Raw genomic sequence first — 72,089 nt, 5'->3', positions numbered from 1 at the left:
TACGTTTCCTTTGCTCATCCCTTTATCATAGATGGACTGAAGTCACACTTCCTTCATCTCATGATAGACTGGACTGCCAAATGGACTGAGACGCATCTCCTTCATTTGGTCTTTTTATTATGACTAAAACCTTCTGTTTCCTTTGCATGTACTTTAGTGCATGCAAACTTACAACAGATTTGTGGTTATTTTGAAACTACGTTCTGCTTATGTTATGCTAAATAATAGTTCAACATAAGCACCAATTCAGCTTATAACTTCCATCAAAATGTTTTCCGAAACTACACTAGGAAAATCCTTATCTAGTTTACATGTGACCACATGGACGCAGGAATTTTTAATAATATTTTCCAATCAAACATTGCATATTGTTTTTCACTCACAAATTTCACGCATGTAAATTGTAAAAGTACAATAGATTGTATCAATAAATACGTGCACGTTGTTCTTCGTTCAAGCATGAACAGGCTAAATAGCAGTGTAATAACTCAACCATCCGTAACTCACGCGGTTGGCCACCACCGTCAGCACCACGCTAATGCTGAGTACAAAAAAAACGAGATTTTTCAACGTTTTGTACAAAATACATCAAAGCGATCCCTCGGGGGTAAACAAATATTTGTTCAATTACTCGGTTACACATTTCTTGGTCATCCAGATTATCTGTACATTTAGTTGCAGACTAGAAATCCTATTTCTTTAGATTGTCTAGAGCAGGCTGGAATAATTCCTGCATATTTGTTTGTCATGAATGCTTCAACTAGACTACTTTCGCTTAATACTAAAACATGCATGAAGTTTTCTTCAATTCATACTAGAAATCAAAAAGATGTTCCTCAAACATTTTGTAACTTCTCTACTAAAGTATAATAATTTAGTTTTAATTATTACTAACGAAGATATTTTTTCTTATTCACAATTACCAAGTTTCAGTAAAATTCAAACTGCATCCATGTTCTAAGTAGATTTATTTTGTAATTCATCCAATTGTTTAATGCCAAAACATAGTAAGTAATCAATTTATAAGTTTGTATTTAGCGGTGTCGCTAGGACGATAAACTCGCTATGTTAAATTTACATTACAGTGCGACCTTTTGTTTTACAGATAGTAGGATTTGGATATTTAAAAACTCAACATATTGAAACCTGCTTGAGGCAATCCAGTTCTTTACGTAATTATTTGCAAATGTTTGCGTATACAAATCTAGGTTTAAACTTTAATTCAAAATTTATTACTTTGTACATTTATTGAAATTTATGGATTACCTTTTTGATGTATTTACATGTAATGAATGATAATCAATGACCAAAAAACCATGACGGCTTTCTTATTTAAATTTGTCTTATCAACCCGTTTATTATGCTTTGTGATACCTATGAACACGATTATATAAAGCCTCTGTGAAACTCAAACGAAAATCAGATCATAGTAAAACCAAAGTCGCGTTCATCTAATCGTTCCAAAGTTTGATGAAAAACCTCCTCAATATTAACAACATGAATAGAATACCAACCATTCCTCTGGTGTGAAGTTTCGTTAATAAATAATAATAATAATAATCAATTGAATAACAAGTGTATTCTGTACTTTAAATTTACCTTATCATTTCTAGTTATAAAAAACTAGTTTTAATATTATGATCTTCCATTCATTATCCGACATACCGTGTGGTTCACAACATGAAAATTCTTAATAACATTCGCAGCGTCAAGTGTGAGCTAACTATTACGCAACAGCGTCTATCATCTCCATAAGAGCTTTTAACGTAGCAATACAATGTATGCCGGGAAAACTATTGTTAACTGTTTAATGGTGTACCATTAATCAATCACTTTTTTTCACCATAAATCGCAATCGTACGCTGTCTATTTCAACATTGTTAGATCATACACGCACTGGATAGATAAGGTAGTAATATTTGTATCAGTATCTGCTTTGCCGCTTCATGCACCAAGGATAAACATTGATAATATAAGTTAAACTGAACCTTATAGCTCAGCTTCAACAAGAGGTTGTGTTTTTTTATGATAAAGTAGAATCAGAAATGTAACCGCTGATTCCCTTATTAAAGCTTGCTCATGATTGATGTTTCGTTTTAGTTGTTCTAACACAGCCAATAATTGATCGTACGCAATATTTCCGTCGTATCATAAGGAATAAGAATCGATTATGTAAAAACAGCCGTATGGAACACACTCTCCAGTCCTTGCAGTGAACCAATCACTTCCGTATCCGTTTGTAGTATAACAAATTAGAAAATAGTTACCAAATATTGGAAATCAGTCCAAACCATCGATACATCTCCACTTTCGAGAAATCCTAATTCATCCGTAGGCAAACGTTCATCCGAGATCGTCTTATATTGAAGAACTTCTGCTCAAATGTTGCATTTTCTTCTAAATCCCCCTTCCGTTGGTTCAGCTTCCTACAGCCTCTACGAACTTCTTCATTCATTACAATTGCAGCTGCCAAATCTTCCTTTCTTGTTTCAAACTGACCCATCCTCAGACGCCAATGTAGAGTAGTGGAAACGCGTCTATTCTCAGTTCGGTTTAGATAACAAGTGACGTTTATTTATGTACTTTGCTTTTCATGTTATTCGTAGCCTACTACACCTGGTGATGGTTAAACTGCACCCAAAACTCTCCGTTATTAACAATGTACAGTACCGGCGACTGTCACGGTACAATCTTGAGCGACTGAAGTAACCGGATGTCGCCACCGCATACGCGCACAATCTCGAGGCAGCGTTGCCGGACGAGGGTGTGCTCGACGTGACCCCTCTAGAGGACTGCTAGAGTACAATTAAAGGTGCCATAAACAACTCAGCCGACGGCACTATCGGGTACGTAGAACGGAATCGACGAAACGATTGGTTCGACGAGGAATGCAGAGCGGTTCTGACGGAGAAGGATGCAGCGCGAGCGGTAATGCTGCAGTATGAAACCCGACAGAATGTGGAGCGGTACAGACAGAAGCGGAAGCAGCAGACTCGTCTCTGCCGGGAGAAAAAGCACCGCCTGGAAGAAGCGAAGTGCGAAGAAATGCAACACGTAAGTTTTACCAGAAGCTCAACATATCCCGCAAAGGCTTCGTGTCGCAATCCGAAATCTGCAGGGATAAGGACGGGAGCCTGCTGACGGACAAACGTGAGGTGATCGAAAGGTGGAAGCAGCACTTCGACGCGCACCTGAATGACGAAGAGAATGTAGGCACAAGGGATTAAGACAGCGGAAATAACTATGTAGGTGCAGTAAAGAACGGGAACGAACCAACTCTCACGCTGAGGGAAGTTAAGAATGCCGCACACCAGCTCAAAAATAACAAAGCGACTGGTAAGGACGGTATCGCAGCAGAACCTATCAAGATGGGCCCGGAAAAGTTGGCCACCTGTCTGCACCGGTTAGTAGTCAAGATCTGGGAAACCGAACAACTACCAGAGGAGTGGAAGGAAGGTATAATCTGTCCCATCCACAAGAAAGGCGACAAGTTAATGTGTGAGAACTTTCGAGCGATCACCATTTTGAATGCCGCCTACACATTTAAATTCAGAAATTTATCTCGGTAAACGGTTTACCGAGAATCCAACAGCTGATATCTCGGTAAAATATTTACTGATTCTCGGTAAAATTTTTACCGAGATTTCGGTAAACCATTACCGAGTCTCGGTGAACTTTGCCGAGATCTCGGTAAAAAGTTGGATTACCGAGATCTCGGCAAAGTTTTAACGACATATCGGTAAAACTTTTACCGACATTCAGTGAAAATTATTATCGGATTCTCAGCTGTTGGATTCTCGGCAATCCGTTTGCTGAGGTCGGCGATTTAATTTAAGTGTGTACAAAGTGCTATCCCAGCTCATCTTCCGTAGTCTTTCACCTAAAGTAAATGTGTTCGCGGGAAGTTACCCAGTCGGTTTCATCGATGGCCGGTCGACAACGTCTACATTGTACGGCAAAACCTGCAGAAATGCCGTAAATACCAGGTCCCAACCCCCCACCTGTTCATCGACTGGTGGGACTAAGCGAGACAGGACAAGCCTTGGCAGCAATGTTACGATAGACGGGGATACTTTCGAGGTGGTAGAAGAATTCGTCTGCCGCGGTTCCTTGCTAACGGCTGACAATAACGTTAGTCGAGAAATACGAAGGCGCATGATGATGCGGTAGTCCTCCTGAAACATCCTGAAAGTGACTAAAACTATACGAATAAAGAGCATGTTGCAAAAATTCCGGACAACAACTCTGCAAAGTAGGTGTTTGCTAACTATCCCAGAGTGGCCGAAAGCCGGACAAAACCTCAAAAATCGACTTCATTTTCTTATTTTTATAATATGTTTCTTTCATTAGGCTGATACAAATTTTATTTTGACTTTTTGTCTCGCCCCCCTTCAAAAATTTTTGGCTTGATTTTGCATTTTGAGGGGGCAGATAAAAAAATATTTATCAAAATTTCTAGTCTTGCTCAAAATTCTTTAACAAATCCGATGAGTTTTTAATATTTTTAAAATTAAATGCTTTATTATTTTTATCCCCCCCCCTCGACCAGCCAAAGAGTGGTGGGACAAAAAGTGAAATAAATATTTGTAACGGCCTTATAGATACTTCATCTAAGAAAACCCCAAATTTTCAAATTATTTGGTCAAAAATTGGGTTTTGTAGATGTTTTCAAAGTTGAGGTTTTGTGTGGTATTTTATTATTTTATGAGTTTTTTATTATTTTATGAGTTTTTTGCATAAGCTCGTTGTAAAACTTAGGAAGTTTTGGATAATGTGACAATATTATTGGTGCAAATGAGTATGTTAGGCCTGTATAACAGACAAAAACTTCACATATTATTAGTTGGCTTACTACTTTAACTTGTTTCCTAATCCTAAGTATTTCAATCATTTACAGCTGGTAGAATGTCATTATTGTGAAGAAATAATGAATTGAAAACCGTGTGTATTTTGGGGCTGGCAGGAAAGGTATGGGGCGAAATGGACACCCATCGGGGCATAATGGACACCCCTGCATATGTTATGCTGTATCTTTGAGAATATCGACCAGTTAAGGAATTTGCCTACGGAGATCAATACCACAGATATAATACTCCATCTTAGACGAGTTTACATAACTTCAAAGTTAATTAAATAAATTTTAGATTAAAATAATCGGATTGATTTTTTTTCAAACTCTCTAAAACGCCTAACAGTATGCAACGCGCGTACATCCATTCATAATTGCCAGTGTTCATTTCGCCCCGAATAGACTACAACATTGAAATTGCTATGTTAAGTGTGTTCTGATCAAAAATATAATACTTCATCCATTGCTAAATCTACGTATACATGTAGATAAGCTAACAATTCACTTGTTTGTATGGTGGACACGCTCAATCACTCGTAATACCTTATTTGTTGCTGCTGCGAAATTATAAGTAATCCACCATATGAAAAACATATTTCAATTTCAATGATATTTTGGTTATTTTGAAGGAATATAAATGGTACTTTTGATAAATAGAACAATGACTTGTTCCTTTACACTTATGCATTGAAAGTTTTACATAAAAGTCGATGGTTTCGGCAAAAACAGGGGTGTCCATTTCGACCCGGGTGTCCATTATGCCCCTAATCCCCCTATTGTTTGAAGTTTATATTTTTGCCTTTCTCGTACACCAAGGTGTACCGAAAGGCTATATGTTCACTCCAAAAACGAAAATTTGATAGAGCCCCTGGAGGGGTCAAGTGTTATATACCAATCGACTCAGCTCGACGAGTTGAGATGATGTCTGTGTGTATGTATGTGTGTGTGTATGTATGTGTGTGCGTGTGTATGTGTGTATGTGTACAAAAAGGTCACCTCATTTTTAGATAGTAAATATGAACCGATTTCAACGACCGATGGTTCATTCGACGGGGTACATTGTCCCATTGTTTCCTATTGAAAATGGTTCAGATCGGTCCAGCCGTTTCGGAGTTATGGCCATTTAGGTGTTCCGGACCGGTACCCCAAGAAGGGGCCAGACATGAAAATGCAACAAACCCATGCATGCGACCCATCAAACCACGGCATTTTCGATTATCTGATGAACGGGATGAAGGAAAATGGTCTCTGACTATATCTGAACCGGTAGTGTTCCGGAACCGGTTCCGGGTGTCCCGCCGGAAGTGGCCAAATAAGAAAGTGAACATCCATGCATGCGACACGTCAAATAGCGGATTTTTCGATAACCAGTTGAATGGTAAGCAGAAAAATAGTTTCAGACCATGTTTGAACCGGTAGTATTCCGGAACCGGTTCCGGATGTCCTGCCGGAAGTGGCCAATTAAAAATGTGTACCAACCCAGGCATGCGACACATCAAAGAGCGGCTTTTTCGATAACCAGATGAACGGTAAGCAGGAAAATAGTTTCAGACCATGTTTGAACCAGTAGTATTCCGGAACCGTTTCCGGATGTCCTGCCGGAAGTGGCCATTTGAAAAAGTGAACCAAACCCTGGCATGCGACACATCAAAGAGCGGCTTTTTCGATAACCAGATGAACGGTAAGCAGGAAAATAGTTTCAGACCATGTTTGAACCAGTAGTATTCCGGAACCGGTTCCGGATGTCCTGCCGGAAGTGGCCATTTAAAAAAGTGAACCAAACCCTGGCATGCGACACATCAAAGAGCGGCTTTTTCGATAACCAGATGAACGGTAAGCAGGAAAATAGTTTCAGACCATGTTTGAACCAGTAGTATTCCGGAACCGGTTCCGGATGTCCTGCCGGAAGTGGTCAATTAATAAAGTGAACCAGACCATGTTTGAACCAGTAGTATTCCGGAACCGGTTCCGGATGTCCTGCCGGAAGTGGTCAATTAATAAAGTGAACCAAACCCAGTCATGCGACACATCAAAGAGCGGCTTTTTCGATAACCAGATGAACGGTAAGCAGAAAAATAGTTTCAGACTATATCTGAACCGATTGTGTTCCGGAACCGGTTCCAGCTGTCCCGCTGGAAGTGGTCAATTAGAAAAGTAAACCAAGCCCATGCATGTGATACATGGAAGAGCGGTGTTTTTCGATATCCAGATGAACGGTAAGCAAGAAAACAGTTTCATACCGTATCTAAACCGGTTGTGTTCCGGAACCGGTTCCAGGTGTCCCGTCGGAAGTGACCAATTAAAAAACAAAACCAAACCCATGCATGCGAAACATCAAATCATCAAAAATGTTCGTTAACCAGTTACACGGGCAGCAAGAAAATAGTCTCTGACCACACTTAAGATTACCGGCAGTGTTGCAGAATCATGGTTGGACCCATTGCTGAAATTACGCAGGTGAACAAAATCGATGCAAGCGATTAATATGTGTAAAAGAACAAAATCTTGATAAAAATTTAAGCGATCTTGTCAAATTACATCATTTTAGATTCCTGAGGCGTCATTTTACAGTAGGATGGATCAACGTTGTAAGGAAAAATTTAAATTTTATAGCACCAATCCCCTTCTGCGTCCAAAATTACTGTGAACAATTTTGATGTAACTGGTTGAGTTCTCGCGCTCTGTAACACGGTAGAAATTTGAATTGGCTTTAATAGGGGAAATTTCGATTACTTGCACTTTTTTTTATCAAATTTTACATGAATCTTATAACTAATGATAATAAAATATAGGCTAAAGTGCGCAGAAAAAAAAATTGCCGAAATGTCTTGATAATGATCGGCATCCAGTGCTAGTGAAGGTGGTCAAGCAGTCAACTGAGAGATTTGATATTTTTCAACTCGGCCTATACGTTTAACATAGCGTCGGAATATGAGCCATCAATAAGTTTCAAAATTCAATTATGGCTTTGATAAAATTCTTGCTTTTCTGAATAAGGCTGACACAAATTTTGATTTTCTCTTAACCCTCTAATACCCAAATTTTTGATTTTGATCTAAATATCATTTTTCGTCATCTAAAATCGATTTAAACATGTTTTGGAAGATGATTATTTTCAATTCTCGATTTCGTGAATTTCAGTTTTTGATTTTTCTAATTTTTATTTTTGAACATATCCACAACTTTATATTTTTCCTGGAAGCCTATTTGGGGTACGGATTTTTTGAGATGAAAACATTTTGAGATTTTATGATTATTGTTGAAATATTTTTATTTTTATTTTTTTTTTCAAAGAAAATTTTATTTTCCGGGTAATCATAAGGAAAATAATTTAAGAGTGTATTCGATTCCCTTAAACTATTAAACTAGGGTAGAATGATTTGGGAAAAATTTAAAATATGTAAATTGCAGCGATTCAATACAAAATAAAAAATGACTTCTAAAAAACTTCAATTTTTCAATGATTTTTAAAAAATGTAAATACGCTTTAAAATACACCAAAAACTATTTTAAGATATACAAAACAGTCTTAAATATCAGCCAAAAATATCAAAATTTTGATTTTCCACTAAACAAAAATTACAAAAATGCTCAAACTATACCCCGTCTAAAGGCGGGGTTGGGTATTAGAGTGTTAAGTCCAGAGGGGTCCCCCCTTGGAAATTTTGGTCGGAATTCAACATCTTGAAGAAGTGCACAAATAAATAAACCAATAGATTTATCAATTTTAAAGTGAAATTAGAGTCTTCCAGAAGTTTTTCTTTATCAAAACCGATGAGTTAAGGCGAAACTGGAAGCCTTTCCTCATTTTTTGGTTTTTGATGTACTATTAAATAGCGAAGCAACATTTTCAAAATCGGTTTTCGTGCACATGTAGAGTGTGGATCAGGGTATCTTCTGATTTTTTACGCGGTATAAAATGTTTTTCGTTTTTGCAGAAACCATGTTTGAACAAAATTTCACAAAAAATTGCTTCGTTATTTTATAAAAATTCAAAAACCAAAAAAAAATTAGGAAATGCTTCCAGTTTCACCTTAAGGTGAAACGGGACGCCGTGTTATTTTTCCTATCTTGCCTCTCTTTCTAACAATTTGCCTCGCGATTTTGAAGATGGTAATCTCGAGTTCTATCGTACTGAAGATGTTGAAAACCAATCAGCATATGCACTGCAAGTGAGCATACACAATGATAGGTTTTTGTTGCAAAATATGAAGTAGTATCTGAGATTACCATGTTAGTAGCCACAGAGCAATGGCGGATATTTCCTCGACCGTCCCGTCCGCCCTTAAGCGGTTTTGCTTATTTTTTTTAAGAATTTTTTCATCAAATACATTTATTATTTATCAACTCCACCCCTCATTGACGAGTCAACGAGCACTGTGACAAAAGAAGAAAATGAGATTTATTCCGTTCTAGAGTATTCTCAGGATTCAGGAACACTTCGGCTTATGGCCGGAAAAAATGTTGAGTACATATTCGACGAGAAAGGCACTATCACCACTAGGTGGATTAATCTGGTTTTTCTTAACATAATTCAAATTGACATCAGAATACTAACAATTTAGCGTAATCCTCATTCTAGTAAGAGACCTTCACTAAGTCACGTGGTCATAAGGGGAGTGAAGCGGAATGAGGGGGCGGGGTTAATTACGTAATGGCCACAGCTTTAACACTTTTCAAAATTTATTTGATTATTTTTTAATATTATTTTATTCTTTAACATAAAAACACAAGAAGATGGGTGCTCCAGTTAAAACCAGTCAGCTGGAGAGGAGGGGAGTGATGACTAAGAATAATTAAGCCTTTATTTACTGAGACACTACCTACATCCCGCACAGTTAAAGACCACGAAATAGAACTATCTCTTTTTATCTTAAAAATAAAATAAAGGCAAAACAACCGTAAAAACACCTTTAAGTGAAAGCTCTTATATATTTTTTCGAAAACTTGAAGTTTATTGTATGTTATTCATGCGTTTTCGTAGAACACCTTTCAACTGAACGACATTACAGATTTGAAAATATTTGCTGGAGCTCTACTGTTTTTCATTACAATTACCAATGTCTGATGATCGTTTATCAACAACTCCCTCGATAATTATTTATAGATGGGTTTGTTTTGGTTGCTTTGACAAGTGATAACAGAAATCAATGTGCATTACAACACGAGCACATATGAAAGCGTTGAAACAAGATTGATAAGAAGCAGTTCAAATTTTACACAGATCACTATACGTGACTATCTGACCCCATTTTAAATCGTTAATTCACCTCCGTGTACCCACCGTTAAACGTCACGTGGTTCATGGACGGTTCCTGAGAATAGACCGCGTATTGTCAGGCAACATTGGTGTGTATCTGAATTGATCCATTGAATGAAAACGTAGGTAATCGAACTTTTCTAATGATTTATTAAGTTTTGAAGGTTTTGGACCACCCTAACGGCAGGAAAAACACAACTGTAGTTAAATTTAATACCAATAAATGATTTAGGACCCTCAAATTAAAAGGTTAATCTAAATCTACGTTAGAAAAAACACATCGTGATTGCTTATTAGAGTGGGTCATCGTTTATATAGAAAAATGAAAAATTCAATGATATCCCATCAGATCAAAGCTTTTTTGATCTCATTTCAGGAACCAAATAAGTGTGCAAAATTTGGAAACGATCGGTTATGTCTACGTTTTGCGCATCGTGTTTGAAGTTTGTATGGGGTTTTACATGGGAAAGCACACTTTTTTGCATTTTTCTCATAACAAGCTCGAATTTTTCTAAAACCATGTAACCGATAAAGTTAAAACATAGCCTAGGGTGTCCTGAAAAACTTTGTCGAAGACCGCGAAGTGATCTTATGCTTATGAAAAAAGTTATAGCGTTGGCATTGCTTGGCGAAACAGTATGATTTTGTTGCTATTGTTATTCCTTTACATGTTAAAACATAAACACATGCATGCGTTTCGTTGGTTATAACTATTTTCACAAGCATCGGATCGCTTTGCGGTCTTCAACAAAGTTTTTCAGAACATCCTAGGCTTTTATTTTACAGTATCGGTTAAAAAGTTTCAGACAAAGTTTTTCAACTTATGGCTAAAATGCAAAAAAGTGTGTTTTCCCATACAAAATCCCATACAAATTTCAATTGCAATGCGCAAAGTGTAGACGCAACCGATCGTGCTCAAATTTTGCACAGATACTCAGGACCCAAAACGGAACCAAAAATGGTTTGATCTGAGAAAACGGTTCCGATGACCCACACTATTGCTTATTATCGATTCCGTTTTACATGCGTCCCATAATCAGAAGATTTCAATATTTTGAACCACCCTAATATGGTAAAATCGAAATATATGAAAAGTTCTATATCAGAAATAAATTTAGGGCACTAAAAGCATCATAATCTGTGAATTTTAGCCGTTTCGGTTAACATTTGAGGTTTCTTCCGACCTTTGTATGGAGGCCCGCCACTGTGGGTGGTTGGAAAAGACGCGTTGAAATAGTATTTTAATTTCGAACTGAATCAGGCTCAGCAAAATGATCCGAAACTTGCTCTCGCGGCGATAAAGAGCAAAGTTGTGCGTGAACGAAACAAGTTCGTCGACTGGTTTGATTTTTTTCCGCTGGTGCAAGATTCCGCAGAAAGTATTGACAATTATTTGTGTCGTGTGAAATCGCTCGCGAAACTCTGCAAGTTCAGTGTGCTCGTAGGACACATGATCTTGTATAAACTTGCTTTGTTCCAAGTTGATCACGACCCAAAACTTGACAGAAGTGCACGCCATGGATTTGTTCCGTGCTGAGGAAATAACTGAGAGGCATCCGGTCACATTATGGTCTAAACTCAAGAACAGTTTGGATGACCTAGGTTATCAGGAAAAAATGTTCTGCATCATGTTCTACTTTTTTATGCTGTTGTGCACCAAAACCAAAGAATTATGAAGAAAATACTATATAATAACGCTTAAAAGAAATCCGGTTTTGAAGAGTTAATCAACAATGACTTTGAGAAATCCTTAATTTTTTTTTCAGTAATGGCTTTGTAATGCCTTTGAAATGTCTTAATGAATTTATATGCTCTGAGATATCGGTTGGGAAAATTTGTTTGTTTTAGAAACTTCTTTGGAATCTCGTTCAACAAATACCTTGGGAGCTCATTTAGCAATTCTATTCGAAATAACTTTAAAATTCCTTCGGAAGCACGCCTGGCGTTGCGTTGTTTGAAACTCTTTCAATGATTTCTTCCAATTTTATTTTCGAAAAACTTTTTTTTTAAATTAATTTTCCTGGAGATCCTTTCTTCCAACTCCTTTGGAAATTCTCTTGGATGTTTCTTACACAATTTCATTTGAAATTCCTTTGGTAATTTCCTTGAGTACTTGTTAAGTAGTTTTATGTTCAGAAGATTTTCTTCAGAAAATCATTTAAGAATTTATTCAGCCTTTTTTTGGCAATTGATTCAACAAAAACCTACACTTGATTTTTTTTTTTAGAAATGTCTTCCTCTATTCAGTTGCTCTGCAGCGATTCTGATTCTTGATTCTGATTCAGATTTTTTGAACCATTCACAAGTTATAAAACGCTTCCTTTAGGTGACGTTCATTAATTTCGTCATGATTTGTAAAATGGTCGTTTTTTTTAAACTCTATGTATTTAGATTTTTTCCAAGAAACGTAAGGTTTTTTAGCCAAAAGCGTGTGTTGCCAAAATCGTGAGCAGATAAAAACGGGTGTTGCCAAAATCGGTAAGAAACTGTAGTGTTTGTTACATTAAAATTATTAGCAGTAATATGGTGTTCAATGACATGGATGAAATTTAAATTTGTTTCTATCCGTATTTGAATTTAGGAACTGTTAAAAAAATTACCAATATCTTCGAATTGTGGGACCGACGGATATAAAAAAAAATAGGATGAATCAACATCCAAATTGCTAAAAAATATGCAGCAAAAAGTCAATGTATGTTTTAAAAATATGTCTTTCAAATGAAGTTAGCCGACGATTTATCCAACGCTGTCCTCAGCCTGTTCAAAATTCTTGAATTACTCTATCATTCAAAGATGTAATTTCAATATTTCCACTTCATCCATGAAAAACTCTGCCCTCCTTATGCAATGGAATATTTGTAAGTCAGACAGTCATTCTCATCCTATTTATCCCCATTTTATAGATTGTTAAGCTAGAAACAGTAAGTGTTGACTCTCAATTTCCCTACGATGATAATAATGGCCTGTTGAACCGTGTTTTTGCGTATCCAAAATCACTCGAACTCCATTGAAACACTGCAGCAGCAGAGGAGAATTTTAGCTCTTGTCCAACGACGTGAAACGTCATCCGCCGTTAAAGGCCAACGCCGAAAGCTGGGAAAACCCTTCGGACTGAATAATAAAAAAGTACTCGCCATGAAAGTATAATGAATTCTCAGGTCCAGCCAGGATCAGCCCCACAGTCTGGGGTTCTTGGAAGATAAAATCTCTTCAATCTTCCATGAAAATAACTGCATTGCACCAATCGCAGAAGGAAAAAAATCACTCGCAGTCCTGCAGATAGCTTCATCTGTTTGTCTTGTAACCGGGTTGAAAGATAGCAAGCGTCCTCCACCTTACATTTACCCACCTCCCGCCATTTTTTTTTCTGTTCAACCTATTCCAAAAACATACCGAAAAGATAACAAACTTGTTCACTTACTTCGATTTTTCCCCAAATACTTTTTCTCGGATTCTCCCATTTTTCCCTGTTTCTGGTCGTCGTGGTAGGTACCTACTCTTGAACCACTTCACATTCCACACTTCCTGATCCGTGCTCAAAAAAGTTTATGGATGCTCCGGCTCAATGGTTGGCCTTCATCCCCGTTGGACACTCAACATCTGTGTCGGCTTCCCCCCTGCACTAGGGTGGGTCAATAAAGGATTCGACTGTTGATGTTTGTGTTTGGAGGTTTGGTTTTCATCTGACGTTTAGATCGCATTTATTGTGCCTTTGTCCTTGAGGAAGGTACAATAAATGTGACAGCAACGTCGGAAGAAACCACATTTAAGTTATTCCTCCAAAGACTGCAAGCCATAACCTCCAAATATTTACCTCATAAATATCAACTTTTTGGGTAGAAGGGAATCTGCTCCATACAAATTATCAAAATTTGGTTTTACAAAAAACTACGACGGCAGTTAAAAATGTGGTTCATGAAAAGCTTTTAAGGCTTGGTCAATTTTAACTGTATCTTCTAGACGTTGCATTGGATTTTTCACACACATGTGTGGTCCACCCTACCCTGCACCCATCCAGTTCGTTTTGGCTTATGGCCGTTTCAATTACTCCGACGGAGAAGTCCATTCCAAACAACACAAGGCTCCTAGTGTAGGGGAACAAAGCCCAAAATGCCAAGATGGGGTAAAATGGCCCAACTCATAAAATCATTCCTGAATGGGACTTGATCTTTGCTATGGGTGAATGGTGTCAAGATATGTTTGCATCAAACATTCTTCTAGAAGCTAGACCACCAAACCCACGAAAAATCCTTTGATTTCCCAATGAAAATTGGCAACTTCCGGTTTTTCGTGCTTGCAATTAAGGTTTTCTGATGATTTTATTACCAGCCAAGTGTTTCCAACGAGATTGAGGCACACATGGAGACGCATGGTTGTTGAAGTCTAAGCTTTCCATGTTAGGGATCATTCAAATATTACGATCATCGTTTTGTGGGGAGGGGGGTAACACTTCATTTATTGAGTATACGAAAAAAGCGGGACAGAGGGGGCAAAAGGAGTCGGAAATGTCCGAAAACTGATGGACGTAATTTTTGAATGTTGTCATGAAGTGGCATCTTACCCCATGGCAGTTGGTCGTTTTGCACCACTTCCGTTTTACGAATCAGTTTTTAAAATCGCTGAAAATCGATGAAAATGCAATAGTTTTGTGAATATTTTTGCTGAAGTATCGAGCAAATATTCTCTAGTTGCTGTTACCACTTTGGAAGCCTAACAAATGAGGCTAATTATCATTGAAAACGATGAAATTTTGAAAAATGGCATTTTACCCCACCTGACCCTACTAGGTATAGGCAGGCAGACACTGACTGGTCCTAGTATATTGCTGCCCATTTTAGTTTTTTTTTAAAGCTTGTACTCGGGCCGTGACCGACGCCCATTTCCGTCATGCATCGAGCGCACTCCGCTCAAGTGGAGAAAAATTGGTAAGCTTTTATCTCTTATCGCAATCTGTAATCTATTACGGGAGCTGCATTTTTCTTTCTTCTTTTTTGGTTTTACTTCCTCTTTTAGGGCACCAGGAAGCTCGGGTACAAGTCATTACGTGTTCGTTAGCGATGGCAGCGGCGGCGGCCACGAAATGCAACGCCATTTTGCTTCAATGGATACTTTGGGCTTGAGTTGAAAGGACAATTGATGAAAAATGATTTCGATGGTTCCAAAATGATTCAAACATTTCGATTAATTTTTTTTTTGTTTTGATCGACTTTTGTGTTAGAAAGATATTTTAAGTTTTGATGAAAGTACTCAATATCGGTACATGAATTTATGCCAACCGACATGAATAAAATTCACATCAATGTTTCTTAATCAAAATTCAACTAAAACTGACGAATGATTGACGCAAACTATATCCATCATAACCTAACCTCTTTAGATAATCACTTAGATTAATGTTAGTTTTTTTAACCGCTCCCAACTAACTATCGCAAGCCACAAATAAGCATGCATGCTGAATTGTTGCTTTATAAAAGCAATGATAGCTGAACCAAAATTATGTTGTACACATCGATGTACAAATTATTTTCCAATGGAAAAAGTAGCCAATGTTCAACCTTTTGTATCGGTATTAACAACGATAATTTAAAACGCTTTTCAAGAGTTTAATAATATTTCTGTCCGGCTTGCAGTAATTCCTTTACAAAATCGTTTAACAAGACCTTCTTCTGCATCTTATTAAGCTTAAGTACAAATTAGCACATGTATCTGTATAGTGCATTTTTCACAAGCCGAATAAGCGCATTCGTCTCATCATACTTCGACTCAGAGTAAAGGATGAAAAACACCTGTTTTTTAACTGAACGGTAGTTGAACTAATGTGTTGTTCAGTTGTTAACCAAAATGCTCTATTTGGAGTGGACCTGGTGTGATGGTTAGAACACTTGACTATCACGCCGAGGACCTGGGATCGAATCCCACTCCCGACAAACTCGCAAAATGTAAGTTCTTCCTTCGGAAGGGAAGTAAAGCGTGGGTCCCGAGATGAACTAGCCAAGGGCTAAAAATCTCGTTAATACAGATAAAAAAAATGCTCTATGCTCATCACTGCTAAATAGAAGTCGAAGTGTGATCATTATTATGCCACGGGAAGTTTATGTTTTGATTTGAGTGCTTTAACTAATTATCTCTAGGATGGCGCTGATCGGAAGGCATGCGGCTGGCAATCGACGGGTCCCGAGTTTGAACTTTGATTAACCCTTGTTGAAGCGAAGCCCAAAAAATCGCGAAACTGAACGTCGAAATCGCTGTATTTTCGGAATCGGGAGTAAGGTCAGAAACACGCGTCTTGTTCGAGAAGTTCAATTATACTATAATTCATATTGGTAGTATGGGTATGGTTTTATGAGAAACGGTATGCAAAACTTACAAATCCAAGAGCAATAACTCTTACAATACTAAAAAAACATTGTAGACGTTGATGGGTGGTTGAAGTCCGTTAGCACCAACCGTGATTGCTTCTGTTAGACTGGTCCGTCATTTTGGTCGTAACATATTCCGCCCACCAAATTACTTACAGGAATTTCAGCCCCTTTTCGTCCCGGAACATACTCGTCACTATCCAAAGGAAACCGCCGTATTTTCCTGATGTCCCGACGAAATGTGCCGTTTGAAGTTTTTACGGAAACGACCCTCACGAGTCCATCAGGTCCAGGAAACAGCTGTAGGATGCGTCCCAAAGGCCATTGTTGGGGCTTTTCATCAGTGCCCACAAGGAGTACAAAATCGCCTTCTGCTACATTCGATGAAGTTTTTTGCCACTTTTTCATCCGCTGTAGAGATGTTACGTACTCTCCTTGCCACCGAGATCGGAACTCCTGGGCCATACGTTGCACGTAACTCCATCTTGCTAGCGACCCAATTTGATGTTCAAGATGATTAATCTCCGGAATAGCATTCAGAGGACGCCCAATCAAGAAGTGGGCGGGTGTTAATGGTTGAGGATCTCTTGGGTCGTTTGAAATCGCACAGATCGGCCGCGAGTTCATACAAGCGGCAACTTGAGCTAGCAGAGTACTCAGTTCTTCAAAGGTATAGTTGTAACTGTGTCCAATCTTACTTAGGAATTGCTTGGCTACCTTTATCCCCGCTTCCCATAATCCTCCATGGTGCGGAGAGCGAGCGGGAATGAACGACCACTGTACCCGCTTGTCTGCCAGATAATCACTAACGTCGGCACTATGCTCGGCTACATCGATTTGACGGTACAATTCTCGAAGTGTTTTTGCAGCAGAACGTAGGTTTGTAGCGTTGTCGGAATACATTCTAGACGGAAGACCATATCTACTGACGAATCGGGTGAAGGCCGCTAAGAAGGATGCCGCACTTAGGTCAGAAACTGGTTCGAGATGTACCGCTTTGGTTCCGAAACACACGAACAGCGCGATGTATCCTTTGGATGGAACAGCAGCACGAGATCTCCTTCCGATTATGCTCACGGGACCAGCATAGTCAACGCCTGTTACCGAAAATGGTGGCGATGGCTTAAGGCGATCCGCAGGCAATTGTCCCATTTGTTGCGCCAAATGTACAGGTCTGGACCTATTGCACAAGACACAATCGCGGCAAATTTTACGTGCGGCACTACAACCACGAAGTATCCAGTACCTTCTCCGGGATGATGCTAGCAACGACTGAGGACCACAGTGGAGCTGTTCTTGATGCAGATCCAACAGAATCAGCGATGTTAGAATTGAGTGTCGAGGTAACAGTATTGGATGCATGTTATCATAGCTCAAATCAGATTGTTCGAGCCGGCCGCCCACCCTTACAAGTCCGTTTTCGTCCGTAAAGGGACGAAGTTGATACAGAGAGCTGCTCCGATCGACTTCTAGATTTCTCTCCATTCGGTTTATTTCGTCCGAGAAATGCCGACGTTGTACATGTTGTAGGTATTTCCTCAAGGCGAATTCAATTTCGGTAGATGAGAGTCGTTCACTATCTCGGAACTCACGATGGCTAACACGAAGCATTCGAGCAGTTACACGAAGGAGAAGTTTGAGGTCCGGGTAATATCTCTGCATCATATTTTCTAAAAACTGGTTTTCATACACAGCAATACACGCTAAGGCAACATTGCGCTGCTCTCTTTCGATGTGCCGCCATACACTGCTGTCCAGGTCGTCATTGGTGCCGGCTTCGTTTTCGATTTCTATTGGATCCCAAACAGGACCGAACCACCAGAGCGAGTTCTGCTGCAGCTGCTCAGGGAAAGAACCTCGCGAGATTAGGTCCGCGGGGTTTTCTTCAGTGCCTATGTGATACCAGTTGATGGCGGGAACGTGCGTGACAATTTCGGCCACACGATTGGCCACAAACATTTTCCACCGTGCTGCGCCTCCAGATAGCCATGCCAGTACAACTTTAGAGTCGGAGAATGCACGAATCTCGTAGAAAGTGGTCGTAGCCATCGCTGCTTGAACATTTGTTATCAGCCGTGCCAGGATGACGGCAGCACAAAGCTCTAGTCGTGGTGTCGTTACTCTGCCATTGCCGATTGGTGCCAACTTCGATTTAGCACAGAGAAGATGAGAAGATGTGTTCCCGTCGTCGTCCATAGCACGAACGTAGATGCACGCGCCCATTGCCACCTCGGATGCATCGCAGTAGCCGTGCAGGTAGAGACGAGACCAGTGGCGCATATCGATCACGCGCCGGGGAATCTGAAATGTATTGAGAAGTGGAAAACTCTGCACCAAATCAAACCATTCTTTCGATAACTCACCGGGGGGAATCGAATCCCAGGCCACCTTCAGTTCCCACATGCGCTGCATCACAAGTTTTGCTTTTACAATCACTGGTGCAAGCAGCCCTAGGGGGTCGAAAAGGCTGGAGATTTGTGATAATATGCTGCGCTTTGTGGGCTGAAGGATCTCGTTTTGGTGATAGGTGAAGAGGAACTCGTCACTGCACGGCTGCCACTGCATTCCGAGGGTCTTGATGGAACTGCCTCCACCTTCTTCAATCGAAATCTTCATCTCCAGGTCTGCCTCTGGTACGCCTTCCAACACAGCAGCGCTGTTTGAAGCCCATTTTCTCAAATGAAATCCACCAGCGGCAAACATCTCCGTAAGCTGCTCCCTTAGCGCCTTAGCCTTTTCTTCAGACGATGCACCAGTAAGGACATCGTCGACGTAGGTGCCTTTGATTGCCTCTTCTACTGCTTCCGGGTATCTTTCTCTGTAGGATTCCAGTAACTCCTGGACGCATTTAGTTGCCAGATACGATGCACTCTTAGTTCCGAAGGTAACCGTGTTTAGATGATATTCTCGTACCGGTTCGTCCTTGTTCCACCTCCACAAGATCCTTTGAAAATCTCGGTCAACCTCATTTAACCAAACCATACGATACATTTGCTTCGTATCGCCAACCAGAACTATTGCCGGGAAGCGAAATCTAATCAAAATATTGATCAGCGAGTCCTGGATCACAGGACCACACATAAGAGCGTCATTCAATGAGAGACCACTAGTTGTTTTTGCCGACGCATCAAAAACAACCCGGCATTTTGTGGTTGAGCTTGATGCTTTAATAACGCAGTGATGCGGCAAATAGACAGATTTGTTCGGGATACTAGCTTCATTGACGAGAGACATGTGCTCAAGCTCAAGATACTCACGCATGAATGCATGGTACTCTGCTTTGAGCAGTGGGTTACGATCGAGCTTTTTCTCGATGTGATACAGTCTTCGCTCTGCCATTTGACGCGATTCCCCAAGTTTATTGGGATCCAAGAGAAACGGGAGCCTGACCACAAACTTTCCGGATTCATCCCGAATGGTATGATCAGTGAAATGTTGCTCGCAGAGTGTTTCTTCTTCGGAAAGATGGTTAGTGTTCACCTTGTACTCCTCGAGCTCCCAAAATTTGCGAAGTTGAATTGACAGCTCATCCTCATGCGAGATCAATAGGCAGGTTGAGGTGTGAGTTCTGGTCATCGGGTTTGGTTCGTGGTACCGACCGGCAACTATCCAACCGAGTTTAGTATTCTGTAGTGTTGGTAAGCTGTCGTCGGTGCTGAGATCGACCTTTCCAGGCTCCAGCAATTGGAAAAATAATTCTGTACCCAGTAGAACGTCGACCGGGCCGGGAAGATGAAATAGTGGATCCGCTAAGTTTATTGAACCGGGGATCGGCCAATTATCGATGTGCGCTGGCTTGCAGGGAAGTGACTTAGTGATTTTCTCCAGAACTAGGCAAGGCAAAACAGCTCGATAGGTAGTGCAACGTGATGAAATAACAATTTCAGCACACTTGTCGGTGCGCGCGGGCGTAGACGAGATGCCTTCAAGTATCATACTTGCCGTATTCGTTTTAAGGCCAAGCTTTCGGCAAAAACTGTCACTAATGAAATTGACCTGGGATGCACTGTCCAAGACAGCTCTGCAGACGTGAGGCAGGCCGTTGTGATCCAAGACATCTATAGCGACTGTGGCAAGTAGAACGTTGGAGACATCAAAAGCGGCTGGTTCTTCTATGGCCGAAATCAAGGACTGTGGCGGTTGTCCTATACTTGCGTGGGCCGCGGTGGATGCTGATGATGAGGAAAGGTGTAGCAGCGTGTGGTGAGGTAAGTTGCATTTGCGGCACATACCTGCTCTACAGCTTTCACCCGGGTGTCTTTTTAGACAGTTTTCGCAGAGATTCAAGCGATCAACGTGAGCAAGACGATCGTTGGGACTCATATGCAAAAACATTCCGCATTGGTACAATAGGTGTGGTTTTGAACATAGTTCACAAAATGGAGTATGTGTGGCAACATAAGTCGTTGCACCCCGAGGCGGAAGCTTTAGAGGTTGCTTGAACGGCAGGGTAGGCTTCGGTTTGATAGGCTGCGCTGATTGAAGTGCAAAACTTCGCGATTCAATGAAGCTCAGAAAACATTGCAGAGTGATGTCATCGTCGTGCATTTCGGCAATTTTCTGGAACCACAGCTGTTTTGTCTCGGGATCCACCTTTTCGCTGAGGATAAACAAAAGCCATGTATCTCGATCCTCTCTATTCATAGCTTTGAGAGCCCGAATCACTTCATCTGAAATGTCATACAACATACGAAGGCCTTGCGCCGAAGATGACGTCAACGCGCTTTGTGCCAAAAAGCGCTGTATGTGTTTATTGGCAATTTCGCGAGGCTTGTTGTATCGGGACTTAAGCTTGTCCAAGGCAGCTTGATAATTTGCATCCTCTATTTTGAGATGTGAGATCAATGATGCCGCCTCACCATCCAGACTCGTTTTTAGAAAATAAAGTTTCTGGCTATCTTTGAGTGAAGGATTGTGATGCACCATACTATTAAACAAGTCGCTGAAAGATTGCCACTCAAGATAATCGCCTCTGAAGATAGGAAGGTTCATCTGAGGCAGCTTGAGATCGGAGAGCGGGGCTTGATTAGTTTCACGATTCGCAATGGCGGCTGAAGTAGAAGCACTAGCGGCAGCCATGTTGGTCGACATCACACGTAGAAGTTCTGCTTGTTGAGCGGCGAGCTGCTTGATAATATCTTGAGATGTTGATTGCTGTGCCGATGTTGAGCTATCCCGATTTTTAATAGCCTTCATGATCTTTAGTAATCGATTCTTCACCAAAATGTAATTTTCTTCGAAGACTTCTTGGTGTTTCACAGCACTTTCATAGGTTTCGTCATCGGAGCATGCATCAGTTATTCTCCGGTGCACGACACCGTAACTAGACCACACTTCGCTCAGGGCATCTAGCTCACTTTGTACGTCAATTTCTTCGGCCTCTTCTGGCTTTAACTTTGCCACTACACCCGAAATTCGCGAAAGTCGCGGCTCTAGCGACTTACGCTCACGAACAAGTTTGTCCATATTTTCCCGAATTCGCGCACGTATAGCGGGATCAGTCACTTATTTTTTGGCTTACACTGTCCTCTTGATCACTATTGTCTTAATTGGCAGAAGCACACCCGGTGTCGCGACAAGGCCAACGTAAAGACCCTGATGATCACGTAGGACGCGGTTCGCGGCGAAATGTTCGCTATCCGGTTACCGAAGGACCATATGTTGAAGCGAAGCCCAAAAAATCGCGAAACTGAACGTCGAAATCGCTGTATTTTCGGAATCGGGAGTAAGGTCAGAAACACGCGTCTTGTTCGAGAAGTTCAATTATACTATAATTCATATTGGTAGTATGGGTATGGTTTTATGAGAAACGGTATGCAAAACTTACAAATCCAAGAGCAATAACTCTTACAATACTAAAAAAACATTGTAGACGTTGATGGGTGGTTGAAGTTCGTTAGCACCAACCGTGATTGCTTCTGTTAGACTGGTCCGTCATTTTGGTCGTAACAACCCTCTACAGAAAACCTTAAATAATTGTCCATTTCGGAAACCTGAGGTTCATTTGGACCCCAAATTAGTTCTTCTATATTTCATGATCCGGACTTGTTAGAAGATCGTTGTCTTCAGCAAAGTTGTTGGGTAGGTCAAGGATTTACAGATGCTAGGTAATTTAATTCGGTACTTCACATATAGGTTGCGTTTGTGAGCATGTAAGTATTAAGTATTTTCTCACATATGTTGGGAGATATGGCGTTCAGTCTTCGGAGGAATAACTCAAAATGGATTCTTAAGCTTTCATCCGACGTTTCGGTCGCATTATTGCGCCTTCTTCTGGGAATCTGTGAACAATGCTTCGTTTATGTTGTGTTTATGTTTGTGTTTATGTTAATCACTAACTATGCTCCGTTTTTTAGTCCGTATGAGCCCACAGCATAGGCCACATTTATTCCAGACGTAACGTATCGCTACAACAAGAGTTTGATGAGTATCAGGCGAGCATTCTGCGCAAGGAAACTTTTTGGTCTGGTTTAGTCTTACTCTGCCACCAGCGGAGGTGTTACTTTGGATGAAATATCCGAAAAATATCCGGAAAAACTATCCGGGTCGCAGAGCAACGATGCAGTGGCCCCTTTTGGCGTCACTACTCTGATTGTGTTGGCTCTTGTTGTTCCGATTCGTTTGTCTGTTGGACTTGGACTTGTTGGCTTCGTGTATTGTTTTTTAAAAAGTGTGCAGTACGCCGACGTACGTATTGCTCAGATTATCTGTATTGGAGCGCTTGTTTACTATGTTCGTCGTGTTTATAATATGACATGTTTCTAATATGTGTAAATTTTGTTTCACACACATACATCCTGACCACATAGAAATTTGGTGTCTTCGGCAAAGTTGCTTATTAGGTCAAGTGTTTATTAATGATGGACCGGTTGTCTGAAAATTCCACATATAGGTGGCTCTCACAAAACATAAGAGGAACTCTGACTCAAAAAGTTGATGCCTTTTCGAGTTCGTACGCTGGTATACAGGACATCGAAATGTCGTAAGCATCATAAAATTATTGCCATACTATTTTTCAGCATGTATACCATTTTTTCATTGCTGTGAAGTAAAACAAAGACCTCATAGATCTAGACTGGCAGAACGTGGAGATCTAAAATAGAGCATAAATTGTAATAAAACTTTGTATACTCAAGACGAAAATACGTTTTATGACGGGCTTGGTGGCTACCGCTTCTGATTCGTATGCAGAAGGTCATGGGTTCAATCCCTGGCCCGTCCCTTTCATCCTACTTTGTATCTTTCTATCCACTTTCTCTCTCTCTCTTCTCTACATATACAACTTTTGTATATTCATATGTTTATGTTAATGTTCATTTATATGTTTCATCTGACAATATGTCTTAATGAAAAAGTAATAAAAATATTAATAAAAAAAACTCCCAACATTGACATTAACAGGAAAAAAAATCTCACCATAAGTAGTCACAATACACAAGCACAATAACAATAATCAAATAATTAAAATACTAAGAATATCTTACGAACTATCATAATCAACGCTGACGTCTATTCTCCTCATGCAGCAGCCGTTCAATCCGATGTCGGAAGCTTAGGGTAGAGCAGTTAAAATCGAACACTACGTAGTACTCATTAAAGCGTGACGACATATACCGTACAGGGTCACCCAGCCAACAATTTGGTTGCTATATCGAAATTGCAACTGAAATAATCACACATATATAGCACCAAAGAAATCGTATTCAATGCACGAAGCAGGCATATACATACTAAAGTGGAGGCCATATCGAAACATATATACGATAACTGCGATCCCATCCAACATAATTTACGATTATTTCGAAGAATCATCTTTGCGCGTAAATATAACGCAGTAGACCAGGCCGCTTTGATGCATGTGTCATATCTCTGATATGCTGCAAGCATCAGTATTGACAAGAAAAGTAACACGATTGCTTTCCAGGGTGATTCCGCGTATGTAAGAGATTAGATAAGAGCAGTTACGATTTTTCAAAGATGCATTGACTGTACCTAACTCAACTCAGATATCATAGAAACACTACAGTTATTTCCATGGTTATTTCTTTTTGTAAAAACTAAATCATACCGATAAAAATCTTAAAAAAAATGTAGTCGAGCTGCCAAGTTTCACCAATTAAAATAGGCGGTGTGCAGGACTGCCATATTGTAGGTTTCTCGTTATAGAAAAAGCAAGACGTTGGATGTTAAAATACATCAATTGTTGTATGAAGCGCATAGAATCTGCTTCCAACAAAATATTCATATACCAACATCCAAAAGATCGCAATATATATTAAGATTTGCGAGTAATGCTTTGTAACTAAAAGGTTGTGACTGAGTATAGAATTAGCTGATGTTAAAATACACGTTAATGAAAAAAGGTTGTGCAAACTTATCGCAGACTGTTAGCAGACAGCTTCCAGGATTCAAGAATCGTGACCTACGCGAAGTTGTAAAGGAGACACCTACGTTATAAATGTGTTGGAAATGCAAGGGCTGTAATTATTCAATAAACCTAATTATTAAAAAAGATGCTCATAATCTCAAATTCAGATAAATTTCTTGCGAGAAAGGCAACATGAATATTGAAGAGATGGATATGATTTTAGATAAAAATTCAACCTACAAGTCATACAAATCTCCAAGGGAATTATTTATTTGAATTCAATTTTTACTAACAGTTTTCAGTCTTATCCAAAACCCCATCTTTCATAATATGAGCATAAATTATTATACTGAATAAGATTTGCAATAACCCCATAGAAATACACAAAATATTGCGATGATTTACAGAAGTGCAAAAAATCGATGGTACGGAGAGAATAGAGACCACCGGTGCGCAAAGGCGACCGATCATTATTTTACTCACATGGAAACGAACGACCGGTGCGAAAATGGGTTGATAACGAAATTAAAAATCGTTAACGACGTGCTGTTGCGTGTGTAGTATTAAGCCCACGGGTGGGCTTGGTCTAAAGGATAGAGCGGAGTCCAATAATATTCCGAGATCGCGAGTAACTTCCACGTGCTGAAGTGACACATTGTTGATCGTATAATCAAACAATATTGTTTTTTGCCTACGATGGAAACTGATGGAGTTGCATTTGTGCACGCTGAGTGTGACGAAGTTTCTACTGCACCATTCACTGAAGTCATTAATAAATTCCTGCAGCTGCAAACAATCTAGAAGGCATCGTACTACTACGAAAATCTTAACGTCGTCTGCGAAGAATATGCGGCATCCATTTGGAAGCACGAACCCCACATCGTTCAGGAAAATGGAGAAGAGAAGTGGTCCCAAGTTACTACCTTGAGGAATACCCGAGCTGTTATTAAAGCAGTCGGAGTGAGCTGATCCTAATCTGACACAGAGTTTGCGATTTGTCAAGTATGATTTAAACCACTGCACCAAGCTCGACGAAACCCCAAGTTTTCCAAGCTTCGCTAGTAATATGGAGTGATCCACACGGTCAAATGCAGCCTTCAGGTCGGTGTAGATGGTGTCCACTTGCGCTCCCGATTCAATATTGCGTAGGCAAAGAGAGATGAAAGGAGCAAGGTTCGTCGAGATCGATCTTTACGGGTAGAAGCCGTGCTGGTCCGTAGTTTTTGCAGTGACCAAAGAAAGCATCGTAAACGATTATCTCCAGTACTTTGGAGCAAGCACAGAGCGATGTAATCCCTCGGTAATTCTCTGCGTTCTGCTTGTCACCTTTCTTGAAAACTGGAAACATGAAAGAAGATTTCCACCGGTCCGGAAATGTGCGCTGAAGCAAGGACAGATTATACAGTTTTACTAATGGCAAGATGAGCTCAGCAGTGCATTTCTTCAGGATACATGGTGGGATATTATCTGGTCCTCCAACATTAGAATGCTTCAACTTGTTGATAGCCAAATCAACCATCTCTGGAGTAATAGTGAAGACGTTGAACGCGAAGACATTGCTAGGTGTATTGCTGAGTGCCAGATCAACTTGATCATTAGTGGCGGTGGTGTCGTTGAATACTTGCTTAAACCCGAGTAGAGGAAAAGAGCTCAATAATAGCATATTTTGATATGGAGATCAAAAAGTGATATGGGTTTGATTGACATAAGAGATAAAAGATCTAAAAATAAAATCAAAAATTTACTCTTGGAACATCGTCATCAAATCATATTTAGATTTTGTAAGATCTAACCAATAGCAGCGAGCTATTCGTATGATCTTGAAATATCAATTTTTGATATTGTTCAGATGTTCCAGGAACATTTTCCAGATATTATTTTCAGATCTTTTATCTCTTATATCAATCAAATCAAAATCATGTTTTGATCGTCAGTATTTTACCTCTACCCGGGAAGCGGTCTGCCAGCAAGTTACTCTTGTCGAGTGCAGAATGAGCACGTCTTTCACCCAGGAAAATTTCGGCAGGAAGGCCTTCCTCATTTTTCTTGGTTTTCACGAACGACCAGAATGCCTTAGGATTATTACGATGGAGCCTATACTGCATGCGTCTTGTGTAGCGTTTGTAGAGATAACGATTGTAGCTGCGATAATCATTGCTTGCCAGGGCAAAGGCGCGTTTGGTGAATGCATTCTTATTTACACTATATTTCCTAAGTGCTTTGGACCTTAACCGTTTCAACTTTCGCAAATGTCCATTACCCCATACTGGCTTGGGAGTTGGACGTCGTTGAGGAACATGATCTGCAATTATCTGACTCATTGTATGAGTAAATTCGTCAACAGCCTCATTAACAGAAGAACACGTGTCGAGAAAATTCCAGTCAACTTGCGTGAGTGCTTGCGTTATGGAATCAAAATCCGCTCTGGAGAAGTCCAGAGCCAGCGCATCTTCAATATTTTCGTAGAGAATGGGAACAGAGATATTAATCGCTATTTCTAAAGCGGGATGATCAGCATCAAGATTGACCAAGGGCACCATCGCTTCGGAAACAGAACAGTCAGAGAGAGCAGCTTCATTCACCAGTAGCAAGTCAAGCATCCGATAATTGCGATTCAAAACTGTGTTGATCTGGACCAAGCCGTGGAAGTCTAAACCATTCAAAAGGGTGCAAGTTGATACTGGCATACTAGAACGGAGTACGTCGATGCATGGTACTTCGTTTTCCTGCACGATCCACACTAAGCCAGATTGGTTGTAATCGCCACAGAGAAGAGCCAAGTCATTGTTGTCCAGTCTAGACAACACAGCACCAATGGAGTTGATGTGGTTGTCAACGTATACCATGTCAGTTTTACGATCTGGCGGTAAATACAGGGCACCAACGCTTACACATCGACCAGATAGCTTGATTTTAACCCATAGTTGCTCAACCGAGGCGCTAACAAGAGCTGAGTCAAGGAAACAGCTAAAGCGCTTACGAACCGCAATCAGCACTCCACCGCCTCGTAGTTTATTACTGTTTGACGGGTTGCGGTCATTCCGGAATACGGTAAACCGGTTACCAAACAATTGAGCAGAGAAGATCCGATCGTCAAGCCACGTTTCGGTAAGTACTACCACGTCGTAGTCAGTATCTGCAACAGCTACGAAGAAATCGTCGATTTTCGTCCTTAAACCCCGTACATTTTGGTAAAAAACTCGGAGACCAGGTGGCGAGCAGTGCGTTGGAGACGTGTTACTGACAATAGGAGCAGGTAGGGAAAATTCTCCAGAGGAGTCAGGGCCGAGCGACGATAGCGGTGGAACACAAGCTTCTGCGCTGCGACAGTTGATCGTAGACTCGATGACGTAGGCTTGAGGCTCAGGAATGTGTGTCCCATCAACCCGTTGTGTCGGTTCAACGTTGTCGACCAAGCTCGGTAGTAGTCGGTCGGACGAGATTGCATCGAAACTAGAAAGCGAACTTATTTCAGGCAGGTTTGATGTCCAAAGCAGATCGTACTTGCCTTCAATCGGTGTTTGGAAGACCCCGTCATCTACGCCATACATAGGGCCGGAACGACTGTTGTGCGCTGGCTGCGACAGCTCGACTGTGATGGGGAGACTAGGGGCTTCTACAATGCTGGTTGAAATCGTGCGTTCCGGTGATGAATGCTGACATCTTTCATTCCCGTTGATGCTGTGAGTAGTTGATGATCTGTAGATGGGGGAGGAAACCTCACACAGAGTACGTTCTTCGACAATCGAGTCCACATTATACTTGCCTACGCAAGCTTCTTGGAAGACCCCGTCACGTTCCTCAACTGCAGGACCGAGACGACTGCGATGATCGCTGGCAGCATTTGGCAGGACTGCGTTGAGGAGATCAGGGGCTTCCAAAAAGCTTTCCACGGTGCGTCTCGGGTGATGCTCATGGTTCCACTGAGCTGTTCTAGGGATGGATACGTACTGGCTACTGTCGTTGAACAAACTGCTCTCTTCGGCTAATGGGCCAGTAATGACTGCGGAAATCAAAGCATTTTCAGGCAGGGTCGAAGTCCACATCAAATCGTACTTGCCTTCAATCGGTTTTTGGAAGACCCCATCGTTCTTTCCAAGCACAGGTCCGGAACGACTGTTGAACGCTGGCGGCGAGTGCGCGACCGTGATGGAGGGACTAGGGGCTTCCATAATGCTTTTCGAATTTGTGCGTTCCGGTGGTGAATGATGGTTGCAGGATTCCGAGCGATTACCAACGGAATGTCGGCGTTTAGCTGATGGTCTATAGAGATGTGAGGAAACATCACACAGAGTACGTTCTCCAACATTCAACTCAACATTATACTTGCCTATGCAAGCTTTTTGGAAGACCCCGTCACATTCCTCAACTGCAGGATCGAGACGACTGTGATGATCGCTGGCAGCAATAGGCAGGACTGAGTTGAGGAGATCAGGGGCTTCCAAAAAGCTTTCTACGGTGCGTCTCGATAGGTGGTCAGGTCCAAAATCATGATGATTAACAATGCATCGGTCAAACAGTAAATATCGGTGGTGGTTGGTTATTGCATTGGGGTTAAATCGACGATTGGAGAAGGAGTAATCATCGATGGTGTCCCAGTGTCCATTCGAGGTATTTTCGTTGGTCCCCAAAAATCCCGGTTAGTTTGAAGGTTCTCAAACTCCCTGAAGAAAATCCCTTTTGGCCAGACTGATGGGTCGAGCGCTTTATCCTTAAGGCTCTTTTCGACACCCACCTTGAAAGAGATGAAAGCGAACTGCTTCAAATCGGCATCCTTTCGCACAAGCTTCCGCACATCAATAGGCTGCTGGTCTGTGCTGCTGGGTTTGAAGGCATTTTTTTACGAGCTCAGACACATCGTCCTCGGTAACATGACGAGCAATCCTTGATAGGTAGGGTATTGTACCATTTGGGCAGGTGTACCTATTTTGGGCACTTGCCGCTATAACTAAGTCAATTTCAAACCGATTGATTTGAATTTTTGTACAGCGTTAGATACTGTACGTACCTAATTCTGGACAAAATTTCAAATCAATCGGTTTGAAATTGACTTAGTTATAGCGGCAAGTGCCCAAAATAGGTACACCTGCCCAAATGGTACAAGACCCTACAACCAGAATTTTTCTGGTGGCTTTGCAACAGTCTCCACAGTAAGGTGCCCATTCTCGATTTCTTTTGTTCCTCCAATCAGCTTAGAGTCGGGTCGTGATTTTGGAGTGCTCTTTTCAGCGATGTCTCGGGATCGTTTAATACTAGGCCAAGCAGTACGACCACGCTCAATGCCAGACGGATCATTGGAAGTTTGTCTTTCAGTCAGAGATTTTGCAAGTTCTTTGGTTTCCTTGATCTCGACCTTCAATTCATCGAATGTATCACGAAAAGCATTAGAAACAGCTTCCACAACTTCTTGTGTCGACTGAATTGGATTATTGCTTAAGTACTCGATTCTGATCATGCATTGGTCGCAGAACCATAGAATGTGTCTGTTCTCATTCACTACTTCCATGCTCGGTCTTTTCAAACCAACACATTTCAAATGCGCTGATTGATGGCAATATCCACATTGCACAAGCTCAATCGTTTTGATCGCTCCGGAGCATTGATTGCAATTTGAATCCATTTTCGCTACTAACCGGTAGAGGGACAGTATATGAACTTTTTTGCTGTATGCTTGCAACTGCGTTACGCGTGTGGTAAAGCTCGTATAAAGGTTGCTTTGGAATCCGCCAGATGTCGCTGCGATCGAAAAAATCGGCGAGGGGGGTAGGTAGGGGTAGAAGAATTCCTCAGCAAAACAACAAAAACACTTCTAAAACCCAAAAACTGATTTGGAGATATTCTCACTACGGCGCGGCGAATCAAACGATCACAAGTAAATACGATTAGCGAAACAAACACAGAACTCAATAACAACGCGTGGGTGGTTTAACAAACTGTATAACATACAAAATTATCTCGACAATTAACGCCCGAAATCACTATGCTTGTAAACACATGAGCTGTGCGAGTTTAGAATCATATGTTCATAGCCGTCGCTAGAACCAGAAACGAATTGAAAAAAGTCGTTTTCCTCCCTTCCAACTTCCACTCACAGCACAGTGTATATATGGGGCCTACAAGTTATGCAACCAAAGCGTGCTGTGCCGCTTGACCTTATTCACCTTATTCACCACACAATCTATCACCTTACGAACACTATAAATAACCCCTATCCATGGATCGCATCACCGACCCAACGGTGACTCCCAGATCTCCCATCCTTTCCGTCTACCAAATACCCCCAGTCCGTGCTGGTTGTGGGGATGCAGAGGTGCTCTCGGTCTTTAATTAGTAGCAACAACCAGCACACTCTAACATTCCTTTCCCTTCCCAACTGACTGTAAGGACGCGGCCGGCGCCGTTATTGATCCAAAATGCATGAGCTGCTAAAATTGCACTTTGAGAATAAGTGGAGTGTCCCAGCCCTTATTCATTTGGATCTCAGTGCAATTGGTACCAGCTCAGATCAATCACGGAGGAGCAACCATTGACATGTATAGTCAGATTTGATCGTTGATCGATCGATCGATCAAGTCGAAAATACGTTTTATGACTTTAAATATAAAGGGAGATCGATATGTTGGAACGTGGGTGTGTTATTTCGAAGATTTCAATGAATTCATGACAACATGAATATGTAGATTTCCAGCAGCTAGTTTTGCGCATATCTCAGATGCCAATCATCGTTCGTGTATTCTTTGTCAAAACTGGAATACTGGTTGGATCAGATGTTTTTTGTTTACCAAAATAAGTGGCAGTTCGACGCCTTTTATGAAAGATATGCGTGCTGGAAAAAGATACAACTTTTTTCTTCGCTCTGACCATGGAGTTCCACTTATGTTATGTGTGGCTCTACTAAGCGTGCAAATGATTTATTTGATATGTCTCAGGATCATGAACACCCACAAAGATGATGTCTTCGGCAAAATTTTTGCAGAACTTATAGATGTTGGACCGTTTAAATCGAAACTTCGTATATAAGTGGTGTTACTGAGCATGCATATGTACATTATATCTCATTTATCAAAGGATTCTGATCACTTAGAAAGATGGATTATTCGAAAAAGTTGTTGTAGGGGAACAAAGCCCAAAATGCCAAGATGGGATAAAAAGCCCAACTCATAAAATCATTCCTGAATAGGACTTGATCATTACTATAGGTGGATGGTGTCAAGATATGTTTGCATCGAACATTCTTCTAGAAGCTAGGCCTCCAAACCCACGAAAAATCTTTTGATTTCCCAATGAAAATTTGCAACTTCCGGTTTTTCGTGCTTGCAATTAAGGTTTTCTGGTGATTTTATTACCAGCCAAGTGTTTCCAACGAGATAGAGGCACACATGGAGACGCATGGTTGTTGATGTCTACGCTTTCCATATTGGGGATCATTCAAATATGACAACCATCGTTTTGCGAGGAGGGGGGTAACACTCCATTTATTGAGTATACGAAAAAAGCGGGACAGAGGGGGGAAAAGGAGTCGGAAATGCCCTAAAACTGATGGACGTAATTTTTGAATGTTTTCATGAAGTGGCATTTTACCCCACGGCAGATGGTCGTTCTGCACCACTTCCGTTTTACAAACCAGTTTTTGAAATCGCTATAAATCTATGAAAATGCATTAGTTTAGTGAATAGTTTTTCTGAAGTATCGAGCAAATATTCTCTAGTTGCTGTTACCACTTTGAAAGCCTAACAAATGAGGCTAATTATCATTGAAAACGATGAAAGTTTGAAAAATGGCATCTTACCCCACTTGACTCTATATGTCATGTACTTCCAGATGATGGCAGAGAATTCGTAACACCACACATAGATGGTGTTAGTAGGCATGACAATTTTCTATGTCATATATCTTAGGATTCCGATCACTAAGATACGTGGAGTCTTGGGCCAAGTTACTGGGCAGGTCATGAACTTACAGATGATGGGCTGTTCAATTCGGAACTCTACATACAGGTGACGCTAGTGCGCATGACATTTATAGTTATGCATTTGTGGATCAAGCGGCAGGGATGGCTTGCCGCGCAGAAACTACGCTTTTTATGCTCATCTTCGTCTAAGCTTCACAAAATCATTCACGGTCCAAAAAAGAAGGAGAGGAGAACGCATAATGAAAACCAGACTTTTTGTGCGGGTGACAAAATTGCTACGTGGTAGCTTGCAAATGATTAAAATCGTTGAATAATTTGTTGAATCAGTTATAACTTTTTTCCCTTTGAATATATGTATTTAAAAGATCAATAAATTAGTCATGAATGTTCAAAATTTCATTTAATTTGGTTCACTGAACTCTAAGTTACAGTAGTTTGGCTAACGGTAGTAAAATAAGTAGTATTTCACTAGAAACATTCCAACTTCGTGTAGAGATAACCAATCAAGCCCAAAATTGTATCACTCGTAGCTAACTAAATAGTTGAGGAAGTAGAAGTCAAAACTGTTGATGCACTTAATAAGAAGCTGCAGCTTGTTGAACTTTTTCCAGCTATTAATTAAAAATTGCATGCTTTTGAAAATTTGTAACTAGTGCCACCTTGTGGTAAAAACTCGAACCTAACAGTAATTCAACAAATAGCCCTGGATCTACAAAACAAAACCTTTGCCAAAACAACAATGTTCCTAAATAATCAGGATCCTGAGTTAAATGAAAATTAAACATTGAATGCCCTCTAGTACCACCTAGTGGTAGAGTTCCAAATCATACGACCCATCATTTGAAATGTTCTACGGGGTATGACTGGGTTTACATAAAACTTGGTATTTTTCGGCTTTCAGTCACAGAAAAGCGTTAATTATTTTAGAAAATTCTAAACCAGCCAAACACTTTTGCCACCAAGTTTTTGCACTAAGTAATCAAGACTCTTGAATATAATGACAGTCAAATATATGTCATATGACTCATATATGACAAGAATTGCCCACCAACTGGTTGGATGGCCTCATATGTCCAAAATACAAGAAAGGGCACAGGCTGGAGTATGCCGATTACAGAGGGATTACCCTTTCAAATTCGGCGTATAAGATACTGTCGCGTGTCCTGTTCAATAGACTGCGACCTCTTGAGGAATCCTTAGTCGGCCAATACCAGGCTGGTTTTCGTGAGGGCCGATCAACTACGAATCAAATGTTGCGGCTGATCCTAGATAAATTTTTTTGGAATATATTATGAATTCGGTTGGAGATCGAAAAACTTTTTTTGAGAAAAATATTTTTGTTTATTTTGGGATATTTACAACTTACATCGGAAGTGACGTATATGATAGTGCATCATTGAACGCACACAGCGCACTACACCCGGTACTGAAAAAAAGTGTCGCTAGTCGAAAAGTGTCGCTAGTCAAAACGTCGCTATTCGGTTTGGTGCTGGCGCCATAATAACTTGCAGACTCATCTGTTCATTGATTTTGAAGCAGCGTACGATTCAGTGAAAAGAAATGAGCTTTGGGACACAGAAAAAAATATTCATGTAAAATTCAACGAGAAATCTTGAACATAAAGGGAATGCTAGAGTTCGTGCATATTTACATGATATATCATGTAAAATTACGTTACAATCATGTAAATTTCCGCTAATAGTCACGTAACCGGATGGAGTCCATGATGGTTTTAGCGATGGTTGGCGGAAATTTACACGATGGTAATGTAATTTTACATTATATCTCATGTAAAAGTGCACTAACTCTAGCATTCCCTTTATGTGCATGATTTCTCGCTGAATTTTAATTACTTATTTTGCGTTATTCTATGAAATGTTATGAGAACATCACAATAACAGTTAAAGGTATTTGAGCAGAGTTTGGTATTGATGTAATATTTGTTGGTTTAGCAGTGAAAATAGTCGAAGAACAAGATTTGCTATTATATCATGAAGTCATCGAACAAATGAAACATTTAATAACAAGAAATGTTATTAGTTTGTTGTTATGTTGGTTTGACTGTGATTGGAGATCAGAGATAGTTTCGGCTTTGCAGTCTTGTTTTAGTGGAACAAACTATTTAATTTTGTCCGACGTTTCGACACCGGGTTCGGCGTCTTCTTCAGGGAAACTGTAGTATTGAAGTTTTATTTAGTGTGATTGTACAATTTTTGATGTTATGTTACTTACAAATTGATGTTGTTCTTTGTCTTAGGGTATGGTTGTTCTGTTACGGTCAGTATAAGGTTTTGGTCGGTACATGTCCTAAAAATGTCATATTGTGTTTGAATTACTAGTAAAGTTGTTAAGTTAAGCTTCTTACATATGGTTGGTCAACTAGTCAATTAAAATTTAATTTTATAGTTTAGTCACTTTTAGTTTTGCTCACTCTGTTTTCGGGCACTATTGATTGTTAAGCTCTTATCATGGACAATGGCGTTACTGATATAAAGATGAAATATTTCAAATTGGCAAAATCGTTATTGGGAAGGGGTGGTGTGGATTTTGTTTTTAATAGTGTGTAGGATTGATGCATATGTATTGTGCAAACCTTCTACGTCTGACCGCTTATTGACTGCATGTGAAGTGTTTACAATATGACACATTTCTATAAAGCTCAGACCTGAATATGATCTACATTGAATAATATAAAGTTTGTTATTCAATAACTTTGGGATAACAAATACAGTACCGTTGTTGGGGGTGAGAATGGGTCAAAAAAGGATACTCAAAGATTGTTTGTTAAATAACAAATGCAATTGAAGTCGGAATAACTTTTTATTTGGTATGTATACTCTCCTAAGTGGTAATGATAGTTTAGCAAGAAAGTATCACGTTATATGAATTGCCTACTAAACTACAAGTGATTGAAAATTGACCCAATCTCACCCCTTAGAGGGGGTGAGAATGGGTCAAAGTATTCGAAATCACCTATCTAAGAATATAAGTTAATTTTATTAATCATATCTAGTAAACCTACTTAAAACATAATGTAATCATGACGAATAATAACTTAGGTAATTTTAAAAGATGATTAATCCACCTAAAAGGGCTAATACAAGCGAAAAAAAGGTTGAAATTTGACAAAATAACGTTTGCATACTGTATCACCATTTTTTGCCATCATCATCCTCATTAAGAGTTTCAACCTCCATGAGAGGAGGGGAGATTACAATGAGGGAGGGGCGCAATGAAAGATTGATTGTAAAAAAAAACATGATAGTTTTAGTATACTGCATAAGACATGTTTAACGAAACCCTCCGTTATAAACTCTTATGTAAATGATTACACCGCTCGACAAAAAATGAGAAAAGTTCACGCTATGGAATGAAATTAAAAGTAACAGGGGTTTGGGACCCCAGAAGTGTCATAGTGAAGGAATTTTTGAAAAATAATGGACCGCGGCCCCACAGTTCAAAACCGAAATTTGTATGGGGAACTAGGGGTGTTCATTTCTGTAGGACAATCCTTAACCAGCCGGGACTTTGTGGCTTCAAATGGCTCGTTCTCCGAAACTAGGCCACCAAATTACAATCGGTTTGAAGCATCATCAAGGGGAAGAGTATATCTAAAGAATGATATGGTGGGGATCCCCGCTGACCCTCCCCCTTTTTGCTGCGGGCGGATCTAAGTGTGACATGATACATAATTTTCGCACATCATAATAATTTCGACTGGAAACAGTGTTTTTGAATCGCTGTTAGTGACAAATCATTATATAAATGTTGTTCCGGACCTGATGAGGCCATTTGGTTGGCACGGGTTATCCGGTGGCCACGGAACAGGTTCTGGGGACCACAGGGTCTCAGGCGGAAATGGCCAATTTTTTATTTCAAAAGAACACCATCATGCGACAACTCAAAATCTGCAAAATTCCGTGTGTAATCCAATAGAACCAAAAATTATAGATTTACCCAATGCTGGACACCCGGTGGCCATGGAACAGGTTCAGGGGACCCCAGGGTATCTGGCAGAAATGGTCAATTTTCGATGATAAAAGAACCCCATCATGCGACACCTCAAAATTTGCATAATTCCGTGTGTAATCCAGTAGAACCAAAAATTATAGTTTTACCCAATGCTGGGCCCCCGGTGGACACGGAACAAGTTCTGGGGACCACAGGGTCTCCGACAGAAATGGCCAATTTTTGATTCCAAAATAACCCCATCATGCGACACCTCAAAATTTGCACAATTCCGTGTGTAGTCTAGAAGAACCAAAAATTTTAGTTTTACCCAACGCTGGGCACCCGGAGGCCACGGAACAGGTTCAGGGGACCCCAGGGTATCTGGCAGAAATGGTCAATTTTCGATGATGAAAGAACCCCATCATGCGACACCTCAAAATTTGCATAATTCCGTGTGTAATCCAATAGAACCAAAAATTATAGATTTACCCAATGCTGGACACCCGGTGGCCATGGAACAGGTTCAGGGGACCCCAGGGTATCTGGCAGAAATGGTCAATTTTCGATGATAAAAGAACCCCATCATGCGACACCTCAAAATTTGCATTATTCCGTGTGTAATCCAATAGAACCAAAAATTTTAGTTTTACCCAACGCTGGGCACCCGGAGGCCACGGAACAGGTTCAGGGGACCCCAGGGTATCTGGCAGAAATGGTCAATTTTCGATGATGAAAGAACCCCATCATGCGACACCTCAAAATTTGCATAATTCCGTGTGTAATCCAATAGAACCAAAAATTATAGTTTTACCCAATGCTGGGCACCCGGTGGCCACGGAACAGGTTCAGGGGACCACAGGGTATCTGGCAGAAATGGTCATGTTAGGGACGCAACTTTCTCGGAATGTAATCAAACCTCTCGACAGCAGCTAACGGTTTCGAGACTGCAAAGAATTGGTATTTTATTTCAATAATTCACATTTTACTTTGCTTATTACTTACATTATACTCTCATGCCTGAATTCTCCGAGACGCGGCTCTCCTAACCCTTCTAATACTGTAGTTCGTTACATTAAACTCTTACACTACATGTTCTCGTAATTTCAACTGACTCCGTACATTTAGATGGTTAAAGGGAACTCGGAACTCATTAGGCACGGAAGGAAATTAGTCTACAATTTCCAACAGCTCAATTTTCTATGATAAAAGAACCTGCGACACCTCAAAATTTGCACAATTCCGTGTGTAATCCAATAGAACCAAAAATTATAGTTTCACCCAATGCTGGGCACCCGGTGGACACGGAACAAGTTCTGGGGACCACAGGGTCTCAAGCAGAAAAGAAAAAATTCCATATCTCTCGAAGAAATTTTTAAATATTTGGTTTTCTGTGAGAAATTCTTAGGAATATCAATCTAAGCTCCAAATATATATCTCGCGTTAAGTTTCATAACGACGTGTCTGCAATGATCGATTTCTTTTCATCGATTTTCTCTTTCTATTTTTACGGGAAGTTCAATAAGTATACTTTCACCTTTTTATACGTTCATCATTGGCTGAACGATACAAAATTCTGCCATTAAAACAATGGCTTGTTTTAACAAAACTTTTATATGTTTTAACACTTCTCTTGAATATGTAGATGTGTCAAAGAAATGTATAAGTTTTGAGTTTGCCTATTCTATTAGCGACAGATTTTTTATCAATCAGCCAATGATGGACGTAAAAAGAGGTTTAGGTAATTCAGTAGGAGACGTTACTGGCTTGCAATTTGAACAAAAATTACCATGGAAAATGTTTTCTCGTCTTTCTGATACATTTCAGTCTCTGCTAAAAATCCCGTTAAATTTTGTGGTATGCTAACGTATGAACCTCATCTACGAGTACAAGAAAGCAAAACATATTGTTCTTACAAACCTGTTGCAAATATTGGGTTGGAGTACCATTCTATATGCTAACTTGGTATGATGATACTTTTTCAGCAACGTGAATGCCGAATTAACCGTTTTTTTTACTATTTCAAAAATGCGAGGCAAACTATTAGAAACAAGCATAAAAATCATTGATTTGTATTAAAGTTCAATGGCACAGCATGTTACCTTAAGCTTCATGAATTGCTATTCAGAAATTCCAAACAAATTTACAAAATCTGGTTTTCTATGAGGAATTCCTAAGAAGACCAACCTCAAAACAAAATATTATCAAAATCTATCTGTTTTATGAAACAAATTCGCAATATTCGTATGATAATTAACAAACTACACAAGCTTATTCAAAATATTTTTATAATCTATATTTATGATCAAAACTTCGAATTTTCATGAAACAAATTCACGTAATTCCGTAAGTTCAAATCAATCGTAAAAAATGTGTTTCTCAAAACTAACTCATATGCACTCTTTACCGTATCATAAAAATCTTTATTTTTGATCTAAGGTAAACAAATCCAATAAACTACCGCATTTTAATTAATTCTTCATAAAGCTCGGAAGTTCATATGAATATTAGTCTGATATTCTGAAAATGTGGGAAATGTGTGCAGATGGTTTTAAATTTTTTGTTTCCTGAAAAAAGGTTTATCACACAATACCGTATTTTTACAATGAACCTCACAAATATTATATTTTCGTTGGTTGTTCGACCATGAACTCTGCCTGGATTCGAAGGTCTTTCTTCGCTGCCTTTGCAATCACCGAGAAGTGCACAAAGTCCGGGAAACAAACCGGGGGCTTGGGTCGCCAGGCGATTAGCGACAGTATCATTTTTCTGAAAACAGTAATTGAAACCAATCACATTACACTAAACGCCAGAGTTTCTCTTCATTACATTGAAAGGCCCTTCAAAAACTACTTGATTAGAAACTCCAGAATATCTTTCATAAATTCATCCAGATATCCCCCTTTAGGGTTTCTTTAGTTCATGGAATCCTGTAACAGTTGTCGATTTTTTGCATGGAACTTCTCTATTTTATTCTAAAGTTCTTCCGAGATGAAACATTCGATATTATTCCAGAGAACCATTCACGCATTGCTTCTACCGGTTATACCAAAAAAGTATTTCATGATACCTCTATTCTATGTTTTTTCATTGATGTTTACAGGAATTTCATCATAGTTTCTTTAAAGATCCAAGATTGTTCGTAAAAATTTTTTTAACAATTCTCCTTTAACTTCCTTATTCCTATAGAGATCTAGATAAATAAATAAATAAATAAATATATATATATATATATATATATATATATATATATATATATATATATATATATATATATATATATATATATATATATATATATATATATATATATATATATATAAATATATATATATATCCCTAGTTAGAAGTATATTGGAATATGCCATTCAAATTTGGGCTCCTAGACAAATTATACTCGAAAGTGTCCAAAGAAGATTCATTAGATATGCGATGCGATCTCTACCTGGAATGATTCCATTGGCTTACCGCCTTATGCAAACAGATGTAGGCTGATCAATCTAGAAACTTTGAGCGAAAGAAGTGAAATGTTACGTATATTATTTATTTTTGATTTGCTGCAAGGAAATATAGAATGTAGTCCTCTATTGGCAATGCTGAACATTCATGCTCCATCCAGGACATTGAGAGAGCATGATTTTTTAAGATTACCAAATGACGGCCATAGGAGCTTTTTTAACCCGTTTGTAGAATGTTGTCGATTAGGCTGGAACAAATTTCCATTTCTTCTAATGTCACCCCCCCCCCCCCTCGCAAAATTTTGACCAGATTTCACATTTTTGAGGGGGGGGCAAATAAAATTTTAACGAAAATGAAATTTTTTTTTACGAAATCTGGGCTACTCACAAAATTCCTTAACAAATCCGATGAGTTTTGTGATTTTGCCTAATTGTTCGGGTATTTTCTCACAAAATCCATTTATTTATTATTGTCCCCCCCTTGACGAGTCAAACAGCAAAGTGACAAAAGAAGAAAATGATATTTGTTCCGGCCTTATTTAATTGTGATTATTATATGTATGATTTTAGTATTAGCAAAACTATATTTAAGAATAGAATAAGAAGCAATATTCACTGTTTGATAGGAATATCTTAGACGGTGTCCAAATAAATATATATATATATATATATATATATATATATATATATATATATATATATATATATATATATATATATATATATATATATATATATATATATATATATATATATATATATATATATATATATATATATATATATATATATATATATATATATGTGTATATACAGGGGGTAGACAAAATGTTTGGGATAGGCAAAATTTTTTTGTCTCAAATAATGTTCAATGAACTGTAACTTTTTGCGTAGTTTATCAAAAATTCTCAAATTTTCACTGCAATTTGTCCAGCTAGTAAACTATAATTTGTACAGGTTTGGGTTTTGTTGGTTAACCCTACATTGAGTAAGAGCAATTTCAGCAAAATGCTTCTTTTCTGAGAGCTGTTTTTAAAAGTGTTATATCTCAAGGTACAGTTAACGTAATTTAACGAAATTTTGAACATTCATTACTAATTTATTGGTCTTTGAAAAACATTTGACTTATCTGAATTTTTTTTATAAGAAAGAAAGTTAAAGCGGATTTAATTTTCAAGTGAGAATTTCTAAACATTATACGATTTTGACATATTTGCATTACCTTTTCTATATTATGGATGGCCGTTTTGTTACTTACGTTTCAAATATATTTATATTAAGATGTATTGGAGGCTTTTCAAGTAAACAAAAATCACTTTCATAAATTTTCATACGATGTCAAAAATTTTGCTTTGGTTGTATATATTGAAAAAAATATTTCAATCGCTTTAACTTTCCTTCTTGTGTAAAAAATTCAGTTGAGTCAAATGTTTTTCAAAGATCAAGATATTAATAATGAATGTTCAAAGTTTCGTTAAATTACGTTAACTATACCCTGAGATATAACACTTTTAAAAATAGCTCTCAGAAAAGAAGCATTTTGCTGAAATTGCTCTAACTTAATGTAGGGTTAGCCGGCAAAGCCCAATTTTGTACAAATTATAGTTTAGCTGGGACAAATCGCAGTGAAAATTTGAGAATTTTTGATGAACCATAATAACCAAAAAGTTATAGCTCATTGAAAATTTTTTGAGACGAATAAAATTTGCCTATCTCAAACATTTTGTCTACCCCCTGTATAAATATATATATATATATATATATATATATATTTTTTTCTTTATTATCGAGATTTTCAGCCCTTGGCTATATATAATATATATATATATATATATATATATATATATCTTAAGTGATTTCTTCCCAGTAATGTAGCTATTTGGATGCGAATGAGACATTTTAGGAAATATATTTCGAATATACACATTTTGCACACATTTTTATTTGAAAAATAACATACTATAATATACTTAAAAATGCAATTTCGAAATAGGTTGACGCGTATACTCCGTTGTTGTGTCTCGCATGAGACTCCACACATAATCACCCATCATTTTCGATGTTGCTTGGCACTGATATCGTTGCTCCATATGTTTTATATCTTGATGAAAACGTTCGCCTTGTTCCTCTGAGTATACACCCATATTTTCTTTAAATTTATCCAAATGAGAATGAAGAATGTGCACCTTTAGTGACATTCGACACCCCATGGTTTCAAAATTTTTCATCAGTTCATGTACTATGGCCTCATATCTTGGATCACGATTATTCCCTAAAAATCCTTGAACTATATCTCGAAAGCTTTTCCAGGCTGCCTTTTCTTTCTCATTCAATAATTTCGGAAACGATTCCGATTTTATAAGTTTTTTTACTTGTGGTCCTGTAAAAACACCGGCAGTTATTTTTGCCTCGGAAAGTTTCGGAAACAGTTTTGTTATAAACTTAAATGATTCCGAATCCTTATTCAATGCTTTCACGAATTGCTTAATCAAACCAAGTTTTATATGAAGAGGTGGCATTAAAATTTTTTCCATGTTCACTACTGGATCGTTTTTAACATTTTTTTCGCCGATTTTGTATTGGGCTCTGATTTCCCAATTTTTAATTTTATAGTGGTTCTCTGTGTCTCTGCTGTCCCACAGGCACAGGAAACAAGGGAATTTAGTATACCCTCCTTGTAATCCAATTAGGAAACCAATCATTTTAAAGTCGCCTATTACCTCCCAACCAAATTTTTCATACTGAATTTTGTTGAATAACAATTTTGTTGTGGCATAACTTTCTTTCAGGAGAATGGAGTGTGCAATGGGTAGAGATGGGTACTGCTCGCTTTTTACGCGGTTGTGCAGTAGCACAACCTTCAAACTTTTTGAAGAGCCATCAATAAAGAGCCGCCAGTCTCTTACAATCAATGGAATGCCGATTTCAGAAAATAGACCTGCAAAAAAAGAGATACAGTTTTCTTCGTTTTGATGCTGTTGTCATCCGAATAGATAGAAATACCCACCCTCGATATCTCTACAAAAGCAAATTCCATCTTCGCTGGTGTAATAGGAGGAAAACTCTTCATCGCGAGTTCTCTGGGATGTTATTCTGACGGATTCATCCAGCAAACTCCATTGCTTCAGCCTAGATAACAATAATTCGCTTTTGTTTTTAGGGAGTGCAAGGTCACGAATCAAATCATTTATTTCCGTTTGATTCGGATAATGTGGAATATTGAGCACTCCTCCTTGAAGTTGTAAAGACTCACTACTTGGGACAGAACTTCCACTAACTGTCGATATTGTAGTGGTACTAACAGCCGTTTCACAGGTACGTTGAGGTATGGGGCGTTCAGCGGAATGTGGAATTGGCGCACGTGATGAAGGGATATCAGGGTAAGTTGACTTTTTTTGACCACTAGCCAAATTCACAACACAAAAATAACAGTCGGTTTGATGATTTGAAGGTGAATGCCAAATCCGAGGCACAGCAAATTCCATTAATCTGTTTTCTCCTTGGTACCAACCTGAAATTTGTTTGAATATTTGTATTTGAATAATTGAGAATTTAAAAGGAATCAATAAATAGTAAATATAACATAAACATTCTGCTAACAGTTTTTGATGGTATAAAAATTGTACAAGATTTTGTTATGACAAGTATGAAATAGTTTTCATTCTTTCCTGAGTAAATCTATAATACAACACATAGAAATATTTAAAAAATGGTAATGCTGCTCAGAGAAGATTTAAGTTTTACAAATTTCTAAAATGACTAATAAATAATACCTTTTCTCCCAAAAATATTTCAAACCTGAAGTGCTTATCTTGATATACCATATTGCGTTGAAAATACATGTTTTACCATACTAAAGTTTTACGATACTTGATACATTTTGTATTCATCCAAATAAAATGTGGGTCATTCCATGTCAAATCGACAAATTTTTCATATGTTTTTGCCACTAATCTTTCAAATACTAATTTATATATTCTAGTTGAATAGAGCCTGCCTTAAAAAACTCTCAGCTCGATTTCTAACACTCGGAGATCATTCGTTCAATCCACAACAAAATTTGAATTTTTAATTATTTTTGAAAAAATCTCGTAAAACGCAATATGCATACACTCAACTCCAATCGGCAGGGGACATCTTCTCATGTCATGATCAATAACATTTGAGCGCGTAACAAATGATAGTTTTGGCGATATTTAAGCTTTTTGCTATAGTCGCGCTTGAAAATGTTGAATTTTCAAGGCGTTTGTGCTAGATTTTTTTGTTCGTCTTATTTTCATTCTGGTATATCTTTTGATTCGTTGTACGAAAACCGGTGAAATTTTCACCATTAAAAGAGGAATAGTTTATGAGTAAACTAAGCGTGTCACTAGAAAATATGCAGCGCGTACGGATTCTAAGTGGACAATGCAAACACTTACACACTTGATCTTCCGTAGATTTTCTCACAGAAAATCAGAGTTTTGTTACATGAAACTTTAAAGCTTAGAATGAATATTTAGATCTTGAATACATTTTAGAGAGGATTCCGTTTGGCGTGTTTGGTGTTTGTGGTGACGTTCCAATGAACTTCTCGTATATAAATTCCAACTTTTGAAGATATATATATATATATGTGAGAATGAAAAATAAGTGAACATCTCTAGTTATGAATAATATGGACACACAGCTGATCATGCATTGAATTATATCGAGTTTAGTGTTTGAGAGTCTGCCACGCTGATTAGAGCTGGCAAGAATAAACAAATTGAACTGTAGTTCAATATTCGTTTCAGTCGCGTATTCCGAAAGTCTGGGTGGGTTTGTTGGTTTTAAGTACCGGAACTACATTTTGGGGGCTCGTCCGGGAACCAACGGTCCCTGGATGCGTGATTGAAGACGCGTTAATTGTTGAAATTAAGAAGCAAGCAGTGCAGTGAAATGGATGTGCAAATTAATTGGAGGGAAATTTACCCTAGCTCTCCATGGGGAGCGTATGCTGTACATCATGAAACGGATATTTGTGGTTATCTGGCTGCCAATTTAGTGTGCACGAATGAAGAAATATCTCGATTAGTGTACGAACTTAATGTAATGAGTAATGAATTATGGGAACTAAAATGTGAAAATTTGAGACTAAAAGCAAAATTCTTCGATGTGGATGAGCAGTTTCAATCAGTGCAGCACAATCATGAGGTAGCTGTGGCAAGTGGAAACAAAGCAATATCATATTGTTCTGAAAACGAAGATGCAAATGGTGATACAAACGAGCCGGAGCAAACGAGCTATTCAAATCGACATGTGAAATCCGTATCTCTGAGTGTTAACCCTCAACGAGGGTATACTCAGGAACATTTTTTGGAAAACAAGCAGTATCTGAATTATCTGGAACAACGTTATTTTGAATTTGTGGATGATTTACGAGCTGTGTGGAAGGCAACCAGAAGTATGAGGTATTGTGTCACTCCGACTGATAGCTGTAGACCTCGTCGAGAATCGTCTGTGGTAGAAATCACCATTGTACCAGTGAAAAATAAGACCAGGAAGAAATTCACCATCAGAGCCCGATGGAGGTCAGGACGGCCGAATGTGAGAATGAAAAATAAGTGAACATCTCTAGTTATGAATAATATGGACACACAGCTGATCATGCATTGAATTATATCGAGTTTAGTGTTTGAGAGTCTGCCACGCTGATTAGAGCTGGCAAGAATAAACAAATTGAACTGTAGTTCAATATTCGTTTCAGTCGCGTATTCCGAAAGTCTGGGTGGGTTTGTTGGTTTTAAGTACCGGAACTACATATATATATATATATATATATATATATATATATATATATATATATATATATATATATATATATATATATATATATATATATATATATATATATATATATATATATATATATATATATATATATATATATATATGAAGATACGGTATTTTGAGAATTTATTTTATGTTTTTTAAAAACTTAAAAGAAGCGAATACACCTTGAGGATAAATTCAAGAAGACTGTTCATATACTATGATGTATCCGGGAGATGCTTTTCTTGAAGGCATACTGATTTTAAAATATTTATAGGAAGATACAGTATTTTCTGAAAATAGATCTTAAAAATATAAGGTAGAATTCAATTTCATTATACTTACAATCCCAGATACTATTTAAATTGCATACTTGAAAAAAGAAGAATCGGTTGAGAGACAACTAAATTAAAGTGGAAAGTTGATAAGCTTGTTTTAACCCTTAATCACAAGGGACAAGACATTTCTGCCAGAGATCCTGTGGAGTTCCGTGGCCTCCGGGTGCCCAGCGTTGGGTAAAACTATAATTTCTGGTTTTACTAGACTACACACGGAATTGTGCAAATTTTGAGGTGTCGCATGATGGGATTCTTTTGGAATCAAAAATTGGCCATTTCTGTCGGAGACCCTGTGGTCCCCAGAACTTGTTCCGTGTCCACCGGGTGCCCAGCATTGGGTAAAACTATAGTTTTTGGTTCTATTGGATTACACACGGAATTGTGCAAATTTTGAGGTGTCGCATGATGGGGCTCTTTCACCATCGAAAATTGACCATTTCTGTCAGATACCCTGTGGTCCCCTGAACCTGTTCCGTGGCCACCGGGTGCCCAGCATTGGGTAGAACAATAATTTTTGGTTCTACTGGATTACACACGGAATTATGCAAATTTTGAGGTGTCGCATGACGGGGTTCTTTTATCATCGAAAATTGACCATTTCTGCCAGATACCCTGGGGTCCCCTGAACCTGTTCCGTGGCCACCGGGTGTCCAGCATTGGGTAAATCTATAATTTTTGGTTCTATTGGATTACACACGGAATTGTGCAAATTTTGAGGTGTCGCATGATGGGGTTCTTTCATCATCGAAAATTGACCATTTCTGCCAGTTACCCTGGGGTCCCCTGAACCTGTTCCGTGGCCTCCGGGTGCCCAGCGTTGGGTAAAACTATAATTTCTGGTTCTACTAGACTACACACGGAATTGTGCAAATTTTGAGGTGTCGCATGATGGGGTTATTTTGGAATCAAAAATTGGCCATTTCTGTCGGAGACCCTGTGGTCCCCAGAACTTGTTCCGTGTCCACCGGGTGCCCAGCATTGGGTAAAACTATAATTTTTGGTTCTACTGGATTACACACGGAATTATGCAAATTTTGAGGTGTCGCATGATGGGGTTCTTTTATCATCGAAAATTGACCATTTCTGCCAGATACCCTGGGGTCCCCTGAACCTGTTTCATGGCCACCGGGTGTCCAGCATTGGGTAAATCTATAATTTTTGGTTCTATTGGATTACACACGGAATTATGCAAATTTTGAGGTGTCGCATGATGGGGTTCTTTCATCATCGAAAATTGACCATTTCTGCCAGATACCCTGGGGTCCCCTGAACCTGTTCCGTGGCCTCCGGGTGCCCAGCGTTGGGTAAAACTAAAATTTTTGGTTCTACTAGACTACACACGGAATTGTGCAAATTTTGAGGTGTCGCATGATGGGGTTATTTTGGAATCAAAAATTGGCCATTTCTGTCGGAGACCCTGTGGTCCCCAGAACTTGTTCCGTGTCCACCGGGTGCCCAGCATTGGGTAAAACTATAATTTTTGGTTCTACTGGATTACACACGGAATTATGCAAATTTTGAGGTGTCGCATGATGGGGTTCTTTTATCATCAAAAATTGACCATTTCTGCCAGATACCCTGGGGTCCCCTGAACCTGTTTCATGGCCACCGGGTGTCCAGCATTGGGTAAATCTATAATTTTTGGTTCTATTGGATTACACACGGAATTATGCAAATTTTGAGGTGTCGCATGATGGGGTTCTTTCATCATCGAAAATTGACCATTTCTGCCAGATACCCTGGGGTCCCCTGAACCTGTTCCGTGGCCTCCGGGTGCCCAGCGTTGGGTAAAACTAAAATTTTTGGTTCTTCTAGACTACACACGGAATTGTGCAAATTTTGAGGTGTCGCATGATGGGGTTATTTTGGAATCAAAAATTGGCCATTTCTGTCGGAGACCCTGTGGTCCCCAGAACTTGTTCCGTGTCCACCGGGGGCCCAGCATTGGGTTAAACTATAATTTTTGGTTCTACTGGATTACACACGGAATTATGCAAATTTTGAGGTGTCGCATGATGGGGTTCTTTTATCATCGAAAATTGACCATTTCTGCCAGATACCCTGGGGTCCCCTGAACCTGTTCCATGGCCACCGGGTGTCCAGCATTGGGTAAATCTATAATTTTTGGTTCTATTGGATTACACACGGAATTTTGCAAATTTTGAGTTGTCGCATGATGGTGTTCTTTTGAAATAAAAAATTGGCCATTTCCGCCTGAGACCCTGTGGTCCCCAGAACCTGTTCCGTGGCCACCGGATAACCCGTGCCAACCAAATGGCCTCATCAGGTCCGGAACAACATTTATATAATGATTTGTCACTAACAGCGATTCAAAAACACTGTTTCCAGTCGAAATTATTATGATGTGCGAAAATTATGTATCATGTCACACTTAGATCCGCCCGCAGCAAAAAGGGGGAGGGTCAGGGGGGATCCCCACCATATCATTCTTTAGATATACTCTTCCCCTTGATGATGCTTCAAACCGATTGTAATTTGGTGGCCTAGTTTCGGAGAACGAGCCATTTGAAGCCACAAAGTCCCGGCTGGTTAAGGATTGTCCTACAGAAATGAACACCCCTAGTTCCCCATACAAATTTCGGTTTTGAACTGTGGGGCCGCGGTCCATTATTTTTCAAAAATTCCTTCACTATGACACTTCTGGGGTCCCAAACCCCTGTTACTTTTAATTTCATCCCATAGCGTGAACCACTGTTGAACGGTGTTATTGGTCTCTGTATTGCTAAAACAAATCACTCCATCTCAAGATAGAGGGTCGTTCAAATATTATGTTAAGTCTGTTTTGTGAGCTTACGATATTGCAGTACACTAAAGATTAGCTGATGATTAGAGGAGCTGTCGTTTGGACATGGGGGTTGTTATAAATGGGTGTGTTGTTATAAATGATTTTAGGCACTAAACGTATTAACACACTCGTTTGACACTTCTCGACATATTTTTGAAAGAAAGCGTGCTTTTATGAAGATACGGTGAACATGGCACCACTCTAACGGCAAATGGGGACTGGATAACAAGTTGAGTTTTTAGTTAAAGTTATGTGCACTCGATAACTTGCTTGACCCAATCTCACCCCCATTCTTAATATTTATACATAGGGTCGAAAATATTGAGTTTTTAAATAAAAAAGAGCAATGACAGCCCGCTTTTTTCATTACATCAACCAGGTAATACCTACAGCTATTCACTTATAAGAAAATATATGGTTAGGTACTTGTGTTCAACATAACGAAGGAGAAATTTTTTCAGAGTGATTTACAAGTAGTTTCGTCATATAAGTTTAGCCACAAATTTAACAAAAAACGATTATTGCAAAACATCTTATACTGCATCATGACGTGTAAAAACATCTCCTCTTTGAAATAATATAAAGTTTTAAATATAAATTAACGATAGTTGATGAGCTATTTCAAATTTTATGTTTCTCTGTATTGACCCAATCTTACCCCCCAGACCCATTGTCACCCCCATCGACGGTACTTGAAATTTTTGGTATGCATTCATTATTGAAATAACAAGACTTATTATTTTCTAGGTGTTATTTATACAAAATTTTGGTATTCGTTTTTGTTATTTTGCCTCTTATTACCACCTAATGAAGAGCATATCAAGGTATGGAAGTATTTAAGATAAATACCATGATATGTTATTCTCTTGTTATTTTCTTCTGCTCGGGTATTGCAGCTGCGAATACGGCCTTTTACGGATTGCGTAGTCAGCTTAGGTCCCGTAACTTGCAAACCCAAACAAAAGTCGCTCTGTATAGGACGCTGATTCTTCCGGTTGCCCTCTACGGTCACGAAGCGTGGACGTTAAGGGAGGTAGACCGAAAAGCTTTTGGAGTTTTTGTGCGCAAAGTGCTGCGGACAATTCTCGGTGGGAAACAATAAAATAGAGTGAGGCGCAGACGCATGAATCACGAGTTGTACGGCAGACTTCAGTGGGCTGGGCACGAAGTGCGAATGTCGGAAGAAAGAATAGCGAAAATAATATTCAGCAGAGAACCCGGTAGAGGTAGGCGACTTCGTGAGAGGCCGCGAACTCGCTGGCTGCACGCGGTTGAAGAAGGTCTACGATCCCTACACGTTCGAGGAAACAGGAGGAACATCGCCCAAGACCGACGAAGATGGTTCTCTACTATACGCTCGGCGTTGGAGTAAAGTTACTTTGTAGCCAACAAGGTATAAAGGTAGATAAACATATGTAATACTAAACAAGCTGAACATCTCAGCACCCTGATTTTGGAGAGATGAAGTCTCCGGCAAATTCTACGAATTTCTGTAGTTAAAAGGATATAATATGATGCACAATACTTTTTCTGGATATCCTAGGTCAACCAAACTGTTATTGAGTTTAAATCCTAAAGTCTACGGGTGTAACGGCAAGTTCTTTCATAATTCAAAGCTACGTTTGGTAACCTATCATGTCCATGCAGTCTTCTGAAAGTTCAGTAAACAGTATCAGATCAGTCGGTACATCATAGGTCATCCAAATTGTTCATGAGTTTAGATCCTAAAGTCTACGGGTGTAATGGTAAGCTCTTTCGTTAAAAAAGCTACGATTTGTATTCTATCATGTCAAGTGAGTCTTCTTAAAGATCAATAGACAGTATAAGGTCATTCGGTTTATCCTTGGTCATTCAAATTGTTCATTAATTTAGATCCCAAAGTCTGCGGGTGCAACAGTAACTTGTTTCAATATGCAAAGCTACGATTCGTATTCAATCATGCCCAGTAAGTCTTTGGAAAGTTCAATTGACAGTATCAGATCCACCAGGATGCGATGACGTCACGTTTTCGATTCCCGCATCTTGACCCAATGTTTGGGGAGCCCAAATGCATTGTCAATGGGGGAACCCAATTGATGTTGGCTGCAAACAATCCTATTGGGTGGTAATGGAGATATCATTTACGTGATCAGGTCAGTAGGGATATCCTAGATCATCTAAACTGTTATTGAGTTCTAAATGTTAAATGGACATCATTAGATCAGCTATTAGATTAAACTATCATGGAGAGACCCTTGAGAGTTAAGAGGTTCATGGATCCTATTTGGTTGTGTAACGTTACTATTTGAAACGAAATCACCTCATGTTACAGTGGTTGTATTTATCAACTAAGCGAAGAAGACCCAAACCAAGGGTCGAAACGTCGGATGAAATAGTATCACCCCGCTTATAATTTATCCGGACCGAAAAGCCAACCATAGAGGGATAACTCTGCCATTCCGTCGGTCGTTTCCACAATAAGCTCCATAACAGTATGGATTACCCATAGAGTAAAGTGGGGCAAAAGTTCGAGTGGGGCAAGAGTTTCTTTTAAAGTTTTTGAGCACAACTTAAATTATTTCTTTTGGATGTCAAAGTTGTTCGAAGCCTTTTTAAATAAGAGGAGTGAAAGTCTAAAAAATTATGAAAATTGGTCAATATTTCGAAAAGTTATGACAAAATATTGGTTTTTGATCAAAAAATTGTAACATGCGATGGTCCTTCCAACGCATGGATTGGAATTGTAATGAAATCGAATTCGGTCTTTTATTTTGGGGCGTAACAAGGTATATTTTGAAGATGCTGTAGCATGTATAACTTTTTGCAAAAAAGATTTGGAAATCATATTTTACACATACTGGGGCAAAAGTTCGAATTGTGGGGCAAGAGTTCGAGTCATGCGGCAACTTTAGGTAAAAACCTAAAATTCTACAAAATGTACATATTATCCCTAAAAATGATGGAATTGGTGAGAAAATCTGATCAAAATTTAAAAAAAAGTTGTTTTATCTAAATTTAACGGAAAACTACTAATTTTTGGTGTGGTAAATTTAACCCTGATTTGGGTAAAAGCCAGATCAAACTTTAAAGTGCATTCCAGTTCCAACATTAAATATTAATGGGCTTCGAGTATTCCTATTACCAAAGTGTCAAAATAGTGTGCTACGGTTAGCGAAATTCCACAAACACCAGATTCGAACTTTTGCCCCAATGGTGGGGCAAGATTTCGAATAAAACGCACACATATAAAAAGTGTTGTAACTCAAAATTGAAAAGACATTTGGCGTAGCTTTGTTCAGCAAAATTTTAGCTCATGGCTGGTAAAATCACCACACGGTATTCATTTATTTTCATATGCTTCGATTTTTTGGATAAACATGAATTTTCAACTAAGGTCGAACTTTTGCCCCACCTTGCTCTTATATCCCAAAAATATACAACAACGTTTATTGTTCCTTGAACTACTTTGGTAAATACAGACGATTATGTAACATTATTTAACGTAGCGGCAAAAGCTATAACCACAAGTGTAGACCTGAAGCAACGGCCTCTGGAGTAGTTTGATTGGTCCAAGGTTGCGACCATTCATTTGCAAAGATTTACTTTCATTTGCTATTATCTCAGTTCAGAAGCATGCTATCGAAAAACAATATATGGATGAATTTAACCTTGTAGTTTTATCTGAAAGTTTGCCGAATAACATTGGGGTCGCAAACGTATACCAAAGTCGTCAGCGAGCTGTGAAGGCAACTCTCCACGCGGTGAATGTAAATTTCATTCACGCTGTGGAAAGTTGCCTTCACAGCTCGCTCACGAGTTTGGGATGCGTGTGCGACCCCAATGTTATTCGGCAAACTTTCAGATAAAACTACAAGGGTAAATTCATCCATACATTGTTTTTCGATTGCATGCTTCTGAACTGAGGTAAAAGCAAATGAATGTAAATCTTTGCAAATGAATGGTTGCAACCTTGGATTGGTCTGGAATATCTCAAAAGAATCTTGGAATGACTCATGAAATACCAGGGGGGTTACAGATTGCAGTTGTATGGATTACACGAGCAGGAGAAAATAGTAGTTGGATGCCTAACTCAAGTATGTAAGACCCAATACCTACAACCTGAATGAGGTCTTAATAAGTCTAAGCATACTACGTTAACCTTAACAATGACCGGCGATTATTCTATTAATATAATGTTTTTTTTCCATAATTGAATAAGGGGCGATTTCTTCACCTCGGCTTAACCGGTAGGCCAGGCTTTCTCATATGGTTAAACCAGGTTTAACGCTTAAGCCAGGGTGAAGAAATCGGCCCTAAGACCTCGAGCTGTCAATACTGAATACCAAACCAATAACTCGTTGAGGTATTTTTTGTTGGCGACTCAGTGCCTACACAATACCAGAATAAGCTTTTCTCAATACCAGGATAAATGACCATACCTTGTCATGGTGTGATACCTCACTTTGGTATGCCGCAGTTATATGTGTTGTTACAGTTCATTGTGAGAATAACTACTTTTATTGTCGAGACCTTTCCTCCAGGACAATTTGGATGACCCTTAATGTCTCAATGGTTTATCATAATATCTAGTAGACTCAGGTTGGTCCAGAAACCGCGATTGATTATGCAACTTTACTCAGTATATCAGATATGTCTGCTGTTACGAGTGTAGACCTGAAGTTTTAAACTCCAAGGTAGTTTGGCTGATCTGGAATATCCCTATAGTGTCTATAAATGATATTATAGATTTCAAGAGCTTCACGGATCCCTGTGGATTATGCAATGTTATTATTTATGGCGATAATACATAATATTATTGTTGTAGATTTGATGTTCTTGACTATAAGACTGTTTTGAACACTTAGAACATCCTAGAATATAAAACACATTTTGATATTCTTGACGTAGGTTAAATGAATACATATGAACGTAACCCTTATCCAAATTTTGCTTTTAAAACATCTGGTATGCCAATTATTTCATTTCTCCAAACTTTATGGTATTCAGGATGTTCTTGGGTTTCAATAAAGTCTCAAAATCGAATATTCCCTTTTTTCCTTAACAGAGGACTCAATTTATAATACTTTACAACAACAGTGTCTGTTTTATTAAATGTGTGGATTTATACAGCCGTTTCTCTGTTGGAGTCATACATACCTCTGGCTCCAAAGGGTAAAATCAAAAAAGCGTTATATAAATATACAGCCATTCCATAGAAAAACGATATAGTTCATCTAACTTTGTCATGAAACTTGGTGGGCTTGTAGTTCTTCGGAAATAATTAGACCCGTATTTTTTTATTTCGTCATTAGGGTGACCAATTTTCATATAGGGTGGTCCAAAAAATCAAGGTTTTTCAAAACTAAAAATTTTCAAAAAATCGTAACTTTTGAACCATTTGACCGATTTTAAACTTCTTTTTTGTTTGAAAGCTATTGAATTGTAGTTTCCAGGAAAAATATGTTAAAGGGGCTAAAATGTAAAGAGTACTATAAAATATGCAAATATATTAGTTATTTTCACGTTTTAATGGTCTCGGGACCAAAGAGGTACCCTGGTTTTATATTTTTATCAGAAAATTCAGGAAATTTGGCGTAACATATCAAACAATCAGAAATGTATGTTGTTTTGTTTTTAAGATATGATTTTTTAAATATAGAGAGTCATATATTTTAGTACTAGCTACTCTTAAATTGCTTGAAATTGCAAATTCTCATTATATTATGCATAATATTGCTTTTTAAAGTGATTCCTGGTGGTTATGGTATCTATAATATTATTCCCAAGCAACACACATGTTATAATAGAGTTACGACAGCGCAAGTTTTGGTTGTATAGAAGTTTATTTTACGTAATTCTAACATTGTGTTGAAATAACGTAAAATAAGCTTCTATACAACCAAAACTTGCGCTGTCGTAACTTTAATATAACATGTGTGTTACTTGGGTTAGGAATCAAAATATAATCAAATTTAAAAAAGTGTCTTGTATGGGAAAATTTAACCTTTTATTTTCAAAACATCATATCTCAAAAACTAAAAAACATACATCTCTGATTTTTTGATATGTTACGCCAAATTTCCTGAATTTTCTGATAAAAATATAAAACCAGGGTACCTCTTTGGTCCCGAGACCATGGAAACGAGAAAAAAACTAATATATTTGCATGAAATATGCAACAGTACTCTTTACTTTTTAGCCCCTTTAACGTATTTTTCCTAAAAACTACAATAGCTTTCAAACAAGAAAAAGAAGTTTAAAATCGGTCAGCTGGTTCAAAAGTTACGATTTTTTGAAAAATTTTAGTTTCGAAAAACCTTAATTTTTTGGACCTTCCTATATGAAAATTGGTCTCCCTAATGACGAAATAAAAAAAATACGGATCTAATTATTTCCGAAGAACTACAAGCCCACCAGGTTTCACGACAATCGGAGATGCACTATATCGTTGTTCTATGGAATGGCTGTATAGCAAAAGTTGCCGGCAAATGGGAAACATTTTTCGGTCATCTCTTTACTGAACACCAAAACAGCATTACCACGAAAGACAACAAGAAATTACAATTTCCTCTTCATTTCACAATGAAAGATATATTACACTTTGTGGTATTTGTTTTTACATGCGTCTTCCCTCATCCCCATCGAATTAATTTCCCAAAGTGTAAATTTAAGCACCCTTCTTCACCTCTTGGGCCCTGAATCGAATGCAGGGAAAACCGAATGAGGCATTCGAAAGCAAATTTCAGAACCAATCACCCAGCCCCGCAGACGACCACAATCATCCACTGACTGTGCAGTGTGCTCGGTAGAGAGAAGATTCGACACCTAGGAGCTAGACGAATCCATTCAGGTTCAAAAATGGGCGAGTTTCTTCCCACACTTTGCGGGCTTCGTCTTATCCGCAGTTTTCTGCGGCTTCCAAGGATCGCACAGGTGGATGATTTAAAATTGCGATTTCCTTCGAAACCATCCCACCCGGATCGGCACCGCACCACCGCACCGTCTTCAGGATGAAGGGAATTCAGAGAAAATCATTTGCACCCATCAGCAGCAGGGTGTGGACATTAGAAAGCGGTGGTGTGCAGGCGGGGAGAAGCAGAAAAATGGAAGATCGAAAAGGTGGATTTCAAAGTAATTTCCTTTTTACTTTACGTTTTTCCATCATCCCCGATTTGGCAGTGTGGCAACGCCCACCACCCCGATCACCCCCAACTGCCAACCGCAGCAGCTTCACATCCATTCCTGCTTCGATGAATTGCTCTTATCCTCGGGCGACCCGGATTTGAAATTTATGATATCCTGGCAGATTTATTTGCTTTAAAGGTGCCCTGCTCCCAACGGCCAGCGAGTGAGATTGTGTAGGTATGTATGTGTGTCGGTGTACGTGTGCGTCAGCAGCGTTGGCTAGCTGCCGGGAAATGATGATGCTGGTGCCCTCTGCTTCTCTGGTATTCAGCAGAATTGAGATCAAGGTTTTGCCGGGCGTCGGTCGTTGGTCGTCGCAGGATGGTCGTGGACCTGCTTTTTGCCAAAAGCTTTTTGCTCCCTCGATGATGGGGACGACGGACGAAACGAAAAAAAAAGGTTGAATAAACACATTAATGATTACGGTTTGTGAGGGTGGGGGGTTTCGCCTCATTGATAGAAAGCGTTGGAGAAAGGTCATGCCGTGAGAAGGGGAGCTTCTCGTGAGATAATGAAAAGTGTAATAAAATGGTTGAAGGTGGAGATAGGGGCTCACAATTCATAAATGATTTTGTATACGGGGTTTAATGGTTTTCGATGTACGGATTGAAGAGTGAAAAATAGGGATTGAATTAAAGACAATAATATCTTGTATCTATAAAACTTCTGTTGTTTTTTTCCGCGCATCATCATCGATTTTGTAAATAGATCGATCGAAAAAGAATGCTTGCATGTAATGACGACAGTAGAGGTATTGAAACATGAACACATTAATAAATTCGACGAGGAGTTTCAACGAGTGACCACCGAGATTTATGCCTCGAGAAATCAAGTGCTAGTGACTGCACTCATCTCTACAAAGAGCCCTATACTATTTATTTTTGAACGATTTTTTCAAGCAGTTTTATTTTAGAGTAGGTAATCAAAATTTGAACCAAATTGCGGCTTTCTGAAGCAGTGCAAATTTTAAGTGATTTTTTCTCCCACATGGAAATAATTTACTACGGCAAAATCGTATGTACATGAAAGCCACGGGTATAAGCTTTCTGTTAAATGGTAAAAAGTTTGTATTCGCACCGAATTTCATTGAAATATTTGATTTTTTATCAAACATGATTTTAATCTTAATTTGAACCAATTTTAATCTTAATTTGAAATAGGTACTGGCTGATGGAAACCCAGGCACAGTGGATACGGTTATACTACCGTTCGACCGGACAATACCCGTCCCGGGGTTCGCGTGATACGAAGAATGATTAAGTACGCGGAATACGTTTGTCAACAAACAACTTTACTTCGCAACGGACTAGTACGGACTAAATCATAACAAACAATATAGTGCACAATACATCAGCAATTATGCTTCGTTCGTTTTTCCTTACACAATACACACAAACTCAACACAAGTCGTCGTCATTACTGTCATCATCGACCGGGGACCTGTCACACATCCACGATCGTCGTCGACAGCCCTCTGTGTCACTATTTTTCTCCAACACTGGCGGTAGCAGCTCGAGCAACTCACAAAACAGCCAATTCCATGCTAAACAATGAAAAATCACATGAATCTGCTAATTCTCATACCTATTTTTCATTACTCACTCCCGTTTACTAGTTCAAATTTAGATTACAAATGGTTCAACTTAAGATAACATTCTCCAAGTAAGAATCACTTAAATTTGATAATTTTATGACAAGTAATGCGGGATATTATTCGGTTGGTCTATTCTACGATAAATAAGCTTTCATTTGACGTGTTCACATATTGCATGTGATACAATGCATGAGCTGTACGAGTGCACCGAAAATGTGCTTACTCTTGGGGGAAATGGGTGAAATCACAGTGATTTTTCAATTGCCTGTTTTCCATGACAAAAACGCTTTTTTCAATGCTTTTAAAGTCCATGTTATCAGGTTATATTACGGAAAGTTGTTCAACATCTTTTTCGGAACAATATTTGCCTGAAAAGTACGTCGTTTTAATGAATTTTGAAATGGTTCAAATTAAGATTACAATTTGACTAGTTCAAAGTTTGATTTCTTACCCTACACGATTTTCACACGATTTTCTCTAAATAATTTTTTACGCGGTGTGCATATGGAAAAAATCTTATCTCCTGGTCTCTATTACTTTCCGATAGAGCTTAAATTTCTACCAGAGATATCATTCTTGATACCCTGTCAAAATTTAAAGACGATCCAATGGAAACTTTTTTTATGCATTTCTTATTTACGTGGAACAATGAAATATTGCCATTTATGCTTAAGGGGGGCACATAATACATGTATACCCAAAGTGCGTGAAGCTGAAGAGAACGTGATTTCTGAAGCGCAGGAAAGCATGGATCGTTACGAAATCCGGAAGTTTTCAGCCTTTGTCAATCATGCACGTCACAAGAATGCTCCAGTCCCAACCTTAAGCAATGACCGGGAAGAATATTGACGCTTGCTGATAGACAAAACAATATTAACAGCCAGGTGGAAGGGGCACTTAGAAAATTTGTTGAATGATTACAATGAATGTGTAACCAGAATTTGGTCTAACAAAGTGGATGATGGTCAATTATTGCAATCGCCAACAAAACCCGTGCACAAGGGGGGATTTTGGGGGCTAACACCCCCCCCCCCCTTACCGATGTTCCATACACTAAGCACACCTCCATTTTTTGCCGAAATTAAGAAAACCCCTTCCCTTAGCGCCATTTTTGTGCACGGGCCTGCCGCCAACACTGGATGAAGTTAAGAAGGCCCTTACCTACCATACCTTACTGTGCCTGCGTAACGTATATCAGAAAAAACCCTAATTAAACACATGGCGCCTTTCTCGTGCCTCATTTCGTTTATCTGGCTTTTGATGTTTGAGTCTCAAACTTGAGAAAAAGCCACCATCTTAAATTTGAGCCGCCATCTTGGATATTCTGGTCGCCATTTTTGGACTCCAGGCTTTTCTCCATACCAGATATACCATGCAGTATGTTTAAAAGTCTAAGCCTCCATTAAACAGCCGTTATCTTGAATTTGGAGCCGCCATCTTAGATATTCTGGTCTCCATTTTTTAACTCCGGTCATCTTCCCCATACCAAATATATCCATATTGCTTGGTTTTAAAGCCTCAAATTCTATTGAATAGCCGCCATCTTGAATTTGGAGTCGCTTCTCTTGGATTTTAGGCCTCCATCTTGGATTGTAGGCCACCATCTTTGATATTATGGTCGCCATTTTGGGAGTCCAGACATCTTCCCTATGCTAAACATGCCTATATTGCATGGTTCTAGTGCCTAAACTCCATTAAACAGCCGTCACTTTGATTTTGGAGCCACCATCTTGGATGTTGGGCTGCCATCTTGGATATTCTGGTCACCATTTTTGGGACTCCGGGGGGCATCTTCCCCATACCAAATACACCCATATTGCATGGTTTTAGAGCCTAAAACTGCATCAAACAGTCGCCATCTTGAATTTAGAGCCGTTATCGTGGATTTTAGGCCACCATCTTGGATATTCTGGGCGCCATTTTTGGACTCCGGACATCTTCTCCATACCAAATATACCCATATTGCATTGTTTAGGGCCTAAAATTGCATTAAACAGTCGCCATCTTGAATTTGGAGCCGCCATCTTCCGACATCTTCCTCATACCAAATATACCCATATTGCATTGATTGATTGATTGATTTGTCTTTATTTAAGAGACTTTCAGCCCTTGGCTGGTTCGTCTCTGATCCCATACTGCATGGTTTTAGGGCCTAGAATACCATTAATCAGCCGCCATCTTGAATTTGGAGCCGCCATCTAGGATTTTGCACCGACAGCGGGGAATTTTTGGTCTCTAGTGTTGATTTCTGCACAAAATTCGTCAACCATGCTAAAGGTTACAAAAAACAGCGCAGTTTGATTTCTCACATGATGGGATCCATTTTACATATGGGGCTGTTCATAAACCACGTGGTCATTGGAGGGGGGGGGGGGGTTCGGCCAATGACCATTTTGTATGGACAAATAAAAAATTTTGTATGGACTAATGACCACGCGGGGGGGGGGGGGGGGGGTTGGGTGGTTGAATAGTCCCAAAAAAATGACCACGTGGTTTATGGACATGTAGGGTATCGTGTAGGGTATCGCGCCACTTGGGTGGTGGCTTCTATATTCGTCTGTTTTCCACTATAACTCAGTCAACTTTGAACCAATTGACTTGAAATGTTGTACACGGGTAGATACTATACCTATCTCATCACATTCCAAAAGTTGTGTCAATTGGTGCAAATTTGACTGAGTTATAGTGGAAAACAGCCGAATATAGAAGCCACCGCCCAAGTGGCGCGATTCCCTATATGCGACCAGTGCCACCAGTGCTGGTCCGGATCACTGAAATGGCCATAACTCTGGAATGACTTGACCGATCCGCACCATTTTCAATAGCAAACAATTTGGTCAAATTCTGATTCGATTCGAGCTATAATCCGTAACATCGGCGTCCTATGGGAAGTGCCCTCAATGAGTGACCTTTTTTTTTCACACTGACATACATACTATAGTGGGTCAACATTATATGGAGAAACTTTAAATTTGATCGTATCAACCCGGAATAAAGCTTTTTCAATCTATATTAGCGTCCAAAGCAACTGTGCAAAATTGGGGAGCGATTGGTTGCGTCCCCGTATTCCGTATTGGGATTGAAATTTGTATGGAAGTTTTTATGGGAAAACGTTTTTTATTTTTGCATTTTATTCATAAGTTGAATTCTTTCTTCTAATATCATGTAACTAATGATGTTAAAGTATAGCCTAGCATATGCCGAAAAACTTTGCCGAAGACCGCAAAGTGATCCGATGCTTGTGAAATAAGTTATTCGCCTGGTAACTTAGGCCAAAAATTAGGATTTTGTTATTGATGTTATTCCTTTACATGTTAAATGTTAAGCACCACCAGGCAATCTGTACGTTATAACTTTTTCACAAGTGTCGGATCACTTTGCGATCTTCGACAATGTTTTCCAGCATATCCTAAGTTATACTTCAACGTCATTAGTTTGATCGTTTTAGACGTAAAATTTCAATTTATGAGAAAAATGCAAAAAAGCACGTTTTTCCATATTAAATTCCATACAAATTCCAATCGCAATGCGGAATACGGGGAAGCAACCAATCGCTCCCAAATGTTTCACAGTTGTTTTGGACGCTAAAATAAATCGAAAAAGCTTTGTTCCGAAAAATCGACTTTGTTGACCCAGTCTATGTATAATTGTATACACACATACAGATATCATCTCTATTCGTCGAACTAAGTAGATATGTAACTTGACTTTCCGAGCCTCCTATCGAAAATTCGTTTTTCAAGTGAACATATAGCCTTTCAGTACACTTTGGTGTACGAGAATAGCAACCCGACTAAAATGGTTCTCGAGAGTCATCCGTCCGGTACAAGAAGACGTGGGGCGCAGCGAGCTTGGTGGGTCGACCAAGTGGAGGACGATCTGCGGACCCTACGCACTACGCAGAGTGCGGAACTGGAGACAAACTGCCATGGACCGAGTGGAATGGGAACGGCTACTATGTACAGCAGAGGCCACCCCGGCCTTAGCCTGATTGGTAAGTAAGTAAGGTGTACGAGAAAGGCAAAAAGAATACACAGCAAAAATTTGTGAAAATTACACCCGACATAAACAAACTTGACATGCAAATTTCTATTCAATATCATATAATTTCACATTCAACATTTTTTTGTATGGAATGTTGAATGCAAGCTTCATACTGAGAGCAAGCTGTAAATTTCAGAACTAATGGAAAAATGTATGCGGGGTCCTTTTGTTACAGGTTATACGATGTAACATTTTTTAACTGTATAGCATGAGCATGAGCATGAGCATAGATGACCGTACTATTCGTAGTTGCTACTCCGTGATTGACCAGAACAATCGAAGTTGCACAAGGAACCAACAGACGGAGCTTGGGAGTAGCTTACCGTCCTCAATGTGCATCTTCGAGAATTCCAAACCTTATTAGGTCAATAACGGCGCCGGCCACGTCCTTACGGTCATCGAGGAAGCATTTTTTACATTTTTTAACTGTATAGATTAAAAAAAAAATTGCTCCGATATTGCTCCAATTCAGTAGGGATGATTATTACCGAAAATAATAAGACCCGTATTTTTTTGTGTTGCCATTAGGGTGGCCATTTTGAAAACAGAGTGCATCAAAAGACGATATTTCTCTTTTTTTAAATTTTCGAATCGTCATAACTTTTAATTGATTCAATCTTTTTATACAATTAAAAAAAATAGTTATATCGCAAAAACAAATCAGTTATCTGTAATATGCAATAATGGTCGAAATATCAGTTTTTCATGATTTTAACTAGGACTTTGTTGGACCAAAACGACTAAAGTATATTTTATATCGAAAGCTTAACTTTTTTTATATAACATATTAAAAAAAATTGAAATGTTCTTCAGATTCTTTTTAATGTGCATTTTTTTCCTTCCGAATTCCTTATGATTTTCCTGCACAAGGTTATTCTCAGATTCCTCCATCGATTTATATCGATGGTGATGGAATCGAGGCGGTTGTAGAATTCGTGTACTTGGGCTCACAGATGACCGACGACAACGACACCAGCAGAGAAATTCAAAGGCGCATTGTGGCAGGAAATCGTGCTTACTTTGGACTCCGCAGAACTCTACGATCGAATACAGTTCGCCGTAACACGAAGTTAACCATCTACAAAACGTTGATTAGACCGGTCGTCCTCTATGGGCACGAAACATAGACCCTACGTGCAGAGGACCAACGCGCCCTTGGAGTTTTCGAACGGAAGGTGTTGCGTACCATCTACGGCGCAGTGCAGATGGAAGACGGGACTTGGAGAAGGCGGATGAACCACGAGCTGCATCAGCTGCTAGGAGAACCAACCATCGCCCATACCGCGAAAATCGGGAGGCTACGGTGGGCGGGTCACGTCATCAGGATGTCGGATAGCAACCCGACTAAAATGGTTCTCGAGAGTCATCTGACCGGTACAAGAAGACGTGGAGCGCAGCGAGCTAGGTGGGTCGACCAAGTGGATGTACAGCAGAGGCCACCCCGGCTTTAGCCTGATCGGTATGGTAAGGTAAGTAATTTTCATGAATTTTGAACCTATTTAAAAATCAATTTGAAGTTTGTATGAGAGCGATTTGTTGAATCACCCCTCGTCGCAGTTTGTACTAGGCGGAGCTGTCAAACAGTTGCCCAGCTTTCCAAAGGTGATTTCAAATTATTTCCATGATATTTATGTACCGAAATAAAGTTCCAAAAATTGGAAAAAAAACTCATAGTGGCTCAGAAAAAGGTGCTCTTTCGTATAAAATCAAAAAATCAATACATTTTTGAAAATTTAAAAACCCAATTGGCTTCTTTAGCGGTGTTGAGATAATCCCAAATTCTGAATCTGCATGTCAAACTGAGCCGAAATCCAAATTTGCATCAATTTTGGGACCCGGGAACCTGTTTAAAAATCAATTCGAAGTTTGTATGGGAGCGATTTGTCGAATCATCCCTCGTCACCAGATGCGCCAACTTGTTCAAATTATTGGGGGAGCAAAGCCTGTTTTTCTGATTTTTTGTATGGGAAAATTATAAAATCCTCAATTATTGGGGGGGCAAACCTATGCTTGCCCCCCCCCCCTAAGTTGGCGCCTATGCTCGTCACATTTTGTACTGGGCGAAGCTGTCAGGCAGTTGCCTAGCTGTCAAAAGGTGATTTCATAAAATCTCTTTGAAATTGATTTTAGATATCAAAATAAAGTTCTAAAAATCTGAAAAAAATCATAGTGGCTCAGAAAAAGGTGCTCTTTCATATTAATTCAAAAAATGAATACATTTTTCAAAATTTAAAAACCCAATTGATATCTTCGGTAGATAATTTGTGCATGGTGGCCACACCATTGGATCTTCATCAAAATCCGAAAGCAACATCATACTTCGACGACGAAGTATTTTGGAAGCCTCTCCACCGTGAAGCCTACACTGTTCAAGCGGGGACATGCCTAGGCATGTCCACCCTAGGAATGGCTGACCAACGGCGTACTGGTGGACTCAAGCGATTGCGAACCTGCACTACGTCCGCCTAGGGGCCATTAAGCGGATGCAGCGAGCACGTACTGATGAGGAGCCAAATGAGTGACGGGTGATGTTCGCCACTACCAAAGTCGCGCCGAAGACTGAGATAAGGTCAAGTGAAAAGATCTGATGTGAGGGTCTCTGTCAAAGTACCAATGCGAATTCGTGGGGTGATGCCCACAGGATTGTGATGACTAAGCCGAAAGATGTAATGGCTCCTAAGGAGCAGTCCCCAGAGAGGTTGTAGATGATCTACGAGGGGCTCTTTCCGTGTCATGACCCTTGTCCTTGGCCTCCTTTCGTTGGGCTGCTGGGAACTGACACTGGCGATTAGGAGATGTCACCGATGAGAAACTTGCGGTGATTGTGAAATCCCTTAACATATGCATGGCCCCTGGTCCGGACGGAGTTACAAATCTGGCCTCAAAAGTAGTTATTGTATGGTCTCACGGGATGATCAGGCCTGCTATGCAGAAATGCCTGGACTAGGGAGTTTTCCCAGAGGTTTGGAAGAGGCAGAGCCTGGTACTATTGCCGAAGCCGGGGAAACCACCCGGATATCCATCGGTATATAGACCAATATGCTTGGTCGACACGGCAGGGAAGGTGCTCGAGAAGATCATCCTCAACAGACTGTTCAGGCACACCTAGGGTGTAAGTGGTCTCTCGAGCACCCAATTTGACTTCCGGAAAGGAAGGTCAACCGTTTAGACGCTTTGTTTTGTCGGTTACAAAGACCGCCGAGATAGCACTCCAGCTTAAGAGGCTCCTACCTAATGCTACTCAAAGCCATGGAAAGAGTGGGTGTGGGGGCCCGAAACTCTGAAGAATGGCTACTTTTTAGAACAATAAACTCATTTTGTTTTTCTTACATTGAATACTATTATCAGATCCTACCGTAAGCTTACATGATGAAAGTATAACAAATCAGGCCGCGACCTGGTCATTTATTTTCACATTTTTTTTTTCTCCTCCGCCACACCAACTGAATCCTATCAGCACTCGACGCTCCGCAAACAAAGCGGATTATCTGTGTAATGTCATTTACAAGGCTCTTATCACCGACCTCGAACGAAGCCGACATTTTTCGGTCGATCTCATTTCTCACCTGATTTGGCTGCCCAACTTTGACTGGATCCAAAATCCTTCCAGAGGCTCTATCTCTGCCAGGAGTAAAGTTCGCGCCTCGTCCGAAACACAAACCGAAAAAGAAATATGCAAATCCTGCTCCAAGCATACCTATACCTTCCTCCTGTGCCGCAACATAAATCACAACCAGAACGGGACGACTGTCGGTTGAGTCGGGAAGGCCGCTGCCGTGTTGGTTGGTGCGAAGTCTAATGAAAAGTGGAATAACTTTATCTTTCACACTTTCTTGCAGCAGTCAGTCAGTGCCAGTGGTACGGACGGTGGGTCAAATGGTCTGTGGCCGAGGGAAGGTGGCTGTGTGGGTTCTACAGATTATTCCGAACTTCAGCTTTCATTCATTTCGTTCCACTTCAGCGGCGGAAAGAGGTAGAAATCAGATCCCGAGTGGTGAAATCGAAAAAAAAACTGTTTGCGGATTTGTATTGAATTTTAAGTGGATATGCAAAGGTCAAAATTGATCAGGAAGTGGTGAGATTTGAAGGTCTGACGTTGATAATTTCGAAAAAGAAGGTCATCCATCAATCATAACGTATGCCGAACCCTCTCCCTCCGGAGAGTATGCGGGTGCTCCCAATGAAGTTAAGATATCTGCAGATCCAAGTACTGAGCTGCTAATAAGTAACATTTTGGTGCCGATTTCTACTCGGATTGTAACGGTGTCAACGCCTAGCCCAAAGTGGGAAACTTTTCATCAATGTTTGTCATGTGTCTTCTCCACTGCTACTGTGGTATGTGAATCGGGCTCCCGGTAGGACCCTCTGTTTCGGGTGATGATTGATCCTTTGAGAGTCATCATGAGCACCGCACCCTCACATTCTCCCACTCCCGCTTCGTTCGGTGACGTTTGGACGTGCTCGAGAATGAATTGCTTTTTTCAGTAACTTCATTTTGACGCCGACGAATAGTGCGCTCAGCCCACCTCACCGCACCGCACTGGTTGGTCCGATCCGTCGCCATTATGCAAATGAAGTTCGCTTCAAACATTTCATTTGAAGGACTTACGTACACCTACTCAGACTCACATCTTAGTTCAGTAGTGGTCCCCCGCAGTCTTTGGTAGTGTTTTTGGAAGACCTGTTCGTTTAGGCTCGAGTGGGTGGCGGCGTGGTACTGGGTTTTCTTCGTCTTCGTCTCAATCTAGGAGGAAGATGGTTTCCGTTTGAGTTTGGTGAACAGGAGCGCTTTCTTCGGCGAGGACCACCCTCTGTCTGACTACGACCAGTCCTACCCCTGCCTGGCAGGCACTCAAGAAGTCGTTATTATTCCACTGTGGTAACCGGACAAAGTTGGTTGACTGAATTTTGTTTTCGTAAGTTCCGAGTGATGAATGGAATGCGAAATTCGGGCCAGAGGTTGGGAATTAAAATCGGTAAATTTTCAACTTTTGTCAGTTGACGGAGTACGGTGTGGAGTTTGCGGCGGGTGGAGTAGGATAGTAAGTTTGTGTAAGGCATAGCCGTTTACCGGACCGCAACGGTTGCACGTATTTCAAAAGTACTGCTACTTTTAAGTTTTGACTGGGGATAACGTCCATCAAATTAGCTGAAAATCAAAAGCATTTCGAAACTTGGGTTCAGTCCAGGGAGATTTATACACTTGAGTTTTTTTTTTCGACAGTTGCGTGTAGTTGCATATTATAGATTATATTATTATTTATATGTTTTTTTATTGAACAAGCAAGCCTTGTTGAATAAATGTACGACTCGTGCTGAAAAAAAATCATCATTTTGCAACTTGTTGCATAAATAACTATTTTGGCTCGCGTTCAGTTCATATGCAACACTGCGTCAAAGAATAGCCTATGCTTAAGTTGCTTTAATCACGACTGTTGCAGTTATACTCTTGGGATCTTTTCGGCGTATCAGTCTTCTCGTAAAAATAAAAATCTACGGTTTGATTTCTTTCTCCTATGTTTAAGGACAAACGACTTGAAATCCCACTTCAACAGTGCATCAGAACTTTAGACGCACAGTTCTCAGGAAGCAAGCTTCAAACAACAGTGCATTTTACAATGCTGTTTTTGGTCACTTATAATAAGCTTGAAACAAGAAGATCAGTTGCGCTGGTTTTGTCTACGAAGAGATTTGTACGCTCGAAGACGCGAGTAAGTGCCAAAGTCGGCCATTGTGGCGGCCATTTTGGGATCCTAAGCAATCTGTCCTTAAAAGAAGGAAAAATATCCGATGTAAAAGTCTGCAGCTATAACATCCAAATATCAAACGGAAGAACAGCTTGTATTCAAAAAGAGAAATTTCTTCTGAAACATTCAGTAGTTGGTACAGGAAAATGCAATGAAATAAATAAACGTGAAAGAATAGCCTATATTTCAAAGAAGGGAAAATTCATGATAAAAAGACAGCAGCCATAACATTCAAACATAGCACAAATACGAATTTTGAAAGAATAGCCTATGTTCAAAAAAGGAAAAATCATAGATGAAAAAATCACAACCATAATGTCCACTCTTCACTCTCAGCATAAATAATACACTTGAAAGAACAGCATATGTTGAAAAATATTTGATGGAAAAGCCACTATGTTATACACAAAAACGCAATGAAATGGTGAAACTGGAAAGAAGAGCCGAAGCCTACACTGCACTACAATGTTTGCTTTTTTATGTTTGATATAATCAAACACGATTAAATTGCTATACGACTTAACGTCCATTCGACCAAACGTACTTTCAACCAAATAAGTACAGTAACATATAAATTATGATACCAAAATCTATAATATTATTTTCCATTCAAAACTTTTCATCGGTTAGTGCCTTTCGACCAAATGTCCATTCGACGAATTATCCATTCGACTAAATGTCATATGCTTCTTCGTCAAAAAATGGGTTTCGACCAAATGTCCATTCGACCAAATGTCCGTTCGACCAAATGTACTTTCGACCAAATGTCATTCGACCAAATGTCCTAAAGCCCATTTTTTGCGCTGCCTTGATATTCCATGCTTGCGGTCCCTGCGCCATTCTGCGGTTCTTCGAAGTACTGACTTAACCTTTCAAGCACCAGTCATTGGTCCAACAATATTATATCGTCACTATCCCTGGCTAATGCCACATTGAACATACAGTCAATTCTCCTATAAGACGCTGCCACTCACTTTACGCCCAGCGTAATTTCCAGGTTGTCTGCCAACCAATTCAATCCACAGCGCTGTGGACCATGGGCTGCTGCTGATGCTTACGATGCACAGTGGTTCTGCCATAGGTCATTAATCCAAAAATTTAACCCCGATGTTACTTCAAGTTTAATGTTTTAATGACTAGGATCAATCGTTACCTTTATCAATTTTATGCCGAAACTTTTCCGCAGAGCTCATGAAAGTGGATATTCTTGAGTAGACATTTTATTTTATTTTTTCTAATTTATGTCCTATGCATTCATCACTCTATTGAAAAGACTCATCCAATCGACATGTATTTAGTTGATTGTGTTCGATTCTTACATAGTTGAAATCGGAAGCTCCTCTATAAAACTTCCATATAATCATAAGCAATGATTTACTGGCAAATTTGGCTGCGACCGTTTGCGACCAGATTGGTGGTAGTCACTTATGTGTCGTTCCTTCAATATACTTAAAAACTTACAAATACCTCCCATATTGCTTTGCAGAGATCACTTTTTCCCAACTTTTACAATCTGTGTTAGAATGTTGGCCTGCATTGATGAACCCTATGTAGTCTGTTGTTAAATAAACTGTGTAGTTATGTTAAGTGATATACGGAGCTTGATAATAAACCCCGAAGGAATTTACACCTAAATTGCCCTGGAAGGCCAGCCGACAGTCAATCCAACGAAATCACACCCATCCTAAAATACAGTCCACATCGGAAGGCAATCAAGGACCAGTCCCAAAACATTGATCCTTCGAACCGGATTAATCGGAAATTTGGAAGGAACACCAAGGAATCAATGCACAACGGATTCCGCCAATAATCGCCATAGCAAAATACCACCTATATTCAACAAATGCACTCACCGTGAGAAAAAGATTGCAGGAGCGATCAACATGCCATACATTCAGCCCAACTGCCAACTGGACCAACCGATTCCAATTGGAAACCTCTGATCGACTATCATTAGTATCAAGTGATATTAGCACCGAAAGAAACACTGAATCAGGCTTATTGCCTTGGTTCGTCCAGGTTATTAAATAAACTTCTGCACCAACGGCAGGTTAATGGTATAGGTAAAACCGTCACTTAAGTTATTATTTCTGTGTAATTTACGCATTGCTTCCAAAAGGTTTTTGTTTATGGTATTCGATTGGCTTAAGTTTGATCAACAATTACGCGTAATTTTGTTGTTCGGCACAAAAAATAGGATTTAAAGTGATCATGTTATTGTTATTGTCAAAATAAGCTTCAAAAAATACTTTCAATTGAAAGAAGGAAATCTTTGAAAAAAAATAAGTAAAGCCAAAAATTCCATATCAGTAAAAGCTGGAAAGAACATCCTATGTGTTGAAGAAAGGAAAGTCTTTGATGAATATTGATCAAATTCCGTCAAAATAGTATTTGAACAATTGGATCCACATCACGAGCAACTTGTCCACCAGAAAATGTGAAAATGTTCTTTTTGAAAAAAAAATAAGCTGTTGTGTGCAATAAAATAATTAAATAATATAAAAGATTTAATATATTGTGAAATTTGAAAGGTTTGAGTTCACATCAATTTTTTGTTCCAGAGTGATTTGCTCTTCTTCAAACTATAGGCTTTTCTTTCAAAGTTACTCTAAACCCATTTCTTGTTTGTTCTTACATAAGTTCCAATAATTTATTTAACTTTCGCATATAAATCTGAACAAAATAAAGTTTTACATATTTACAATTGTTATCGTGGGCTAATCGATCTCAAAGAAATAAAAAACACGATTAATGTGTTAATAAGAATGTTTTAAATAGAGGTTGCTATTGATTGAAATCTGTCTCTTTCCGGCTCACATATGTTTCCATCAGGAAAAAGTTTCCTGATGAAAACATATGTGAATTAGAAAGAGACAGATTTCAATCATCTGCAACCTCTATTATCATTAGATTGGAAACACTTCTGGATTGAGAACTTTGGAAATTTCTGGGAAATGGTACTTTCTGGGGAATGGTACATTCTGGCAAATGGTTTTCTGGGAAATGGTTCTTTCTGGCAAACGGTTTTCTGGGAACTGGTATTTTCTGGCAAATGTCTTTCTGGCCAATGGCATTCTGGCGAATGGTTTTCTGGCAAATATCGCACAATCAGTATTATAACGTGAAGTCGTTGATGTTGGACAAGGTCAAAGAGTTGGAGATGTCAGTCATGAATCCACCTACCCACAGTCTCAGCATGTCACAACAACCAATCATCGAACACGTGAGACTCCCACAAATCAAGTTGCAGACCTTCGACGGCAAAATTGATGAGTAGTTGAGCTTCCGCGAATTATATACTTCATTGATTCATTTGAAGAAGGACTTACCCGACGTGGAAAAGTTCTACTACCTAAAGGGATGCTTGGAAGGTAAGGCCAAGGCATTGGTAGACTCGCTAGCGATAACCCAAGTGAATTATCAAATCGCCTGGGACATTTTTAAGAAGTATTACAATGACAGCAAGCAGCTGAAGCGGCGGCAAGTGCAAGCACTTTTCAGACTTCCAAGGCTAGCTCAGGAATCAGCAACTGAACTACAATCGTTGTTCCAGGGATTCGAACGTATCACAGAGACCCTGGATCAGCTGGTACAGCCAGTGGATTACAAAGATTTGCTGTTGATAGACATCCTGTGTACTCGTTTGGATCCAACGACGAGGAGAAGTTGGGAGGAACTCTTGTCAACGAAGCAGAAAAATACTATCAAGGAATTGCTGGAATTTCTACAGCGAAGAGTAAAGCTAGCTACTAGAGACTTTGCCTGTTACCTCTTTCCATCCGAGGAAGCAGTTAGATTCACGCTCAAGCTACATACATCCCAGTCCATGCAACAACGAACCGTTGTGTACTATGCTCCAAAGACCACCTTCTATACCAATGCCCGACTTTCCAAGAGATGGGTATACCGGATCGTGACATGGTGTTGCGGAGACATGGACTCTGTCATAACTGCTTCAAGCGGGGACATCGAGCGATGGAATGTCTCTCCCCATACGTGTGCCGAAGATGCAAGGGCAAACACCATTCCTTGATTTGTTCTCGATCCTCTATAAACATACGTAGAAATGGATCTTCCGTATCTTGTTGGACCTCAACAGGCAGCAATACCGAATCACCAGGAATACCGGAGAACATCCATTGGACATCCAACGTTTCCGGACGTACAACAACAGTAGTACGATCAGCAGCTGGCCGCAGTACCCAGTCACCAGGAAGATCAAGGATTTCCCAAGGAACGTCTTTTCGGGTGCCGTTCAACGATTCCAGTACCAGAACATATGTTGTGGAAAAAACCCAACCAAGCACGATATCGCAACAGCTTCAAATGGACAAGCGAATACCCCACCCAGCATTATTGAAGACTGCAACCGAGTGCTTGTATGGACGATATACAAGATGAGCAGTGCTAGGTTGAATCGGATGTCCAAATGGACGATTTCCCAGTTGG

General features: G+C 39.5%; 1 protein-coding gene across 1 annotated transcript; it reads right to left on the bottom strand.

Moving 5' to 3' along the window:
- Positions 1 to 42,038: 42,038 nt before the first annotated feature.
- On the bottom strand, positions 42,039 to 44,758 carry LOC134287768 (uncharacterized). The gene is made up of 2 exons (XM_062850629.1): positions 43,162 to 44,758; positions 42,039 to 43,092 (listed from the first exon to the last, which is right to left on the bottom strand). The coding sequence occupies exons 1-2, from the start codon at positions 43,637 to 43,639 to the stop codon at positions 42,125 to 42,127; spliced, it is 1,446 nt and encodes a 481-aa protein (XP_062706613.1). The 5' UTR covers positions 43,640 to 44,758; the 3' UTR covers positions 42,039 to 42,124.
- Positions 44,759 to 72,089: the final 27,331 nt, after the last annotated feature.

The sequence above is a fragment of the Aedes albopictus genome, chromosome 2 (genome assembly GCF_035046485.1).
Source record: "Aedes albopictus strain Foshan chromosome 2, AalbF5, whole genome shotgun sequence".
Taxonomy (NCBI): Eukaryota; Metazoa; Arthropoda; class Insecta; order Diptera; family Culicidae; genus Aedes; species Aedes albopictus.
Note: the sequence above shows the minus strand (reverse complement) of the source record. Positions and strands in the feature narration are given on the sequence as shown.

What these genes read in the sequence shown, in the direction of transcription:
- LOC134287768 (XM_062850629.1), bottom strand. Translation starts at nt 43,639, where the DNA reads ATGGAATTTGCTGTGCCTCGGATTTGGCATTCACCTTCAAATCATCAA. An exon ending in CTTTTGTAGAGATATCGAGG is followed by an intron (nt 43,093 to 43,161) that starts GTGGGTATTTCT and finishes CTTTTTTTGCAG; the next exon opens with GTCTATTTTCTGAAATCGGC.